Source organism: Ambystoma mexicanum, chromosome 6q, assembly GCF_040938575.1.
Source record: "Ambystoma mexicanum isolate Mex_15411 chromosome 6q, UKY_AmexF1_1, whole genome shotgun sequence".
Taxonomy (NCBI): Eukaryota; Metazoa; Chordata; class Amphibia; order Caudata; family Ambystomatidae; genus Ambystoma; species Ambystoma mexicanum.
In genome coordinates, this window is record NC_090937.1 from 1,050,134,385 (window position 1) to 1,050,206,473 (window position 72,089).

Here is a 72,089-nt window from a genome sequence, read left to right on the forward strand (position 1 = left end):
AACGAGCGTAATGCTGCATTTTATGTCTTTGCAGTCTTTGATGCACCAACTCGCAAGAGATCTCCTATTTGGAGTACCTGGGCCTTAAGAGGAAGTGTTACCATTCCTCCATGGGAGGCAGCATCCTGACTATTGTCTCACTTGGTTATCTGGAGAGAGCCAGTTACCCATAAATACACATGTCCCTGTCATAGCGAGGACTTGGACTAACAGAGTGATATCAAATTGTTCGGGCTTTCATAGTTGTGTGCAATTTTGAGTCGCCATAGCACAACTAGGCACGGCTTATACTTTGAGATTATCCTACCACCTGGTTGATTAGGCAGATATTTGCATGTGGTCACTGCAGCTGCCAGGGATGCACAGGTGACAATTGTACCTGTCCTATGTTACTGGAGAGCAGGGCTGCAGATGCCAGGAGACCAGTGCAACAAATGTACCTTAACACACTGTGCATTTAGCATGGAACTTTTATGAAAGGGATGTTTTTTAGCATGCCTGCCTTTCAGAAAACAGAATTAATCACATAATACTATTATAATAAAAAAGAAACAATGCAAACCCTTTAAACCTGCACCAGATGGCTTTCTGTCACATTATGCTAAGGTATAACCCCGCAGATGTTTCCATTATATGTCTGCTGTCCCCTTGAATGACACAGCAATGCCTGCTGTAGTGACCATATGTAAGGTGTATGTTTTCATGTGCTCCGCATTGGAACTGCATCCTCAAATACCACAATATGATATAATAAGGTTGCTAAATTGCCACTTAATAAGCACTTTGTTTAAGCTTTTAGATGCTAGCAGCATAAGCCAAGTGCATCTCTGGCCTCCAGCAGAGAAGTAAGGGCCCCTAAATAAATGGTTGAAGCCCAAAAGGGTGGATAGGGACCACAAAATAAGTGTACAAGTGTAGACTAACATTTAATTTCAATTGTGCTTCATAGATGTTTTGTTTGCTGAACTCAACGTTGCTTTTTTAATGTAGACGTTAAATCAGTGTTACTGCAACTGATAATTACTAAAAAACAGGCCTTTCAATTTGACACAATGGGCCTCATTACAAGCATGCCGGTCCGGAAAGAGTTGTGCCGGTAGCACCATACCGGCACAGTTTTCCAGACCGGCACCTCGCGATTCGCGATGGCGGAAACACCATTATAGCAAACCCACAGCCACGGTGCTACCGCATCTGGCAGCACCGTGAACGTAAACAGCAGAATGTGCCAACGGACATGCCTGAAGCACCTGGCCGGTGGTAATACAGGCACATTCCAAGTACCGACTGCACGGAAACACAGCCGGAAAAATGGCATTGGCATTGTGAAGACTGTGCCTGTAATACCGGCACCGTGGATCAGGCATTAAACAGTGCCAGGTGTGCAACAACAGGCCCCAGGTGCTCAAAATCAGCCCAGATGCACACCATTGAACACTGGGAATGTAGAAAAAGACCACACTCACACCCAACCCCCCTCCTAACACAACCATGCTGGCAGTTGCAGTAGCAGCAATTGGGCTCTGGGCTTTGCAAGGAGGGATAGAAGAGGAAGCAGCGGAGAGTCAGAGGAGGTGGCAGAGTCAGAGAAGGCAAAGGAGGAACCAGAGGGCCATGCAGAACATCAATGGCCAGCAGGCAGCACCCCACAGTCAACTACCAATACTCTGTATCAGGGCCATGCCCTGGAACCCGACCCCAACTCAAATACACATCCTATACACCCTATACCGGCTTGACAGGGAGACCATAACCTCAATTGTTGCCCTGATACAAACGGACTGCAATCCCCCCCTTGCTGAAGGCAGTGTTGGTACTGAATTCCCTGGCAACCGGTACCTACCAACATACAGTGGGTGAGCTGCACAGGCTGTCCCAACCCTGTTGTTCCAGGGTCCTGTTCAAGGTCCTGGCTGCACTCCTATGCCATGTGGCAGACCACATTGCCCTATCCAAAACCCCTGCCCAGGTGAATGCCGCTGAATTCGCCTATCATGCCCTGACAGGCATGGCCAACATCATTGGTTCATTGGACTGCACCCATGTGGAGCTGGTGGCCAGACATGCCATTGAGGTAGTGTACTGAAACCGGAAACTATACCACTCCCTAACTGTGCAGATGGTCTACGATGCTGAACACCTCATTACCCATTGTTGTGCTTAGTTTCTGGGATCTACCCATGACACAATGGTACTGAGGAACTTCACACTGCCAGGGTACATGGCATGGTACAGCCGAGAGCGCACCTGGATGTTGGGTGAGTAGACTGACCAATGCAAGTGCTCTGTGTAGTGTGGGGTGCATGCACCAGCACCAGCACATGTGCGTAATGTAATGTAATACACGCGCGCAGGTGCTTCAGATTTCCAATTTCCACAGAGTCCTATAGGAATAACCGTACAGCCGCTGCCTGTGATATCCCTATACCACTGGGAGATTTTACTGGCAACCTCGTAATGAATCCCAATGTCTAACATCTCCTTTGTCCATCATCTTGCTCTAGACTCCTAACTTTTTGACCACCCATGAATGCCTTTCTCAGCCAATCCATGCATGACTGTGGCAATGTGATAAACTTCAACTTCCCCTCATCAACATGCACTGCCGTGGACCTCAACATCAGCCACCCTCCTTCAAAACACATATTTAAATGTGACACAATTGCTCCATATCTAGCTGGTAGGCCCTATGTAAAACTCTCTTTCCAAACCAATGCTGCTGTTTTGAACAAGATTTCTTTCATTGTAACACTGAACTGGCTGCTCCCTTTTACCATGTCTCTTCACTCCCTCTCATACCCACCCCCAGACTTCGATCACCACACATACACAGTACCTGATTACTACAATGCGGATGTCTTTCTCTCCTAATCATTTTACTTGCTATAAATGATCGCATTTGCTGGCACATTATCCCCTTACTCTGCTAAATTCCCATCTATTCAAACCCCAGCTCATCTGCACTATCACACCCAACAAACTGTACCCTACCCTTAATGCACTCTGCAAAAGATGTTGTGCTTAACCACTACAAAATCGCCAAAGTTCAGGGAACCCCCTGACTACTCCCTTGACCCGTCCTTCCCACTTCTTTCTTTGCACCCTTACCTACCCCTTCCAAATCACACTGTCTTACCTTTATAACAATACAATAACGATTGTAACACATTCTGCAGGCTTAGCAAAAGCAAATGAAAATGATTTGACAAAATAACATCTTTATTGTAGTAATTGTTTAATTGATCAACCTAGTGCCTGAACCATTTGATTATTACTGAAGTACATTTTTAGGATATTAGAACACAAGTAGTTTAATTACATTTTGCAAGCAAGACTCTACCACATTTACAATAATCAGCAATTTTGTTGGCTCTGCCTAACTGCAGGGTTGTCAAGTTTTTAATGATTTAGCTGCAAGCATGAATGACTTCAAGAAATATCTGCTAGAGATTTACAGCAGAATTTCCATAAACATCAGCGATGATATACTTATAAGTAAAAGCCCTGCAGGCAAGCTTCTAGGTGTAAATAATCCATATCAGTTTTAATGATGTCAATGTAAGTTTCCCAAATGAATTGCTCTTCATTTTCTCAGTACATATGGAAATAGCAAAGTTAATTTATTGTTTGCAAACAGCAGCTACCGATTCTGAATATATCAGTTCATTTAAGGCACACATTTATTTCAATATTACTTCGGACATGTGTTATGTTAGGTAAATATACCACAAAATTTGAAGTATGCCTGGATGATCAATTCCTCTGGAACCTCAAATCACCTGAAATGTCGGTGATTCGACCAGGTCAATCTTCAGACACACTTTTTAAGATGTTTGACCAAAGTTACTCTAGTGTGATATAAAAAAGCAAACGTGGTTGTAGATTGCATTTAGTCTGCAGCTTCCAGAGAGTCAGAAGGTGCTTGAGCAGGCTTAGGAAATTTAGAGAAGCATTGGTAAACTGGAATTGGAATTGAGATACAGTAGTTGAATCTGTGAGAAATAGTGAATTACTGCGGTTTATTATTATTATTATTATTATTATTATTATTATTATTATTATTATTATTATTATTATTATTATTATATAGTATTGAGTGCAAACCTAGCTTCAAGTAGTTACGCAGTGCTTTACAGAGGTATACAACAGTACAGATGCATCGCAGAGCACTTTTCATAGGTAACAGCAGAACAGATACACAGCGGGGGGGTAGGATACAGAGGGGCACAGGGGAGCGGTACAGATGTACTGGGTGGCAGGATGAGAGGGGCAGGCGGAGTCTTCTGAATAAGGTGGCACATGGGGCGATGTGATGGCCTAGGTGTTGAAGAGGAGAGACTCCTTGAAGAGGTGGGTCTTGAGTTCTTTTCTGAATTGTAGCAGCTTAGGGGCGTGTCTGATACTGACGGTGAAGAAGCGCCATAGTCTTGGGGCATAGACAGAGAAGGCTTGTTTTCTGGTCCTTTGCTTTGTGGGGCAGAGGATTTCAAGTCTGCATGTGTCCTGGCTTCTGGTGGTGCACTGTCCACTGGAGATGTTGAATTTTTCTGCAAGATAGCTGGGTGACTTGAGTGTGGCTGCCTTATAGATGACACAGCAAGAATTAGATAGTTTTTCTTTACGCTGCATTACATTTATTGCGTTTGTTAGGCAAAATTATATGCAGTACCCTTTGGGAACACCACACACAATTAAGACTATAAGTGACAGTACAATTTCACCTTTGGTACAAGCTTGTACTACACAGTTAAAGCGGTAGCAGTAGCAGAGCAGCCAGACCTATCTCAAGAGTAAGTGAGCAGTATCTAATAGTTACACAAAGGACAGCAATTACTATGATTCAGGCAAACACTGACTCAAGGTTTCTAAGTAAAAGAATATATATTTATTTACTCAACAGTTGTATAACATGTCACTATTCTAAGCAAGTTAAAAATCGCAATCATAAATACACTACACCACTTCCCTTAAATTCCAGACAAGTTAAGATCACAAAATGAAGTGGGAGCAAAATGGCACTCCAGCAATTTAAAAGGGGAGGAAAAGACAAAGTTATTAGGAATTAGGCAAACAACCAGGTAACTACTCAGGGCAATTGAACAAGAGAAGTTACAGTGAGGGGATCAGCTAGAAAAGGCGTAGGGCCCAAGTCAATGGGTCAAAAGTATTTTGCTCAAGATCACACAGTTCGGGGTAGTTTGTTGTAAAGTTTGTGTCACAGATTCTGGACGAGGTTGGTTGGAAGAATAGTTAGTTCAAAGAGAAGAGAAGGACAAGCCCTCGGATTGGCAAAAGATTTCAAACACTTTCACCGCGGTTGAATGAAATGGACAAGTGGATTTGCACAGTACCTTAAAACGGAGAGGGAGCTTAGCAGCGGCGGACGTTCCTGGTGGATCCTGCAGGCTCACGGTTCCTGAAGTGACTGTCGGACTGACACAAAGTAGGAAGACTGGAGGGTCCTGCGCCACCCAGGGAAGAAGCCAGCAGCAGAGCCAAACAATGAATAAAAGGTGCGCTCCTTAAAACCCAAGCAGGGTCCGACCTTCCTGGCTATCCAGCCCACTGTAACTCTGTACACCAAATTCGACCAGAGGAGGGGTCCTGGCTTGCAGTTTGGGCGAACTGGTTGGTTTCACCAGCTCAAGGGAAGAAGTTACCTGGAGGATCTTCACTGTCATCGGATTCTGAAGATTCGGACCGCAAGCAGGGCTTCACCAGGTGGTCCAGTCATTATAGGGGTCCTCTTCTTCCAGTTACTCATTGGTTCTTTCGTTCCAGTGGCACCTCTGCCTTTCCAGTCCCAGAGACCTGTTTTTTATGCAGTTTTCCCCCTTTCATACAGCCTGACTGTCAATCGCACAGCATGGTGGCTGGCCTGGCAAGGCCAGCCCCTTAGCCAATCAGACAAGAGTGCAACTTGGGTTACCAAGGGAACCCGTGGCAGGGGTCTGAAGTCCCCTCCCTCACATTCTGCCTACCTAGAATTTCAGGCGCCTTAAGGGGGGCTTCTGTGCAGAAGCCCGCGAAAAGACAGCAAACAAAGGAATCATCCCGTTTGGCATGCAGAGAAAAACACAAGAAAGAGTTTAACAAAAAGAAATGGAGAATAAACCCAACCAGAGCCAAAATAAAATGTATTTTGTCAAGCGGGTTTATTCTCGAGGCTACTATAATAGCCTAAAACAATACCATGTTTATATAAAATAATCGCGGTAGAAAAGTTAGGGTAGTTACCACTGCCCCCAGCCAAGTCTTAATTTTAAGGGAGCAAAACAAGGCTCCAAGAGGCACAGACAAAAAGGGATAAGAATGAAGCCTTTCCAATACTCCATGTAAGATGGGATGTACTGGGTCTGTGGTTTAAAAGAGACTACATAAAGTCAATGGCAACTTTACATGTTTCTGGGGACAGTAGTCAGCCCAAAAAAATTGAGTCAGTGGGAAGTCTAAAAGACAACCCTGTGTTACTGCACTGAAGGTGCTGTGTAACACACATGAGAAGTGGTGCTCATGGAGTAGGTGAGGCTCCAGAGCCCAAGAACACACAAAATGGTAGAAACACACATGGCAAAACACATGTAAGAGTGGGAAAAAGAATAACACTCTTACCAGGTGAAAAAAATAAATCCTAGAAATCCAGCAAAGCTGCTGAGGGACTCATTAGGTAAGGGAAATCAGCCATTTATGAGAATTCTCCCTATCAGCGTTGAAGTGGGTAAACAAAACACGTATCCTCTGAAGAGTCAAAGGTGACATAATCCCTGAGAGTGAGAGCTGCTTGGGTAAAACAGAAGTTCACACTTATTCATGAGAGGCACACACACGTGACTTTCGATTTTGGATGACACCTATCGAAGAGTGGACATTATACCAATTATTGTTTGAGGCAGGACAAAAGGCCAGGCCTGCTGAGGCTTTAAGTGACTGCAAGTGGCACGCATGACACAAGAAAAATAAAATGTCCAGATGATGCTTTGCACTTGGATTAGGATGAGCAGATAATGCAACATGGCATCTTCTGTGAGACTCACTCTCAATTGATATTTGAGGGAGAAGGAAGCAGAGATTCAGGGTGGCAGACGAGTCATCAGTCAGTAAGTGGGATATGCTCCATTGAGTGGCACATGGGCAAACGAACATGAGGAGCAAAGAATCCCTGGTTACAAAACAGACACTTGTATCATTTTTTATGGGGAATGTAGCCTCAATTTAGGGAAGTGCGAGATACATCAGTCAGGGTATGTTCCTTGAAGTGATTGATCAAGGCACATAAATGAGGTTACCTTGGGAGAAGGGCCAGTAGAAACACATAATCCCTAAGGTCAGCCTGGGGGAGAATGGCACTTGCCTGGAATTTCAGTGAGAAATTAGCAGTGATTTTGCAAGAGTATTTTCTGTCAGTGAAAAAGACATGTGCCATTGGGTGACATATAGGAAATGAATGCACATGAATGCTTGAATGTTTCATCCAACTCCCATTCCACGCACCCCTCTCACAAGTAAATGCATCAGTAGTACGGACACAGGTATTGTACTACGATCTTGAACACCCAATGGGAACAACGGGGGAGCCTGCAATTTACTTGCAATTCTACCTCACCTGCATCATCTTGTCTTATATCCACATCCTCACACCCATTGCTAAGGACACTGGTCCTCTACTCGGTAAATCACTGTTAAAGAGTTTTGTATGGATTTGTGTGCATAAAATGTATTGTTTTCCTGAAAAGTCCATTAAATAAATACATAAATAAATAAATACAATTTCAGTTCCATCCACTACTTCAGCGGAAGGAATATGAGGGGTGCAGATCCCATCTACTGAAGCTCAGGGAAGAGCCACAAATATTGTAGTTGAAGAGTGGAAGTAGTTTAAAAAGTACAGTTTTCTATTCTGCTGGCCCCATCCAATCAAAAGTCAGACAATGATGATGTTGATTACATGGACAATGATCAAGTTGGAGATTCCGATCCATCACAATCCAGTAAGGAAACTGCATTTCTGCAGGAAAGCAGTGATACTGTGGGGAAGGAAAATGGCAACACAGATACAGAGACTGCTGTAGAGGCAATGGAAGATCCCCCACCACCTGCGTATAATCTCTTCTATAAATAGCCTTAGTATCACAGATCATCTAGCAATGATATGCCATCCAGACTACCCCAACCAGCACCACCAACATAATGCCCATATGAGCCCACCCTGACCTTTATGGGACACATAAAAACATGTGTAGCATTACTTCAAATAAAAAGCTACCAAACCTCATCATTAGCATATTCTGCTAAGAAATGACAGTGACCTACTTGGGTACAACAGCTATGTGGTCCCACATTCTGATGCATCATGAACAGGCATGGGAAGAAGTGAAACCATCTGAATTGCAGACTTCCCTATACCATTAAACAAGCAGCATAACACCACCCAACCACACGATTACCCCTGAAAATACTGCAATTGTACCATTGCTTTGGAAAGCAACCCTTAGAATCCCAGAAATGCACAGCAGTGATTCCCCCATTGCATTAGACCAGCCTTGTGGAATTGTTTGAGCAGGAACACAAATATCACAAGTCATTTGACAGATTGTGCCATGATTACCTAGATATAATGTTGTGAATTTACCTCTTGCACTATTCTTGTGCAAAATGATTCTGACGGTTTATGGTACAATCTGATCCTTACTGGGAAGATTCCAGCTGTCATTTGATAGCTGCAAACAAGTATCCTGAATTATACATCGAGCTTAAGACTACAGTGGAGCAAATACTACTTTAGTTGTTGGTCCAATAAATGCGCATCACCACAGACATGTGGAACAGCCATCAGAACAATAACCGTCACATCACTGTGGATAGCCTTACCATTCTCTACCAGCTCAGAGGTGTTTTAGAATTATGCAATGTTATGGTATGTTATGTTAAAGAGTTGTTATACCGCGCACTATCACCACCTGTGTGGTCCCCTGGTACTTTGGCGGATCTGTAAATCAAGAGGGTGGGAGGTGGCAGTTAGTGGGACTGAGCAGGTGAAAAGAGCAAGAGAGCTGTGATGTGCTGTTGGCAGCTTCTGTTTGGTTTACACCATTCGCTAAGTTTAGGTGTGTTTTTTGGTTGGTAGCCATCACATGCTGTTGTACGAGACTATGTGTGGTTAGTTTTGTTGTTGTTACAATGGAGTAATAGTTGTATGCAGTTCACTCCAGGTAAGGTTTTACCATGCAGGGATTTCAGAGCAGGATCCATTGTCTCAGGCGGATAGCTCAGGGGCAACGTGCTCACCTTGGAAGCAAGATGACACGGAGCAACACAGGTTCAATCCCCGGGTCCGCGATTAGAAACCTCTGAGTATTAAGCGTGTTATAAATAACCAATCATATCATAGGGGAGTTGACATCTGCAAGAATGTGGAGCACCTGGAAGCACAGTGGTTAAATACTTGTAATTTGTATTTGAGGTATTTGAGGTTTATGACAGCAGACAATGTATCAAATGTCCTTCATGCCTATCCTTTACCTGACCATCATGTGTTTAATTAGTACTGGACAGCGTTCACAATCAACTGTGAACGAGAAGATCAGCCCTCATTTTAGCTTGACTTAATATGCCATAATGGCACTGTACCAGTTGAAAATGCTGCACAGGTTGCCACTGCACAACCTGATGATCTCAGTGGAAATGTGCTGGAATACTACTTTTCCCATGTTAGAAAGGCTACCTTAGCAATGCAGTGGTGTCCCACCAATGCAACTACCACAGCAGAGCTCCTGGTGGAGAATTATTTATTACACTTAATTGGCTGATATTATTTACTATCTGTGCTGTGCAACAGCCTTTTAAAGAAGCCACCAAGAAGTGTTTTCATCACCGTGCATCTCTAACCTAGGTTCTTCCTCAGATGTGCCTTCTTGAGCATGACCTCTCCAACATAGTGAGGACCCATACCTTGGCAGGTGATGAGGGTGCAGCACAACTGGTGAGGGACCTAATTTCAAACGTTCAAGGGGATCCAAAGGTAGATGGATTTAAAAGGTATTCCAGTAAAATGAAGTGAATATGTTTCAGTGCGCCTGCCTCATATCTTAAATGATTTGATGATTGGTTGGTGTTGCTTGGCAGCATACACTTAGCATTAACTAATATTAACTAGTCAGTTGGTTAGTAATGGTATATCATGTGGGTGTTATCCTGTTTTGACTGTGGTTGCTGAGAGATCTTTACACCTGGAAGATCTAGACTGTAAGTAACCCAGCCAAGGTCAAGAAGTTATTATTTGAAGAAGATTGGATTAAGAACAGGGACAATCTCTGCTCTTATAAGTTGTTTGAGCACTTTTCAATGGATATTAAACCCTTTAATGCTCCCCAGAAATATGCAATTAAATATGATTAAAAACATTTAGAAATGTATGGTTACGCATCAAATTAAATGTACTTTTAACTAACAATGTCGTAGGTGGTCAGTTAGGGGCCCCATCGACTTAATGGTGAAACCTTGAAGCATTTAATTGTGGAGCGTCGTTCAGCCATAACTGCCCTTCGTCCTGTTTTAACTTGGGAACCTTTTTGGTGGAACCTATTAATTAATCTTAATGAGAGGCTGCTAATCAATGTAATTCATTTATTGACGATGATTTACATTTATGTGAAATTTCTTTATTTTAAAGATGCTCTTGTTACTTCTTTTCTATTAAAGATTCTTATTTTGTAAAAGAGGTGTTTGTGTATTATCTGGTTATGGGAATAGGTGTGTAAAGTTTCTTTTGTAAACTAATTCATGCAATAAATAAATAAATAATTAAAAGTTCGTATCTTTTCTCTTGGTCTTTTTCCAGCCAATACCAGCAACCGGGAGGCGGGAGCTGGACCTTTGCACTAAGACCCTAAACGATGCCCGGGTGCTTTAATTTTTCCACTCTCAACAACCCTGAAGGAACTTCCACTGCGCTGGGCAGTCCTGCATCCAACCTTCTACCCCACACAATTTGCTGCTTATTCTAGGAAAGCCTCTACTTGTTTTTTTCATTGTGGGTGCGCACCGTGGTGCGTTTCAAAAGGAAGCTGCATAACATAATTTCTGTGCTAATATCACTGTGAGCACGGCCCTCAATGCGTAAAACACCTTCCTGGAAGTAACATTCTTTGAACTTCACCCATTGTGCTACTGGCCCTAACTCATCAAGGCATTACATCATTGCCGACTCGCATTGAGCCTAAAAGCTCTGCCTTCCTTCTTGGCCGGATCCCCCTCTGATTGGCTAGCTTGGTCTTTTTCCAGCCAATACCAGCAACTGGGAGGTGGGAGCTGGCCCGCTGCACTAAGGCCTGAAACAAAGGCCCTGTCTGCTCCCTGTCCGCTCTCTGGAACTTTTCTGTGACATTCCTCCTCCGGTGGGTTAGTCGCATCCCCACCCTCTACCCTTCATCTTCCCTCCATCATACTGTCCCCATTGCATCTCCATATGACTTTAATCCTAGTTGTGCCCAGTGACCACTGTGTTTCTACCTGCCTGCCTTTCCCACCAAGTCCCTCCCATATGCTTTATTCCACCCCCCTCCGCTGCTATGGTGATCTCTGTCACTGCTATCTTCTCTAACTGTTTCTCTATCGACTATCCTTCCCTTCTCACTAAGTCTGGTAGGAAGAAGTTCAAAACATATATCCTGGTTTCCAACCCTGGTCTTTCTATCGCTGATACCTACACCAGCGCTTCCACCAGACAGACTCTCACCTACATCCTCTTTGTCGTTCCTTCACCAGAGCTATGGACTCTTCACATGGTCTCTGTGCTCTGCCCTTTCTCCTCCTCTCCCATTAATGGTGGACCCCGAATGGAGGCCCTCCTGGCTTCCTTTCACTTGTCTAAGGTCATCATTAATGTTTACTGTAATGGGGCTGTCTTGGTCCAGGGCCTCAGACCAACCTCCTCCTCTTTGACAGAAGTTTCTCATGCATTATCAATTTCCTTTCTGCTCCCGCTCTCCCCTCTCTCCCTGCTGTTGTGTCCCTGCCTTCACCCTCCACCTCTTCTCATGCACCCTATTCTTCTTCTACCTTGGCTACTCTGCCCCCTCCACCCCCACAGGGAGTACCTCTGATTTGTACCCCTCCCTGGAAGTCTTTCAAAGATAGCAAACTTCTCCACCTCGCCACTCTTAACTCCCGGTCAGCTGTCAAACACTCCTCTGACATCTGCCGTCTCCTTGAAGAGCATGACCTAGATATTATTGGTCTCACCGAGACATGTTTCACGGCTGGTTCTGTTACGTGTTTTGACACTTTCTTCCCTGATGACGTCAAGATCCTCTCTGCCCCTAGAGCCAACCGCATCGGTGGGGGTGTAGCCTTGATCTTCCCTGAATGGATTCCTGCCTCTATCATACCCACTGAGGCCTACTCCTCCTTTGAATGTTTGATCTGTAGACTTTCCCTCTCTCCTGGCCACTCTCTCACAGCGGCTACTATCTACCAACCACTTGTCAGATCACCTCCGTCCTCTCTGAATGAGCAGACCTCTCCTCCTTCCTCCTGGCCTTGACCACTCAACTCCTCCTCATTGGAGACCTCAACATCCACCTGGATGCTTCCTGTCCTTATTCTCAACTCGTTTGCAACCTTTGTGCCTCTCTCTCTCTCTCTCTCTCTCTCTATTCTTCCCTCTGGCCTGTCTCACTCTGCATGGCACACTCCCGATGTTCGCATCTCCCCCTCTAACCCCCTCCCAAACCCCCTCACTACTCCACTCTCCTGGAGCAATCACTTTCTGCTCTTCACCCATTTCTCCGTCTCTTCCCCGCAGGCCAAGCCAGCTCCTGCACTGGCACCTACCTTCTCAGTCATTCGACCTATGAAGTGTGTGTCAGCTGCAGCTTTCACTGCCACCTTCTTTCTACCACTCCTCCACCACTGGCAGACTCTCATCCTGACACTGCCCTCTCCAAGATCCACTCTGCTATCTCTGACACTCTTGATGTTCTATCCCCTGTCATGAGGATCAGCCTGAAGCCTAATGCCAGGTGCAACTCTTGGTACGACTCTGACCTTGTCACCCTGAAAGTGTAGGGTTGTCGAGAGGAAATGGCAGGCTTCATGTGCATCCTCTGACAAAATGGCCTGCCGCCTGCTCCAAAGACATTACCGGCTCTCTGTCCGCACTAAGACGAGAGCCCACATCCAAGCCAGTGTCTCTGCGGCATCTAACAAATCGGTCGAACTCTTTAAAATCTGCAAGGAGCTGGCCAATCCTGCTGCAGTCTCCACCTCATCTGTCCCTTCCCAGGCCCTCTGCACTGTCCTGGCTTCTTACTTCATCATAAAAACTCAGGACATCCTGTCCACTTTCTCTTCCTCGCTTCCTCTTCCTGCTTCTCTCTCCGCTACCTCTGGCTCCCCCACAGCTGCCTCTCCCCCCTCTTTCTCTTCCTTTCTTCCGTTCTCTCCAGACAAGATTTCTAAACAAGTCCAATCTATGAAAGTCTCATCAAAACAAGTTTTTCCCTGCTCTTCAAACACCATCACGGGCCATATAGCACCCTCGCTCATTCCCTGGCCAATTTATGCAACCATTCCTCTGCCACTGGAGCCTTCCCCTCCACTCTGAAGCAGTAACTTGTGAACCCTCTTCTCAAGAAACCCTCAGCCGACCGCTTCCGGCTAACTACCGTCCGATCTCTATCACCCCTTTCTTCGGCAAACTTCTGGGAAAGCTGGCCATCTCCCAGCTTAACCTATACACTGACTCTTTTGGCTTCCTTCATGACCATCAGTCTTGTTTCAGAGCTGCCCGGAGCATGGAAACTGCTCTCTTGAACATCCGTGAAGTCCTATTCTCCAACCTTGATTCTAATCTCCCCTCTGTATTCATCCTACTTGATCTCTCTTCTGCCTTTGACATGGTCAACCATGCCATCCTGCTCAACTGCCTTTGTGATAACCTGGGGATCACCGATCAGGCCCTAGTCTGGCTGACCTCTTTCCTCTCTGACCGACCCTCCCAGGTCCAACTTGGTTCCTTCCTTTCCTCTATCTCTCTCTCTAACTGCGGTGATCCCCAGGGGTTTAACCTCTCTCCCTGCTCTTCAATCAATACCTAGTACCCCTTGCCCACCGCATAGCAGCTCTCTGTTGCAATTGTCAGTGCTATGCAGATGACAATCACCTCGTTTTCAGGCTCCCCTTAGCCACTTCCTCTCCCTCCCTCATCTCTGACTGTCTGTCTGCAATCCAGGAGTGGTGTTCAGCCAATGACCTCTGCCTTAATGCTAGTAAGACAGAGATCCTTCTCATTGGCACTCCTGCACCTTCCTTTCCCACTATTCTCTGTCTGGCCTTCCCTGGCCCCCTTCCTGCTCCCACTTCTGAGGCTACGAACCTTGAGGTCATCTTCAATTCCACGCATATCTGACATCTCTAAGAAACCAAACTACCAACTGAACCTCCTCAGGGGTATTCTTCCTTTCCTCTCCTTCCCCTAGAAGCTCACTATATCTAGAGCACTGTTCTCTCCAGACTGGACTATTGCAACAGCCTCTTTCTAAATCTGCCTGCTTTCACTCTCTGCCTTCTGCAACTCATCCAAATCAGGACTGTGAGACTTGTCCTTGGCCTTAAGCCCGGGGATCATATCTCTCCTGCCCTGAAATCTCTGCATTGGCTCCAAGTGGCTGCAAGGATTGCATTCAAGACCCTCTGCATCGTCCACAAAGCCTTCTGGGGTCTTGGTCCGCAATACCTTCTGCTCTCCCTCTGGAAATACCTTCCTATTTGTGCCCTTTTCTCCTCTACCTTCCTCAGTGTCAGTTGCTTCTCCAAGCAATGAATTGGTGGTAGGTCTCTTTATTCGTCAGGGGCCTCCCTCTGGAATAGCCTCCCTGCCTCTCTGAAACTCAAGGAGGACCACCTTTGGGTCTGGAAGCACCTCCAGACCTTCCTCTTTGCCTCTGCCTTCTCTCTTCCCCTCCCCTGCTGATCTATCTTTCTCTGCCCTTGGTCTCCAGGTCTAATCTCGGTATCCAGGCCCAGATCCCTGCCCACCTCTTGGCAACCTCTGCATTGTGTCTATATCTGCAACCCTATAGTCCCCTTGCTGGCACTTATCTGACACTTGTGTGTCTGCTCTTATATTGGCACTTTCCGAATGCACGTTTTTATTGTTATCTATTATCTTATTTATATCTTTTAATAATCTGCTTTCCGCACTTTCCATTCCTTCCCTCCCCTTGCACTTCCCCTCATCCCTCGCCCCTGCACTTGCGCGTTCTCAATGTCACTGGGCATAGTAAAATCGTTTTTGGTTTTATTGTTTTTTCTTTATCCACCCTTGTACCCCTCCCTTGCTGCGTCGCACCCTGAAACACTTGTGTATGGCTGCTATATACATAAACTATCATATCATATCATTATCAGGGGGATACCGGGGAATGTTACTCAAAATTGAAAATGCGTTACATGAAGCAAAGAGAGAAATGGAGTAATGGGAGTGGGACCAGGGAGGGAAAAAACAGCTGAGGTGGGTGGGAGGACCTAGGATAAAGGAAGTAGGCACATGGTGTCATGATGCCTGCTCCCGAGGAGCCAGGTCAGGCCCAGCGTCCCCGGAAGCAGACTTCATACTCACCAAGCAGGACCCAGCAAACCCCTATAGGGGCTCTTTGGACCTTTTCCTGGCGCCTTTGGCGCCAGGCTTATAAAAGGCATCTGTCCTGGCGCCATAGGCGCCAGGCTCATCATGGCAGAACATATGGTAATGCTTGGGTGAACTCATCTGAGGCAGACCATGCTGCATACTCACCCGAGGCAGACCATGCTGACTGAAGCTCCAAGCCAACTAAGGCTGGGGAGGAACTATTTTCTTTCAAAAACTCTTTTCTTACTCAGGTGGGGCCAGTGGAAGAACACTCACCTGAAGCTCTTCCAAGGCTATTTAAACCACGCCCAGATGTCCACACGTTCTTTGCGTTATTCTGCATCTGCAGCAGGACGCTCACCGAGTCGGCTTCTGCATCCTGGCTCCTGCCACGCCCGCCAGCATCTGGAACACCTGCAACGAGAGAAAGGCAAGCATTAGGACATTACCTACCTTCATCCAGCATCCGGATTCTTCACTGTGTCGATCCTGCAAAAGAAAGTCAAGGGTTAGAAACGCATCTCAACGCTCGCTGCAGCGCCACTTCCACTTACCTTCACGTGGCGCTGTCTAGCTCTTCAGCAGTCATAGGCGACATAGGCCGCATCCTAGCACCTACGGAAAAGAAAGACAAAAGTTAGAAGCGCTCCGCTTCTCACGCTGCCGCGCCGCTTCCACTTACCTTCACGTGGCGCCGGCAACCTTTTCAGCGCCCATAGGCGACATCGTTCGCATTCAAGACCTACGGAGAAAAAGGACAAAACAAGGTGAGCAACGAACTAATTGCAAAAGGACAGATTACTCACCTTAAGTCTTAACTGAATTTTGTTGGGACCTCAGTTCCCTTTTCGGGTCGGAGCGGCTTTTCTGGCTTTTCCGTACCCCGGCCCCTATGGGGAAATAAGACACACTCATTAAGGTGTCGGAGCAAACCACCACGGCACACCTTCATTAAAAGTACTCACCTGAGCTTACCTCGGCGAATCCATTCCTCCACACAGATTCCTCACCTAGTCCCTGAAAATTAAACAAAGGCCAAGGGACAAATAAGACTTGATCTTTTGAACTATATACTTACGGCAGCATTTTGGTAAAGGCAAGCAGACATCGAACCCTCGCCAAATCCGAGATCCAGTGAAGTAACTGGAAATCTACGCGCCCCTGCGTCAGAAGCAGGATGGAGAGCTCGTCCATACAGAAATTAAGGTGAGAATCTGCGGAAGGCACAGCTAGGGTTCGAGAAGGGTGAGAAGGGGAAAAAGGGGGGAATCTCACACACAATCTAGCAGACAGTTAACTCCCTTTTCCCATCTACAGAAGGATTATTCTACGGGCCAGACAGACGAGGTTTGGGGATCCAGTCCAGTCCATCTTCCAAGCACTACGCTTTACCGTGGAAGAAGTTACACATGGGGAGCAGCTGTGAGGACTTATTAATTTTCTAGCATTATCACAGTAATTTATGGGGGATTATCAGAGGAAAGCAAACTGAGGAAAAAATATAAATGGGGACATCTGTTGTGCTATCATCTACTAGGCAGAGGGAAATAGGTCTTTGTGCCAATAGGTCTGGTCAGTGGGCCCCAAAGAAACCTATTTGTGCAACATGTGCAGCAGCCAACGGCTGAAGGTCATGGATACCCGCCATGGCTGAAGGCCATGACAAGTGGGCTTGAAAGAAACTTAGTGTATTAAAATATACAGTGGTCCACAGCTGTTGATGGGATTCACAATGACAAACAAAATCAGAGGCCGGCAAGATAGCTCAGAGTGTGGAACACTCACTGCTGCGATCTGGGCCTAATCTGCATGTTCAAATACTAACAAGGTCAACTCAGCCTTTCATTCTTCCATGGTCAAAAAATAAATACCAACTCCTGTTGGGTGATATTGTATGTATATGCGTTCTATGTAAAACGCTTCAGCGTAGGCGCTATAAAAGTAGCATATCATTGGATCCTAGGTGTCATCAAGGGGGGGACACCAAGATAAGATAATCATCACTTCCCACATCTGCTGTATATCAAGGGTTTTGTTGCCTTAAATCTGATCACCTTAATTGTCCTTTAACTAATGTTTTTTAGTGAATATGCATATATCTGGATGTTTATACAAATTGGAATTAAAACATTAGAGAGACACATTGCTGTAGACAAGATACCTCTATTTATGTGGAATTTTGCCGAGACATCCCGACATTCAATCTGACCACCTTTAATTAATTAATTAATTTATTTTCCCTATGTATTCTTTTAAATCAAACAGAATATTCAGATTCAAAACAAGATTTCTTGTCCCAGACTGGGGGTGGGTTTGTCATGGTGGGGGCTTGAATGGGGTTTTAGATCAAGGATATTTCTCCGTAATGTGAATCAAAGACTACAGTGTACCAGATCAAAACATTCTATAAATAGAAGTCATTACATCAACTTATCAGCCCTAGGCAATATCATTTATAGATGACTACAGCCAGTGGTCAGACTAAAATTGGGGTAGGGAGATGTGTCCACTATAAAGGTCATTACATTTTTGATGGAGATTGGTAGGGAGAGTTCTCAAAATGTGCTAATGTCCCTTACCTTTTGAGATCCCCAGCAACTTTGCTGAATTTCTAGGATTTGATTTTCTACCTGGGAAGATTGTGTGCCTTTTTCCCACTCTTCCATGTATTTTGATGTGTGTTTTACTTTTGTGTTCTTTGGTTATGGGGTTTTTAAACAACTCAACAGGCATCATCTTTTTCTTATGTGTCACACAGCACCTTCAGTGCAGTGGCACAGGGGTGTCTTTTAAACTCCGCAAGATTTAAATACCTACTTTTTTTTAAATTTATTGTGCAATAGCCAAAATTTGACTTTAAACACATGTCAAATAGTAAATAAAACAAAGGAATAAAATTAGATCAGTTAAAACAGTTACAGCAAAAACATTTTCGCTTATTCAAATAAAGTTAAAACATAATCACTGAAAAAAGAAAGAAAAAAGAAAAAAGGAATCATTTATACAATAAAAAAAGAAAATACCTACACTGGGACTGACTACTGTCTCCCAGAGCATGTCAAGTTAAATTGACTTTACTAGTCACTTTACATTTACAGACCCAGCACACACTATCTTACTATAGAGTGCTGGAGGGGTTGCCTAGCATCCCCTGAGTCTGAACACTCATGTAACAGTCAGATGTTACCTACCTTTTCCTACTTTAAATGGCTGATGGCAGTGGTTTTAAACAAACTACCATGATTTTTTCCAACCGCGAGCACCAGTAGCTAAAAATCGGGTCAGCCATGTTTTCCAATATGGCACCCAAGACCTATCTGTAAAAACAGACTCTGGTCATCTTTTTTTGCCATTTCATTTAGGAAAAGTCCTTCTAGTGTCCAACTCTGTGTGCCAAACCAGGTTTGGTCCCTTTATTAGTTGGCCTTTGGCGGGCTTCAGTGCTGAAGCACTCCTCTGGCGCCTGAGTGTCTGGGATGGACAGGATGTGAGGGAGGTGCCCGAAACTCCCTGTGCTTAGTCTCCTAGGAGACCTGAATGCACTCTGGCGTGATTGGCCGGCCACCCTGTTGTGTGAGTGACAGCCAGGCTGGAATTAAAGGGGGAAACTGTTTAAAAGCAGGCTTCAGGGACTTGGAAAACAGACCACTGGAACGAAAGAACCGAAGACGAGCTGAAGGAAGACGACTGCTGCAACTCCTGGTTCACCTGTGAAGCCCTGCTGCAGGTCCGAATTACCTGAAACTCCATCAAGAGAGAAGCCCTTCAAGGTTAACTTCTTCCCTTGAGTTTGGTGGGAACAATCAACTCGTAAGCCGCCTGGACACCATCCCCATACTGGTCGAATTTTCTGCAGAGTGCTGTGGAAAACTGGATCGCCACTGGGACGGATACCAGTTCTTGAACTTTAAGGCACTCACACCTTAAACCGACATTTTACAAAGCTTGTGGCCTCTTACCTGGGCAGTGCAGGAACCTCCCAACGTCCTCCTTCTTGACCCCTGAAGCTCAGGAACAGCGAGATCTGCAGGAACTGCCAGGAACAACTGCCTCAGCTACAGCTCTTCTTCACTTTAAACGTACTGTGCAAATGCGGTCAGGAAATCTTTTCGGCTGCGGTGAAAGTTTGTGAAACTTTCCCAACTTTGAAGGCTTGTCCTTCCCTAAACCAACATCTAACTTTTCGTCTGACCAAATTCTTCTAAGATCCATGGCAAAGACTTAACCGTTTACTACCAGAACTGTGCTATCCTACGTAAGACTCTGAATCATTGACTTTGGCCCAGGCCTATTGAATTGAGTTGTTGGTTGTAGTGAACTGAAACCCTTTCCCTGCCTATGAAAGTATTTGTGCCTTGATATCTTTTAACCTTGTTTTTATACTCCTTTTAAAAGTAATTGAAGTGCCATTTTGCTCCCACTTGAGGGAAGCTGAACTTGTTCAATAACTTATTGGGGGTGTATTTGTAGCATATTCGTATATGATATTGAGCTGCTCTTGCTAGTTTAATGTTTTCCAAATGACTGTGTAAATAAATGTATATTCTTTTGCCAAGAAACCTTGAGTAAATGGTTATTTGAATCACTGTGATTGTTGGCCCTTTGTGTAACCATTTGTACTGCTCACTTTACTCTTCAGATAAGTCTAGCTGCTCAGCCACTGCTACCACAATACTGTGTAGTACAGGCTTGTACCAAAGTTGAAATTGTACTGACGCTTGTAGTCTTAATTGCATGTCGTGGTCCCAAAGGGTACTGCATGTGATTCTGCCTAACACTGGAGTACAATAGTGAGGATAAAAGTATAGTTGTTACATTTAGAGTGCTATTCTTACCTTTGTTCAAATAATAATCTTCATAAGGCTTAACAACACTAGAGAAGCAATTGTTTTATCATGCCTGATATGGAAAGCTACAGCAGGAGACCCTCGTCACTTTAACCGTTGATCAATTGAGAGAAATGTGTAAAGCTAGGAATCTCACTGTAAAAGGCAAAACGGTTGAATTGATAGAAAGGTTGTTGGAATACCAAAGTCTGAGGAGTGGGTCTGAAACCCCTACCCCTGCAGCAAATGTGGAAATTGATGATGAGGATGATAATGTGTCTGAGCCAAACTCTAATGTTGTGGATGAGTTAGATGAGGCAGACGAGTCTCACAATGTAGGCCCTGTCTTACCTCTGCAAAAACAAAGAGGTGATGGCTGGAAGGTTTAGACTGAATATTAACCACTGGCGTTGCTCTGGGCAACCTTCCAGACCATCGTTCTTTGCCTGCCAAGCCATTACAGAAGGGGAAAAACCATATGCAAATCAGGCTTGGTCCCACCCCAAAAGGGGCAGTCCTGCCCGAACTGCTAGGTCACATCCCTTCTGCACGAGACCACAAGCATCCCCAAACATGTTCCGGCCTTTGTGGGCCTCATCAGTGAGGAGTAGCTTGGGTCTCTAGGCCCAGCAGGCACGGGACCAACGTCTGGGCATACCCGTCCCACTCGGGGTGACAAAGCAAAAATAAAGAGGTGATGGCTGGAAGGTTTAGACTGAATCTTAACCACTGGCGTTGCTCTGGGCAACCTTGCAGACCATCGTTCTTCGCCTGCCAAGCAATTACAGAAGGGGAAAAACCATATGCAAATCAGGCTTGGTCCCACCCCAAAAGGGGCAGTCCAGCCCGAACTGCTAGGTCACATCCCTTCTGCACGAGACCATAAGCATCCCCAAACATGTTTCGGCCTTTGTGGGCCTCATCAGTGAGGAGTAGCTTGAGTCTCTAGGCCCAGGGGGCACAGACCCACGTCTGGGCATACCCGTCCCACTCGGGGTGACAAAGCAAAAACAAAGAGGTGATGGCTGGAAGGTTTAGACTGAATCTTAACCACTGGGGTTGCTCTGGGCAACCTTCCAGACAATCGTTCTTCGCCTGCCAAGCCATTACAGAAGGGGAAAAACCATATGCAAATCAGGCTTGGTCCCACCCCAAAAGGGGCAGTCCAGCCCGAACTGCTAGGTCACATCCCTTCTGCACGAGACCACAAGCATCCCCAAACATGTTTCGGCCTTTGTGGGCCTCATCAGTGAGGAGTAGCTTGGGTCACTAGCTTTACCTGCTCATAGGCCTCAACCTCTGACCACAGGGCCCCACCAGGTCCAACACTAAGTCCTGAATTTGTCTCACTGGAAAGAATGAGACTTGAATTGGAATTTAAAAGAATCCAATCCCAAACTGAAAGCAAACATCAAGAACTTAAGCTCACAGAAATGGAATTGAATCATGAACCTGAAAAGAAAAAGTTGTCTCTTGAGAATGGTTCTCTCCCAGAGTTTTCTAGGTCTTCCAGTCCTAAGAGACCTGGCATGCCTAAAGAAGCAGTAGGTATGTATGAGGTTAAGCTTGATATTTTGGATTGGCTGGCTACTTTGCAGTATAACCATGGGATTCAGAACATTTCAGGGAATCAGTTGATTCCTTGGCTCTTTTCTAGGCTCCCCTCTGTTGCATCTGCTGTTGTAATGGGATTGAGTGAAGTTGAGAGAATGGAGTATGAAAGTGTGAAACTAGCTTTGATAGCTAGGTTTGGGAAGACCCCTTCCCAGTATCTCAAGAGGTTTAGAAACCTCAAAAAGCATGATGGTACCCCTTGGGCTACCTGGGTGTGTGACTGTTTGAAGAACTTAGATGGTTGGTTAAGGGTTACAAAGTTGACACTTATGAAGGTATGAGAAATCTGTTTATGTTAGAAACTATCTATGATGCCTGCTCTCCTGAACTGAGACAGCACTTGACTGACTCTAAGGAATTAGATCCAAAGAAGTTAGCAAGGGCTGCTGACTTGTGGGTTGCCCACTGGGCTACTCCCAAGGATTCTGGGGCAACTCAGAAGAAGGATGAGGGAAAGCAGCACATGTAAGATAACAAGGAGAATTGTAATACCTCCAATCCAAAAGAAGGCCCCAAACAACAAAAGGGTAAGCCACAAGGGAAACCGAATCAGGCTAGTGTACCTCCTGGTGCCAAACCAGAAGGAAGTCATAACAAACGCCCATTCATAAAGACATTTGGAAAATCTAATGCTTGTCGGTCAACTGGACGATGTGAAAGGGGATCCCAGATGTAAGGGTAAACCTTCAGGGATCCACACTGTCTCTTTAGCCTTCTCCCCAGAGGAGGAAGTACCAAAGGCAAGTGGAAACCGTCACTTACTGGCTGAGGAACCCATGAAAGTCTCAGCCAGTGTTTCTTTAGTATCCCTGGGTTTGTGGGAACAACATAATTTAGATGTCTATAATTTCATTCCAGACAACACTAAAAAGTATTACAAAGACAGTGTTCTTGTGAATGGTCAGGAGATGCCTGCCATCAGAGACACTAGGGCCAGCATTACTGTAGTTGAATGTTTTTCCAAGGTGCAAGATGTTGCTAAGGCACCCCAATACCTCACTAAGCTTGCTGGAGGCCCTGTCCAAATGCTTCCACAGTTACCAGATCACATCCAGTGACATGAAATGACTGTCAAGATACCTGTAAGCGTGCAGAGAAAAGTGACTGGGAGAGTCCTGCTGGGGAATGACTTAAGATCTCTTGGAGGTGTATCAAGCACCCCCATGCCTCCCAGCAAAAGGAAACAGGAGCAGACTAGGAAGGACAGAGAGAGTACCTTAAAGGAATCTCAAGAGGAGATGTAGAGGAAACTATAACTCCCAGTCCACAGGACTTACTGACTATAATCTCTAAGAAGAAGGAGGAAAAGGGGGAACCTAAAACCTCCAGAAAGAAACCAGCCAGCACTCCTGTGCTACCAACCAGGACATCGCCTAAGGCACTGTCCAAAATCACAGTTGTTACTTCTCCACCAGCTGAGGCCGAGTGTGGGGAACAACATTGTGTGGTTGAATCAGCTGCTGAGGAATCAGAGCTGGAAGAGCACCTTGCTCCGGTTGGAGATCTGGATCCTGCAGACCATCCTGAGCTGCCGTCTTTACTGGCAGAAGGTGGACCCTCCAGGGCAGACTTCAGCAGAGTTCAAAGAGAGTGTCCTACTTTTGAAAGTCTTCGTCAACAGGCAGCTTCCCAGCTGTACAGGCAAGATCCAGGGAAGCATAGGTTGTACTGGGAAAATGGCCTCTTCTACAGTGAACCAACTGAGTCTATCCCAGGGGACTACAGAAGACTTGCAGTGCCTCTTGAAAGCAGATTCTAGTTCCTACAGTTAGCCCATGAGATACCTTTGGCTGGTCATTTGAGTTTCAAGAAGACCAAGGAAAGGCTCTCCTTTTTTTCTACTGGCCTAAGTTTGGGTCTGATGTAGATAAGTTCCGTAGGAGCTGTCACACTTGCCAAACCTCTGGCAAGAGTGGAGCCAAGAATGTGGCACCATTGGTGCCTCTCCCTGTAGTAATGATCCCTTTTGAGAGGGTAGGAATCAACATCGTTGGTCCATTAGACCCTCCATACCTCTTCAGGAAAAAGGTTTATCCTGGTTTTAGTATACCATGCTACTAGGTATCCTGAAGCAATACCTATGAGAACTGTTATAGCTCAGGTGGTTGCTAAGGGCTTACTTGGTATTTTTACCAAGGTCGGTTTTCCTAAGGAAGTTATCTCTGACAGGGGATCCAATTGTATGTCCCACTACATGCAGGCCATGTGGAAAAACTGTGGATTACTTACAAGTTCTCAACTGCCTACCATCCTCAGACAAATGGATTGGTAGAGAGGTTTAACCGTACAATGAAGAGCATGATAGGTGCTTTAGGAGAACCCCTTAGGAGAAAGTAGGACTTTCTACTGCCATGCCTTCTCTTTGCTTATAGAGAAGTCCCTCAGGAGGGAGTTGGATTTAGTCCCTTCAAACTTCTTTAAGGCCATCCAGTTATAGGCCCCTTGGCTCTAATAAAGGAGGGGTTCGAGAGTGCTCCATCTCCCAAGCCAGTGAGAGTCACTGACTATGTGATAGGTCTCTGGAGGAGAATGTCACACGTGATGGCAGAAGCATCAGATAACTTGAAATCAGGTCAGGCTCTGGTGAAACATTGGCATGACCAGAAGGCCAACATTGTTGAGTTTACTCAAGACCAGCTAGTTCTACTTACGGTACCTATAAGGCAGAGGGCCTTACAGGACAAATGGATAGGACCCTTCAAGATTGTGGGTCAACTTGGAGAGGTCAAATATCTGGTGGACTTAGGCAATCCTAAGGAGGCTCCCGAGTCTTTCACACCAACCACCTAAAAGCTTATGTCTCAAGACCAGAAGTAGGAGCTTTGCTTCTAGATTCAGCTCAAGAGAAGGAGGAGAGTTAACCTCTACCTGACCTACTCAGAGGACAGCCTTTAGATGAGAAAATAGAAAGAGTTAATATCTTTTCTAATTTGACACCTGAACAACAGGAGGAGTGCAAGTTTCTGTTAAATCAGTTTGCCTCCCTGTTTTCACTATGACCAGGCTTGACCCCTTGGGGCCAGCATGATATTTTCACTGGTGACTGTTTACCTGTTAAAAGCAGAGGTTACAGGATGTCAGATCATGTAAGATCCCACACAAAGGTGGAGGTCAACAAGATGCTTGATCTCGGGGTAATAGATCCCCTCTACCAGTCCATGGTCTAGTACAGTTGTACTAGTAGCAAATTCAGTACTAGTTTGACCGACTAGAGTAACGAGATACATCCAGGAGTGGATTAAATTCTCCTGTCCCTTAGTCTGGGGGAGACACGTGTTAGGGAGAATTCTCAAAATGTGCTAATTTCCCTCACCTTTTGAAACCCACAGCAACTTTACTGGATTTCTAGGATTTGATTTTCTACCTGAGAAGAGAGTGAGCTTTTTTTCCCACTCTTCCATGTATTTTGATGTGTGTTTTACTTTTGTGTTCTTTGGTTATGGGGTTTTTAAACAACTCCATCGGCATCATCTTTTTCTTATGTGTCACACAGCACCTTCAGTGCAGTGGCAAAAGTGTGTCTTTTAAACGCCCCAAGGTTTAAATACCTTCTGTGGGATTTACAACTGTCTCCCAGAGCATCTAAAGTTAAATTGACCAGTCTCTTTAAATTTACAGACCCAGCACACACTATCTTACTATAGAGTGCTGGAGGGGTTGCTTAGCATCCCCTGAGTCTGAACACTCATGTAACAGTCAGATGTTACCTACCCTTTCCTACTTTAAATGGCTGGTGGCAGTGGTTTTAAACAAACTACCAGGTTTTTTTTCCAACCGCGAACACTGGTAGCTAAAAATTAGGTCAGCCATGTTTTCCAATATGGCGCCCAAGACCTATCTGTAAACACAGACTCTGATCATCTTTTTTTGCCATTTATTTTAGGAAAGGTTCTTCTAGTGTCCAACTCTGCACGCCAAACCAGGTTTGGTCGGTTTGTTTGTTGACCTTTGGCAGGCTTCAGTGCTGAAGCCCTCCTCTGGCGCTTGAGTGTCTGGGGTGGACAGGATGTGAGGGAGGTGCCCGAAACTCCCTGTGCTTAGTCTCCTAGGGCACCTGAATGCACTCTGGAGTGATTGGCCGGCTTGCTGTCCGGCAAGGACAGCCACCCTGCTGTGTGAGTGACAGCCAGGCTGGAATGAATGGGGGAAAACTGTTTAAAAGCAGGCTTCTGGGACTTGGAAAACAGAGTTGACCACTGGAACGAAAGAACCGAAGACGAGCTGAAGGAAGACGACTGCTGCAACTCCTGGTCCACCAGTGAAGCCCTGCTGTAGGTCCGAATTGCCTGAAACTCCATCGACAGAGAAGCTCTTCAAGGTTAACTTCTACCCTTGAGTTTGGTGGAAACAACCACCTCATAAGCCTCCTTGACACCGTCCCCATACAAGTCGAATTTTCTGCAGAGTGCTGTGGAAAACCGGATTGCCAGTGGGAAGGATACCAGTTTGTGGTCTTCAAGGCACTCACACCTTAAGCCGACGTTTTGCCAAGCTTGTGGCCTCTTCCCTGGGCAGTGCACGAACCTCCCAATGTCCTATTTCGTGTCCCCACGACTGAAAGCTCAGGAACAGCGAGATCTGCAGGAACTGCCAGGAACAACTGCCTTCATTTTAAAGGTACTGTGCAAATGCGGTCACGAAATCTTTTCGGTCGCAGTGAAAGTTTGTGAAACTTTCCCAACTTTGAAGGCTTGTCCTTCCCTAAACCAACATCTAACTTTTCATCTGACCAAATTCTTCTAAGATCCGTGGCAAAGACTTAACCGTTTACTACCAGAACTGTGCTATTCTATACAAGGCTCTGAAATATTGACTTTGGCCCAGGCCTATTGAATTGAATTGCTGGTTGTAGTGGACTGAAACCCTTTGCCCTGCCTATGAAAGTATGTGTGCATTGATTTCTTTAACCGTCGTCTTTTTACACCTTTTAAAAGTAATTGAAGTGCCACTTTGCTCCCACTTCAAGGGATCTGAACTTATTAAATAACTTATTGGCTGTGTATTTGTAGAATATTAGTATATGATATTGAGCTGCTCTTGCTAGTGTAATGTTTTCCAAATGACTGTGTAAATACATTTATATTCTTTTACCAAGAAACCTTAAGTAAATGGTTATTTGAATCACTGCGATTGTTGGCCCTTTGTGTAACCCCTTGTACTGCTCACTTTACTCTTGAGATAAGTCTGGCTGCTCAGCCACTGCTACCACAATACAGTGTAGTGCAGGCTTGTACCAAAGGTGAAATTGTACTGACACTTGTAGTCTTAAGTGCATGTAGTGGTCCCAAAGTGTATTGCATGTGATTCTGCCTAACAGAGATACTTCACAGAAAGGCCTGTCAACTTGGCAAGGAACAATGGCAACTAGCTGAAATCTGAAGAAATGAAGGAATACATTAAATAACATGGGTTGACTCATATTACCACATAGTATAGCACTGGCAGGCCAATTTCCCACTGGAAGGTTTGAATAGTGGGTTGAAAAACGGTGGTCAGTCATAATGTCGAAAAAAAATGTCGACAGACAAAAATGTCGACAAAAAAATGTCGACAAAAAAATTTCGACTTTCGTTTTTTTTTAATTATATATTTATTTTAGGGGTTCGGGAGTTTAAAAAAGGGAAAAATTAAAAAAAAAATGTAAAAAGGGGGTTGGGGGGGGAACCCCCCCATTTAAAAAACAAATGCATTGAAAAAAAAAGTCGACATTTTTTTTTCCACATTATTTTTTCGACATTTTGACTGTCGACATTTTTGTTGTCGACATTATGACTATAAACCGTGAAAAACATAAGTAAATTGCTCATAAGATCCATGTTACAACTACTGAAAGATGTAAGGAACGTATGTATCTATTTTCGCATAAGGGACCACCCCTCGAATATATATGAGGAAGACAGCCCAGAGACAGGCGTTGCCCCAAGTGGATGAGCCGTGGCCACAGGCATGCAAGGCATCTGATGGCGGTTCAGAAGCTTTGAGAAGGCAAAGTCCACTGATTCCAAGAACAGGGATTGGACCCCTATAGCAGGATAGTGTTAGTCCAATCAACTGTGGGCTTTTGACTTTTGCCTTTAAAAGTAGGGTTCTCCCACACATTAATGGATTCACTTTGGACAACACTAAAGGAAGAATTAATTGGACCTCATTTAGTAGTGTTGATCTTTCCAAAGTCCTTTGCCAGTGAGGGGAAGACTGGGTGTCCGATGCAGAGGTGAGATCTGTCACCTAATCATCCTCAGGGATCAGTGGAGTGAACTGCTGCTGGGACAAGACCTGCATCTCTGCCAGCCGCAATGGTACTCAGGGGCTCATTGTGCTGAAGAGCCCTGCAATTGTGAAACAGTCTCCCCCATGTTTTGGAGCCCGAGAAAAAGGACTAATCTACTCCTTGAATACCAGCATTCTGAGAGCCATTTCCTCAAACAGGTCAAACTACTTTGGGACTCACAATATGGTTCACAACATGTTGACCCACAGGACCCGCCGTTGTGGCATTTGGCATTCAACCAGACTCTTTAAACCAGCATGCTGGGATCCTGAACCAACTCAACACTGCATCTTACCTTGCAGAGCTCGTAAAATGCTTGGCTCGAAGAAACTGCTCATCAGTGGAACCCGACTCAAACTGCTGGAGTGTCACTCGCTGACTTGAGCCAGCAGTTACAAAACGACTCGACCTGGTTGGACTTCGAACTGCCAGTTTGTGGAACCACACGCCAGCGCATCAGGATCGCCACTTTGATCCGTCGCTGACCTTCAACTTGAACTACTGCAACATCACTCAGCGAACCTATCCAGCGGTTAACACACGTCTCAAACTCACTCGTCCCTGGACCAATCCTAGTGAACACTCTAGACTGCATCGCTCGAAAGCCAGCACATTGTAGGAGACTCGTCACCAGGTCGCTGCTTGGATCAACACAACTCTCTGCACCCAAATGTGGCTCGAACCACTGGCACAACAGCTTGTACAATGGTTCAATTCTGTCGAACCAACAATATCCCAGACAAAGGTACTACTGAGTGTTAAATGCCCCCTGGTACATTTTTCGGACCCTAAAGACTGATTATGTCACTGTCACCCCTTTTGCAACCATGAACATATCTCTCTAAAGAACATTGTGGTTTTTACTTGCCTTTCAGCCCCGATTCATTACCCAAAGTACTGCATCTTGCTATCTTTGCTTATTCTGTGTTCTTTCCTCAGGGGTAGGTTTTGTGTACTGTTTTCTAATTAGTTATAATTTAAGGTGGTATATTTAATTAAAGTATATATATTTTATGGAACCTTGATTGGACAGACCTTTATTTCGGACTGTTATGTTTCGGCCCATGCTACCACAACAGGCAAAGGAGGCATATCTCTTAACTATGTCTGTTTTACTCTTAATTGTGCCCATTTTACCATTATGGTTGTGTTGACACTTTGTAAATGTGTGAAGGCTGAGTAGGTCCTTTAGTCTTTACTAATTTCTCATCACAAGGGAACATCCATTAACTGATTTCTTCTCACTGTTTACCCCTTCTGAGTGGAACAGTCAAAGCTAGGATGCAGATCCCCCATTGGAATGCTTCTCTGCCATGGCAGACCCCAACCATCAGAGTGCCATGGATAGCTAGAGTTTATGAACCAATGTTGTTTGTTTTATTTTTGTATTATTATTATTATTATTATTATTATTATTATAATAATAATATTAGGGTATTTATTGAGCGCAAACCTAGTTTCCGGAAGCAACGGAACACTTCACAATCATAGGGTGAAGAAAATTGCGAGGGAAGTAGAGACACAATGTAGAGGAGAGCTAACGGAGGAGGGAGAGGGCATGCAGCTTGGTAGCAAGAGATCTATAAGCAATCAGGGGATGAAACAGTGGGGAGCAGATCACCCAGTCTCGGGTAGGGTGGGGTTTGGAGGGTGTGCAGACTTAGCTGTTACAACAAATGAGGAGGTGCCTTCAGGAAGTGGGCTTAAGGAGTAATTCTACTTGTTGCAACTCGATTTAGGTCTTGTAGAGAACCCCATAAAAGTGAAGTACAATGAGAAAGAGAATGTAAGGTGTAACACTGTCAATTGTAATTTGGGATTGGAGTTTCCAGAGCACTTTGACAAAAGGAACCTGCACAATATGACCTGCACTTTGTCTCTGCATGCTGGAACTTGGACTCAGAACTCCAAACACTCTTAGAAAAATGCATTAAAAGACAACATTGCAATGCAGGAACTATGAGTCAGAAATTCTAAAATTCTAATGAATGACTTTGCAGCTAAGAGTGATGTCCTAAACAATCCTGAGAAACAGAAAAAACAACTACTGTGAATGCTGGAGATGGAAATGCAAAGATTCCCTAAGAATGAGACTTTGAAAGAACACAGTGTATGCGAGAATTGGAAATCCCTTAGCCCAAAGCATCCTGGAGTTTGATATACAAAATAATTTTTGAAAACAATTATCCCTAGCCTAATTTCGTCCCTGAGTAGACAATTGCCAAAGCGGACAGGCATCCATAATACGTGTCAACCAACATAAAGTTTAGTTTCACTTTTGTATCTCAAGTAATGGCTTCATTTTTGGAGTCTGTCACCTACTTTTTGATAATAAGCAGTGCAAAATTAACAGTTACATATAGCTGATAGCAGATTCCTGCTAATTTTAACAATAGCACTTGGGCGTCAATGCTGTCCTTTCACCATTTTTGTATAAATCAGTGATCTACAATCGTGGCTACAAAGACAATGCATCTGGTGTATTGTGTCTCCTGTTCACCGATGCGGCACAAGAATACACAATCCACTTGAGTACCGCCAATAATCGGGAACGAGCACTTATCTCCAAAATGTCCATATGCCCCATGATGCTGGAGCACCACATGGAACCACCGTGATGTAGATTCCAGGCAAACTTCCAGCTTCACAAAGGGAATTTCTCAGAACCCTCATGAGAACGGGGCGAACCCTCATGTGAATGCTCTTTGCCCACATGCACCCCATTTAGAATGAGGTTTAAATGTTCATACACAGGCTGGATTTGAATGATTAGCAGTATCCCTAATCATAATGTTTTCACCTTCTTACGACCTGTATTATGTCTGTGTTTCAGTTAGTCCCTAATTGACACATATTTGAAAAATCTTGTGTTTGCAATAGATACAATGGGCTTCATTAGCGGGAGTCATTTTTTTTAGCCGTGCCCAGCAATGGGCAATTACCGGGGCATTCCGGCCCTGCTGGACTCTGTAAATTGCCCATTGCCAGGTGCCAGTATTTAGTACTCCACATTCCTATTTGAGCCCCACGGGGCTCAATGGGATTGGGGAGGCCAGTAGCATCGGCACCATTAAGAATGGTGCCGGCGCTACTTGGTAGGTCTGCTCGTGGGTGCCATTCCACCCGGCAGGTCGGACCTGCCGGGCTGACAGGCACCCGCGGGCAGACCTCCTAGTTTGCCGGTCCGGTAACAACGGTATCAGCAAGCTTACCAGTACCGTTGTAACCGGACCGGCAACCTTGTAATGAGGCCCAATGTCTTGTATGATATTTAGAAGTGGTCCGTGAACATACGTGCAAAACCACATGTCAGGGTTTTGAATTGTGACAACCATTCACCTTACAGTGCTTCTCAGGGCAATGTTATGAGTACTACTGTTTTGAATAATGATTTGAACAATGATACCAATTGTGATTTATACTGGTATGAATAAGCTGACACCTATAAAACGTGCGCGTGCGCGCGCGCACACACACACTAAATTAGAATCTGACAACCTACCCAGAATGTTCCGAGTCAAAGTTGAATCCAGGCGGTCTGAAACCGCGATTCATCCACACGAAGTTGTTTTCGTCCGTGCGCAACTCATCTCCCCTTGTCATAATGGATTTCATTGATGGCGCTGGACGTAGGAGGAGAGAAAATGCACAGAAGGCTTTGCAATGTTGTTTTGTTTTTCTCGAAAACAAACAGAACAGGAGAAAGCAATCACTTTTGTGTACACCAGCAATGGGAGAGTCGTGGTCAATATACCGTGACGGATGACACGTTTTAAAGAACACATGAATAGTTACTGTGTCAAAGGCACTGAATCAAAGGCAAGCAACGTTCAGAAGGGCTTGGGAAAGGCAACCAGCAAAACTAATTACACTCTCCAAGTATAATGAAGGATCCTGTGCAAAGACAAGGATAAAACAACAGCGATACACATCCAAAGATAAAAGAAGACTCATGCAGGGTGTCCGCCGTCTACACCCCTTGACAGATGAGCGAGATTAAACAATGAGGCTAGCAAAAGAAAGGCATGAATCACGAGTACGAAGACAAACGAGGGTGTAGCTGGACAGTGTGTGAGTGTGTGTGTGTTTATGTAGCCACTCAAGGGCCTTAGATAGATAATCATTTAAGTATGATTTCTGCAAACCATCCAGAGGAGAGATGTGTATAAATACAGTGGCTAAATGAAACATTTAAAGATAAGAGTGGACCACATCATTTGGTAAACTCCAAATCACCTGAACCTTAACTGATTTCACCAGATTTAAGTTTCTGGAATTTCCTACAATGTTCGAACAGTGTGGTCCAAGGGGATTCAGCCAAGAAGACTGTATAAGACAGGTGCGGTTGGAATGTGTGACCAGTCTTGAAGGGAGTTATTGACATGATATGATATGATATGCTAATTAATTTATATAACCAGTGCCTTAAGTGGAAATACAAAATGAGCAGGGGCTCATTAAGGGGGCGTGGCCTAACAGCGGGGGCCGCATGGTGGCCCATTAGGCCACGCCCCGGCTCAATGGGCTACTGGCACCCCTGCCAGGCAGCCTTTTGTAGAGATCAGCACCCTCTCCACATAGGGGAGCGGGTGCTGATCTCTGCCTTTATTTTCTAATGGCTTGCCTTGCAGCGGGCAGCGCCTCGCCTATTCAGCCTTAATGGTGCCGCTGCCCGTCGCCAGCTGGGGAGGGGCAATGTCACCATTAAGGCTGAAAGGATGAGGCCACTGGAAGCTGAGGCCGTTTCCAGAAGACTGAAATTCTGCGAATGCACGGGAGCTTCAGGATTTAGGAAACAAGGCCTCTGCTTCCAGCGGCCTCATGTTTTCTCCATAATGGTGGCTCCGGCCCACGGGCCTCTCTTGTTGAAAGAATGCCTCGCAGGTGCGGTGCCACCATTATGGCATTTATTTTCTGAAAATCCTTTTTGTGTAGTCGCCGGGGCTGCCAGGGCAGATTAGTGGGCCCCGGCAGGGCCCCGCCTCAAAACGAGATTTCAGACATAGATAAAGAAGGGAGGAGGAGAGCGGGAGAGAAATGGAAACAGATGGGCGGCTACCGTACTAGGCCTGACAACATTTCTGGTAGAGCCGGAGAAAAAACAAAAGGTGAGGCAGGGGGGTACAGAAAGGTAGGGGAGGAACAAAACAAGCGATTATCGTCCTAGGCCTGACGATATTTCAGATAGTGCTGGAGGTTAGGGCTGGGAAACAACGAATGGGAGGGGGGAGGAGACAGATGAGGTTGTTATCATAATAGGTCCAGGAACAATTATGATAGAGTAAGTGCATAGAAGAAAGTAAGGGGAGGAGTAGAGGAAATAGGAAAAGGGAGAAGAGAGGAGAGAACAGAGAGGAAGCAGTCAAAAAGAGTGGAGAAGCCAGAGGGGAGAGCAAATACAATTGCAGAAATCAGTAGTAACACATAGGGCATTTGTTGATTCATGGAACACATAGCGCGTGGCTTACCGGAGACTTGCGCTGAATCCGCGCGGGTCCAACACATCACTGCGACACTACTCAGATGAGATGTCCCATCTAAAAGTGGAATACGCCGGATCCAGAGAAAGAAATTTAAAGAAAGAGAATTGCTATTACTGTCCATTTGTGAATGTATAGAGTTTGATAACTATCTCTATAGTCCGGAAGAAAGCAGCAAACCAATTGTCCCCGCTGAAACCGGTTGACAATTTTAGGCTCAGGGTGATATCCTGATCCACCTGACTCATAAAGAAGCAATATATGAGCTTGGCAAAAAACTATCCATTGTGCTTTTAACACACAGCAAGAATTGGACCAAGTATAACCTTTTGGACCAATGAGTGCTGTGATTTTTATGTATAAGTCACATCGAGGGTTAGCAACATAATTAAAGAAATTGGTTGACTCCCAAGGGCGTGCACCTCTTTTCAGTTCTTTTGCAGGAAAGTATTGAGCCAGGATAGGGCGAGTGCCCCCTTGGCTGTTTCCTGGGTAAAACCAAGAACAGATTCCTTTCCTGTTTAGGGACATTAAGTTAGAGTTAAGGACGCAAGATATAGGTTTAACTATTTTAATGAAATTGATTCTGCTCATGATGTGTTAGAAAATATTGGGGGGAGACAGAATCCAGTAACCCACGCAACTTTAATTGTATTGACTGACTGTGAACATACCCAAACGCAAATGTGGCTTAATGTGTCATGACTTGCACATGCCCCCCTTCTAAATTCCACCCTTCTAAATTTGTGTGGCACTGCTAACCAAAGGGGCCAGGGAAGGGCATACATCATGAAGGCTAACAACAATGGAGACAGTCAAGGCAATACATGAAGATGGAACATGAACAAAGGATGCATCTCAATGTACGAATATAAAATGATGGCACCATGCACTGGCCAAACAATCATGAATTCCACTAAGGGTGTATACACAGGTCGGACTTGAGTCTGCCCACAGATAGAATGGAAGCCCAATGCCACTGTGTAAGTTACTTTCACACGCTGCACTCCTAGCAAGCCCATGGAAAGGAGAAGCATGAGTGGCGTATGTGTCTGGCCCTAAGGCACAAACACCAATATGAGACAAGCCTCTCTGGGACCAGCTAGAACCTACAGTGGATGCCCTTGGCTGCCACACAAAGCAACACACTGTCACATAAATGCACAATAGCCAAACCTTTTTTTAAAATAAAATGCCCATAGGGGACCAGGGGGGGCTTGTGCTGGGTACACATCAACACCCACATGTGTGGATGGCAAAAAATAACCCTCTATGGGTTAATTGGCCGCACGGCTATGATGGAGTGGGAGACCCGTTGCTGCTCCCGCCACCCTCTGGTGCTGCATCAGAATGTGGTAGTGGAAAGGGAGGATAACCACGCATAGTCCTGGGCTGGTCCTCCATGGCAGTGGCCATGCGGGAGTGAGATGCTTGCATCTGCAACATGATGGCCCGGATGTCTCCATACAACACCTCACGGGATGCATGCAGTTCCTCCGTGATGGTACGAGCCGTTCAGACTGTCTACTTCTGGCTGCCTTGAGTGCAGTCAGTTTATTGCTGAGGGACCTATACTCTGACCTTAGGGCTTCCCTAATGGCCTGACCCTCTGCAGCCAAGGATGCACGCAGAGCCCTCAGTTCTGCCCATCGGCCCCTGTTGCTGGCCACCATGTTCAGCCTATGTGAGCGGCATGTGGACCGCAATGCCTGCTGCTGGTGCTCCACCTGTCTTGCTGGGGGTATCAAGGAATTGGTCACCCTATCCATGTCCTGAGCCAACATCTCATGTGAAGCAGCCTGTTGTTGTGCAACAGCATACATGGACTGCTCCCACACAGTATCGCCAGCTTACACACGGTCACCGTGTTGGCGGACCCCACGCCTGCCTAGGCCAAGGGTACCTGGCCCTTGATGTGATGACGCCATCTGTGGCTGCAGGAATGCATCCCTCCCTTGATCTGCTGCCCCAGGACCAGAAGTCAATACTGTGGAGCATGACCATGCAACTGTAACCACCACAGACAGACTTACCGACACTGACTGGCCCTGTGAGGGGTCTTCCCCCCCTCCTCATGTTTGGGATGCAACAGCACCCACAGTCGATGCACTCACCTGCGACACCACAGAGGTATCCATATCTGATTCACCAACAAAGCCTAAGGATTCCTCTGAGGCAGAGTTCACTCTGAGTCTGGGCCAGGATGGCCTGTAGCACCAGAGGAACATCATGGGCTACCACACCACATCCTCCACTGGTGGTTGGTTGTGGCACACTATCCTGTTCCTCCTCCTCCTCTGCATCCAGTGTCTCATCACCTGCACATGGACAACAAGAAAATGAAGAGCCATGTAAATACCATAGACCACATACATAGGCATCACAACTTCGTCATGTAACACATCAACCTGCCATGTCACAAACTCCTGAACCTACGCAGTGTCAATACAAGTGAAGGCTAGCATGAAAGCAGCCATGGACCTGTGTGGAAGGTCTAAATATAACCTGTAGTGCATGGTGCATAGCACCTGCTACACACATGAGCACCCAACTGGCATAGTTCATCCACCACCATCACAAATGCAAAAACACCTATGCCACGTACCATAGCTATGCCTGATCTGTAATACTGCATTACATGTGACTTGCTGACTTCTGTCCCAGAGCCATGTACAATGGATGTGACAAATGATGTAAATCACAAACTCAATACACACAGGTGTCACACGATGCAACAATGCAAGGGTGGTAGAATGGAGTGAACCCAGACACACCCATCCCATGAGGCCAGCTCACATTGACATCACACGAGTGAATAGGCATGGTGAAGGTGAGACCTGGGTTTGAAAGTGAGAGTAGGCAGTACAGTACATGGGAATGGCATACCAAATAAATACAACTACATTATCATCAATGAAAATGTGGTGTGCTGGTGGAAGTGTATGTGCAGACATTAGCAGTCAATAGTTGCTAGAGGCTTGTAGGGATACAGTTAACAGCCACTGAGTGTGGATTATGGCAGGGAGGCAGTGCATGGGTACAGCTGGTGGCTCAGAGGCCTGTGTCAGAGATGAAATCATTGTGTGGGCAGGTGACTAGTGCATTCTCTCAGTCATCCAGGACTCCAGGAGGGGAGAGGAGGTAGTGAAAGAAGAACACATAAGGAAGGATCATAAGAGCCCCCAGACACAGAGAAGGTTCACCTCCAGTGCCTTTGAGGCAGGGAGGCTGTAGCAGAGCGAGGCCACAGTCAAAGATAGACATTAACCACCAACTAATTGCTCTGAGAAGTAACTGACCCTGAGGGAGTAGGACCAGGATGATCAAATAAAATGAGAAGGAAGAAAATTGGGAAGATGAAATTGAAGGAACTGCGGCACCAGGAGCCATAAGGCCCTGTGGACAATGCAGAGCGATTGACAATGAACAGACATAGCCACTGGGAGCCAGTGCCATCATCACAGTCCTAGGGAGACACAATACCTGGCACCAAGACAAAAGGACACTCACCACTGTACAGGTCAAGATGAGTTGCAGATGGAAGAGAGTAGAGGCACAGGAACTAGGTATAGGCCGTTGCAGTACCCCACCATAAGTATGAACAGTCCTGTGGAGACACTGAGCTACTGGGGGAATTAGAGGAAAGGAGGAATCCCACTGAGGAGGTGCAGCTGGCAGGGTGACCCGTCAGAGATGTGCAGAGAGAAGGTCAGTGTGGAGTGCAAGATTGTCACAGGCTATCCTCCATCATAGGTTGGAGCAGAAAGAGGGCCAAGAGAGCCTGGACAGAGCGACATGGAAGGAGTGAGCAGGTGTGGTGATGGGGTTCATCACGGCGTGCAGCACATTGTGCGTATGCAGTCTGCAGGTCAACGAGCATGTGTCAGTCCACCATGACATGGTTCAACCATTGCAGTCATGAAAAATAAAGCGAGAACTGTCAGACAACCAACACAATTCATCCAATCAACATACACATGACCTGGACACACACACATCACCACTTACCAGACATTGCCTCATAGATTGGCAGGTCTCCCATGCCTTGGATATGCTCCACATCAATCATAGCACCTATGATCTCCTCCTGTGGAGTGAATTCATCGTCCTCTTCTGGTAACCCACCTCCAGTCACCAGAGCAGAGGCATAGTTGGCACCCATCTTACCTTTGGCTCGGCGCCGCAGGTCTTACCAATGCTTAATTACGTCAGTACTGAGCACCTCTCATGGCCCAAGGCGTTAAAAGGTCAGTGACACACTGCCAGTGGGCCATACGCTGAGCAGGCGTATGTGTGCTCCCTGCGTGCACAAGCATGTCACGTTGGTGAACCTGCACGTAGTCCACGAGGACCTGGAGCTCCTCATCACTAAAGCTCCTCTTCCTAGACGTGCAGGTCTCCTTTGCCTTGCCTCGGGACTGAGCCTGTTTGCCTACTGCACACTTGACCTTCTTACGAGGCTGTGCACACCCTGAGTGGCTGTGCCCATTTGGGTCAGTAGGGGCTGGAGCAATGGTGGCATGGGCTGTGGCATCACCCTCTGATGGTGTGACTGTACATGCCCTTGCAGATGGCTGTACCTGGGTGCTGGTGCCATGATGCTGCACAGCATGTCCCTTCCACTTCGATACACGAATAGCATCTTCCCCTGCATCTCAGTGGACCGGAGCGGGGAGCACCACAGGCATGGCTGAGCGACCTGGGGGCTGGGCGGTGGTTGCTACAGCTGGCCCTGCAGCTACCTGACCCTGGCAGATGCGTACAGCAGGTGACACTGCTGCATCTGGACCCTGGATTTCCAGTGCCGTGACACTGCACAGCATGTCCCTTCCCCCTTGATTCATGGAAAGCATGTGACCTTGCGTCTCCGTGGACCGGGGCGGGAGCACCACAGGCATGGCTGAGTGACCTGGAGGCTGGGTGGTGTTTGCTACAGCTGCCCCTGCAGCTTCTTGACCCTGTTGGGTGGTGGGCATGGCTCTCCCTGCATGGGGCCAGACACCTCCGCCACCTCGGGTGCCTCCGCCACCCCGGCCTCCTTTGCCTCCCTTCCCACTAGTTGCCCTCCCAGTCATGACACAAATGGATTGGTGCAATGGGAGGTGCAGCTATCGATTGTCCTGGGCAATTTGAGTGAGGTGGCAGTGTATGTGAAGTCAAACTAACCAGTGTGCCCCAGCAAGGCTCAATGTAACCCCTGGGGTAAAAATAAATGGGCTGCGTAAAGCACAGGCACCCCAAATATGAAAAAGACCTGTATGCAACCACTCTGCAGGCCACGTGTAAAGAAAAAACCTAACGCAATACGCTGTGTCAACTAGCAACACAAAAAAATATGTACGCAAAGGAAACGTAAGCTACAGTGATGATAAATAAGGGGTTACGTGACAACCAGGGGCACTACCAGATTACAAAATGCGTACACAATTCACCCCGTCAGCCTCAAAAGTACACGTGTGTGCTCGGAGGCAATCCGCCACCAAAAGCAGAGGCTTGCACACAGTGAAGAGATTGCGTGGAAACGAAGTGCACACGTCCGTCTGCTACAACTCGGCAAGCGTATGATGCTCTCCTACGCACTACCATATCCCGATCCTGAATGCCATGCCTAACGTTCAACACGTTTCACGTAAGTTATATGCTTAGGGCCTTTCCTCTGAATCCATGCTAACATGCTGGTTCTGCATGTGTGGAGTCACTCTGTTTCCAGCTGGCCACACGAGTAACACGGAAGATCCACGCTCCTGCCTACCAGCCAATTTACCTGCCTCCAACTGCAACACGCTGCCTCCTACAAGCCATTTGCTGCTGCCTGCTGTTAGGCAGAATTATATGCAGTACCCTTTGGGAACACCACACACAATTAAGACTAGAAGTACAAATTCATATTTGGTACAAGCCTGTACTACACAGTAAAGTGGTAGCGATGGCTGAGTAGCAAGACTTATCTCAAGAGCGAGTGAACAGTATCAAATAGTTACACAAAGGACAGCAATTATTATGTTTCAAACAAACACTGACTCGGAGTAAAAGAATATACATTTATTTACACATCAGTTGTATAACATCTCACTAAAGTAAAGCAGTTTAAAAATCACACTCTTAATACACCACACCACTCCCAATAAGTTCCAGACAAGTTAAGCTCACAAAATGAAGTGGGAGCAAAATGGCACTCCAAATATTTAAAATGGAGGGAAAGACAAAGTTAAGCACACATTGAACCACACCAACAGGTAAGTACTCAGGGCAATTGAGCAAGAGGAACCACAGTGATAGAATCAGGGAAAAAAAGGCTTAGGGCCAAAGTCAATAGGTCAAAAGTCTTTTGCTCAAGATCACACGGTTCAGGGTAGTTTGCGGTAAAGTTTGTGTCACGAATTCCACCCAGCAACTTGATTCCAATGGCTAGCGATACAGATTGAGTCTGCCCTGTGGGTATTGCATCATCTTCAAGTGCAAAGAAGATACATAGGGCCTCATCACGACTTTGGCGGTACCGCCGGTGGTATTACTGCCGGCGTATTAGCCCTACCGCCGAACTCCCCGGCGCTAATAGCGCCGGATCACGATTTTGGCGGTAAAGTAATTCCCCATTCCCCATTGAGCCCATTCGGGAATGGCCCATTCCCCATTGGGCTCAATGGGGAATTTTCGTGCTCTTACCGCCAGCGGATTTCCTGCCGGCGGTAATAGCGTGAATTTTCGGCAGACCCTTAAATCCGGCGGCAATAGCACGACCGCCGGAGTCGTGATGAGACCCATAGTGTTGCTTGTACAGGCAGCTTTGTATCTTTTTCAGTTTTCCATACAACCTGTGTCGGTGTGGTTTCTCACTTTTCTTCATCACAAAGTGTGTTTGCTTGTTTCCTAAAAGGTGATTATTCAGTTTCAACAAGGCTTGTGATAAATGCTTAGACTACCCCTTCAGTGTGTCTGTTTCTTTATTTGCTGCTTCCATAAGCCATTCATTCATTCACTAAGTCCCAAGGCTTGCGGGTAATGGCTAATATGAAGTGTCCAATTTATTCCCTGTTCCAGAGCCCAGTTCTGTGCATTGTGCCCTGAAAAGTGGCTGCCTTGGTCAGGTTTGATCTCGTCTGGAATGCTGTAATGTCTTATCAGATATTCCATTCCTTGCAGTGTGGCACGTTGATCTGCATGTGCTGTTGGATTTGCCAGAAACAGTCCTCAATATGTGGTTGCCATTGTCAACACATGTGGGCCTCATCACGGGTTGGGCGGAGCAGTACAAATACGGTGGTAGCGCTATTACTGCCACATTACCGCTCTGCATAATCCCAACTTTGGGGGAAAGCTGGAGATTTACCTCAAGCTGCCAGCTGAAGGTACATCTCCAGCTTTCTGCCCATTTTTGGTGCCATTACCACTGGCGCTATTACCACCAGCAGTAATAGCATTGAAAAGCCTGACAGAGTCCCATGGACTCATAATAAATGGGGACTAACAGCGTCACTGCAACTCGGGATCCTGCACGCATTGCGCCAGACCGAGTTGCGGTAACGTTGATAGTGTTGGGCGGTATCCCGGCACAATTACCGCCGGGATATTACCCAACTCATGAGGAGGCCAATAATGATTTCTATTCTCAGGTGGGAGAGGGCCAATGTAGTCAACTTTCCAGATGCTAGCTGGACACAGGGCATTTCAGCTGCAGCGTGCTTTGCATTGTCCACTGTAATGGGCAGATGTCTTTTCTTTTCCCATTCATAGGCTGTCAATTGCCCCAAAAGACCTGAAAGCCAACCTAGACCAATGTTGTTCTATACAAGCACCAGTGTTCCCATTTTCTGCCTGCAGAAATAATGCAATTACACCATGCTCTATTATGGCCCCAGAAGGGTGAGCAAACCGTATTTTTGTTCTCCAGACCTATACTAATGCATTGCTATGACTACTGTAAGTGGCTTTCCTTCACTGTTTTTTGCATTCGTTTATACGCTGTACCAGTGGGGTTATCCCTTATTCCAATCTCCATTCTTCACCAGATAACACCACCTAGCCTGTGCTGCATACTTAACTTGCCTGCAACTCACCTAATTTGACTTTTCAGCCTTGTACTGTTTATGTAACTTAACCTCTATGGCAAAACTGGAGGCGAGCATTATGCTTCAACTTCAGTAATTTACTACTCCTCAGCAGTTTCAACAAACCAATAAACCAATAACAAAACTGAAAACAAGTTTCAATAGGCTTTCTTCTTTTGAACAACAATCCCCATAGTCTCTGTAGTCCATCTCCTTCCATGCTCAGCTATGACCACTTCCTGTCTCTGAGCTCCTCATCTTCTTTTACTGCTCTTCAAGCAGATAAGTATATTTCTGATCATCTCTCTGTATGATGGGAAAGCTAGAGTTTGTTAGCAGAGTTTTGGTTGTATAGGACTGCACAGCGCAGAGGAACGAAGCGAAATGCCCTAGGAGCATACATTTATTGATTTGAATTGCTTTTAGCTACAAACAAGCGCAGCATTATCGCGTCACACGTGACCCAAATTGCGCCCGCTTAGAATTACGTAGGATTACTTATAGACTATTAGCCCGCTCCGCGCGGGTCACACTCCCACAGCATTATCACCCTGTGCCGTATGACCAGCCCTCTGGCAGTGTTGCCTGGCGCCGTGGGAATCTTAAAGGCACTTGCAGAGTGACGAGCGAGCGCCAAGGCCCTCCAGCCCCCTCTTTTGGGAAAGCTGGGCCGCCTTCGGTGTGAGAACGCCAGAGCATTCCGGCCCCCACCTTTGCGGAGGCGTGGCCAGAGTACGGTGCCGGCTTCCACGTCACATTGTTCCTGCGAAGCGGAATGAAGCACATCCACGAGCCGGGCCCGGCGGTGATTATAATATATAGCTACTCCGTAGCTCTATAAAGTGGATAAAACACACTTCCTACTGGAGCGAGAAAGCTCTGAGCGACGCGCCCACCTGAAGGGCTTGAGACTGCTCGCGAGCAGAAATCAGCAGAGCACTGAAGCTCCAAGAGACACAGCAAAAGCTAGCAGCCTGAGGCAAAGACACAAAGCCCTCACGAGCAGAGAGCTCATTGAGGAGAAAGCCTAACAGGCAATTGATACAAACAGTCCGGTGCAGCCACAACCAGTAAAAATAAAAAATAAAAAAAATAAATGAATAATACTAATTTATTTTAGTATACCAGCACAGAAAAGCACTGGGGGTGAGCAAGTAGTCTCACCAGAGCACCTAATGAGTGAGAGGGCGTGCTCAGACACCTGTGACATGTATACCAGGCTCACAGCAACCTCCCAGAATGTCTGAATTTGAGTGGAGCGAAGAGGAGCAGTCATTAGACTTAGCTGCCAGCTTTAAGGAGGTGCTTGGAAACTCACTAATAGATGCTGTGGCTCAAGGGGTGAAACCCCTACAAGACAGACTGGAGAACTTGGAGGCAATACTACACCAGCCTGTGGATAGCACCTTAAGGACACAACGCACGCCCACTGAACCCTCGGAAGCAGGGTCTAAGTGGAGTAGGGTCTAAGGGGAGTACTAAGGCCCGAAAAACGAAAGCCTCTTGCGACCCCCAGGGCCCTTCGGATGGGGCAAAACAAAGGCCCCGGAGGTAGTGGACGTCTTCGCAAAGCTCAGAGAAGCGTATTTGCAGCGCCAGACTGTGCCAAACCTCACAACCCCCACTCCACTCCAGGGGAAGAGGATGATGGAGAGGAGAACCCGGGCTCGGAAGAGGAGCCGGTAGAAGGAGACCGCCCCTCCCAAGATGAGGAGGAGACAGGGGAGGAGGAGGAAGTGAAACCCAGTGGAGGAAAGAGAATCCGCAAGGAGAAACACCTCGAAGAGGTAGACCAAGATATGTTCGATCCGGACAGCATCCGGAACCCAAGGTCATCAGACTGGCAACCATCACCAAGAGTGGCACAGTACATGACCACGAGGCTAAGGAAAGCACTCGACAAGGAGGTCCAACAGCGCCTTCGAGCGGAATGCCCGAGACCAGACCTTCCGGGCAAAGTAGCCGAAACACCCGAGTTTGACCCCAAGAGGCTTACATTCGTTTCTAAGTAAGGACCCCTGTAAGGGTATCAACAGATCTTGGAGGAGTTGTCAAGAGAAGGTGCTTGACCTAGCCGGTCCGCTCGCAAGAATCAAGGACCTGGCATAGAGAGTCAGTGACACAGGGGAAAAAGTTGACCCCGACACCCTGGCAGGCTGGGCACAGAGAGCAGTATGCCTCCTAGACAATGCATAACTGCGCCATCGCCTCAGAACGAAGAAAGGGACTACTACTAAAGATCGCTGCCAAGCTCATTGACCTTGCATCATACGTGGCAGGAGAAGCAGTTCAAGGACTCCTCTTCGGAGAGACTTTCGGAAAAGAGATGGGCCGCTTCGTCGGTACCTACACTTCCCTGGAGAAGACACAAACTTCGATCCGCAAGATCTTTCTGAACTGGGATTTTGCCAGGATCAGTCACCACAGGGGTCGCACGGCTGGTTGAAACCAGGGTAAAAGACCCCCGAATGCCAGAGCCCAGTACTGGGAGAACAGGCAGCAGGATTCCTTCTTCCCTTCCCGAGAGGACGCAGAGGAAGAGGATCCGGTCGAGGACAAGGATTCACACAAGGTGAGAGCAGCTCATTACCCTCCATTAGGGTGGAGAACTGGTATGGTCTGGAAAAACTGGCGCGCGCTTTCAAGCAATGCCTAGGTGTCACAAACAGTTCTAGGTATGTATCTAGAATTTGTAGAGTCACCCATACAAGAGCACAAGCAACACCAACAGCGATTAGAGCACGCAGAACAGAGACTGCTAGATCACAAGCTATATCAGCTGGCGAGGAAAAACACCATAGAGAAGTGTCCGGGAGACCCCAGGTTCATAAGCAATATGTTGCTGGTGCACAGAAAGGAGAAAGTGCGTCCAGTTATAAACTTAAAAGAACTGAACGGTTGGATAGTCTACCATCATTTCAAAATGGACGTCATCCACCAGCTCAGAGACTCTCTCAAAGAAGGAGATTGGTTGATGAGACTGGACCTGAAGGATGCCTATCTAACGGTCCCAGTGGCAGAAGAGTTCAGGACTTTCCTGGCTTTTCGCTGGAAGGGGTGGTTTTGGCAATTCAAGACCATGCCCTTCGTGCTTGCATCGGCTCCTTGGGCCTTTACCAAGCTAATGAAGCCAGTAGCAACAGCAAAAAGGGAGAAAGGTATAATGTTTATCATTTATTTGGACAACCTCCTTCTATTGGCCGAGAACCGGGAAACACTCATATATCAGACAAGATGGGTCCAAGACCTGCTGTCATCCCTGGGTTTCTAGTCAACGTGAAGAAGTCGGACACCGAACCAGCACAGAGGCTGGATTTCCTATGTTTCGTCCTGGACACCAGGAAAGCCACGCTGGAACTCCCAGCCCTGAAAATACACGACATCAAGAGGGAAATAAGAGGGTGCCTACAGAAACAAGTAGTTTCGCTCAGGACGTTGACGAGAATAGTAGGGCTTCTAGCTGCTTCCATTCAAGCCATATTTCCCAGACCCTTACACTATCGCTTGCTGCAGAGGCTAAAGATAAAACACCTGCAGCAGGGTTTGAGGTATCATCAGTCGGTACCTTTGGATCAAGAATCCATAACAAAACTGGAATGGTGGTTGAATAATATGGACGCCTGCAATGGGTGGGCCATTTTCGGAGACCGACCGGACCTAATTATAGAATCCAACGCCAGTCGACTGGGCTGGGGCGCAAGGTGCGGAGACATACAGACAGGGGGCAAATGGGGCGAAGAGGAACTCTGTGTCCATATAAATTACCTGGAGCTGCTGGCAGGATCCTTTGCGATCAGAGCCTTCACGAAGGGGAAAATGAGATTGTGCATCTTACTGAAGATGGACAACATATCGGCAGTCCGATATATAAACCATCTGGGCGGCACCAGATCGAAGATGCTAATAGAGCTAGCGAAAGATTTTTGGCATTTTTGCCTTCAATCAGAGACATCGGTAACAGCGGAATACCTCCGCATGACACTGAATGTAATAGCGGATTGGAACTCGCACTACCTCACGGACTCCAGCGATTGGATGCTGGATCCAGTAGTGTTTCAGAAGATGAACCGGAAATGGGGGCCGCTACACATTGACCACTCCGCATCACGGTTGAACTCTCAGACAGACGTGTACTTCAGCTGGAGGCTGGACCCGGATACTCTGCACCTGTAGTGGTGATACTAAATTTTTTAGCACAGTTGTTACAGGACGGACGAGCGTTCCGCACAATAGGAGTGTACAGGTCTGCAATATCCGCAGGACATCTGCCAATCGAGGCATTTCCAGCGGGACCCATCCAGTAGTGGTTGGGCTCATTCGAGGGGTCAGATTTAAGATGCCCCCGGAACCTTGATATAAGACAGTCTGGGACGTATCAGTTGTCCTTAAACTGTTAGCAGGTTGGCCTGGACACAGATACTTATCAGGGAAACTAGCAATGCTTTTGTGTCTAGTTTCGTGCAAATGCATATCGGATGTGAGAGCACTAGAAGTGGATAGAAGGTCCTTTGGTCCAGAGGGAGTAACCTTCACAATAGTGAAGAGGACTAAGACAGGTACTTTGTCAGTACACTATCCATATTCCTCGAACAGACCTAAATGGTGTGTAGCGAGTTGCGTCAAGGAATATGAAAGCAGGATGGCTGAGTACAGAGCAGCCAGTACCACGCAATTGCTCATGGCGCGCAGGAAGCCTTTTCAAGGCATATCCACAGCTACCATTGCTAGATGGGTTAAGGAAATCATGCAAGCGGCAGGCATTGACGTGGGGAAGTACGGAGCACATTCAGTACGAGGAGCCATGGCGTCTAAGGCCTTTACAGCAGGAGTGTCTCTGAGAGATATTATGTTAGCAGCAGACTGGGCGAATGATCGCATGATTTAAAGACTTTTATTTTAAGCTGACCGAGAGCCTAGCAGTCGCTGTATTAGGAAGCTTTGAAGAAGCATAATGCTTGCCTCCAGTCTTGCCATAGAATGAAGATTACCCCTGCTAACTGCGCAGGGAGTATTAATTCGATTAAAGACTAGGAGGTGAGCATTACATTCCCGCCCAAGTTATCTATTGTGCATATCGCATTTGTATATTATGAATGATAATGCTGTATATGATGGTAACTATAGATGGACACCACCATGAATTTTCTGTTTTGTATTATTCCTAGGGGAAGAACAGAAGAACAATTGAGATAGGAGACTAGCTGCTATGGTCGCCTGGAGTCGAGGAGGATCGACATTTGGTTTGGAGTGATTTAAGTCTTCGCTCTGTTGGCAGGACATAGTGTGGATTTTAAAAGTGACAGTTAAGAGCGAGTAAAAGAGAGGAGGAGTTCAGAGACAGGAAGTGGTCATAGATGAGCATGGAAGGAGATGGACTACAGAGACTATGAGGATTGTAGTCCAAAAGAAGAAAGCCTTTTGAAACTTGTTTTCAGTTTTCTTATTGGTTTATTGGTTTGTTGAAACTGCTGAGGAGTAGTAAATAAAAGAAGTTGAAGCATAATGCTTGCCTCCTAGTTTTAATAGAATTAATACTCCCTGTGAAGTTAGCAGGGGTAATCTTCATTATCTCCGACCCACCTAATTTGATTTTTCAGTCTTGCCCTGTATATGTAACTTAACTTGTCTGCAACCCACCTGATTTGACTTTTCAGCCTTGCGCTCTATATGTAACTAAACCTGTCTGCAGCCTACCTGATTTGGCCAAGTGCTCCCTTTTCATCTGCATTGTGCGCTGATTTACCCATACCTTTCCAGAATGGCACTGCCTACACAAATCCTCAAAGACTACACCACTGGTACTATCCCTATGTGTGCCTGCCCTTAAAACCAGCCCAAAATAAATGTGCACACTTCTCTACGGGTTCAACTTTTGCGGAAGCAATGAACGTACAACAGAAAGAAAAACGAAAGATTTTATTCTAGCCATTTATTTAGCAATGCTTAGATAAAATGTCTGATAAGCAGTGCAAATTGCACATGAATTTCAGATTAGTCAGTAATGGGAGAAATAAATGCATGTTGTGCACACAACCTACTTGTGTGGCCACCTTCATAATAGTGGTGATAAGCTTGTGCAGATCGACGGGCCCCCAGGTGTGGACGTTAATGTGCTCCACTGCTGAAACCATTTTCGGTGCTGTGCTTGATGGTGCTGCTCCAGGCAAGAGCACCGAGTGACCGTGATGAGGAACCCGCTGGTGACAACTTTGCTCCAGGGTCTCTGTGGGTGCTAGTGCCCAGCTTCTTCCAGTCTGCTGTTCCACACGTAAGGTGTGCGTATGGCCTATTGCTGGACCATGGTCAGATACGGCACGAATTTGCCGTAGGACCAAGTACCGAAGGACTCTGTTCCCAGAAGAGATTCCTTACTGCAGCAGAGAACACAGCAGGGCAGAGGAAAGAAGCTTACTATGTGGGAAACCTGTGATGTCTGTTAGATCTGACCTCTGCAGCTCTGCGCGCGGGGAGACCGGATGCCTCGTGGTACCAGGTTGCGCGGCCTCTGTGTCGCAGCTCCAGCGGGAGCGAAGAAAAACATGCAGAACACCATGCTTAGGTTGGCCCGGAACTGCCTCCCGTGCTCGGCGGCGGGGCTTTAATTAGAACGCCCTGCATCACCGCGTAGCGGGACGCAGGGCGGATGCAACATTCCTCCTTTATTTCAAACAAAATTAACGATAAACACAAATACTATGAACTTCAATTCAAAACAAATATTCAACTGTTCATATCCAAGGACCCTTCTTGCTCACAGTCCACAGGGGGCCGACTACCATACATAGTCTTTGAGCCTGGCGGGCGGTCTCGTGGCAGTTCTCAAACTATATTTCCCTCCTCGGGGGCTGACCCCCGCTGTCCCGTTGGGTGGCTCACCTTCTCTGTCCGGCACCCCCAGGTCCGGCTCGCTCCACTGCTCCCATGTCCTGTCACCCGCTGATGCCTCATCCTGGAGGGGCGCGGGCTCTTCTTCATTGGACTGAGATTCTTCATCTTCCTGGTGGCCCTTGCCATCAGTCCACAAATTGCGTGGCACCGCCTTGAACCACGACGCATTTCTTGTCACTTGGCGGCGTCCTCTTGTTACCGTCACCATCGTCCCTTGCCTGCCACTGACGGTCCATGGGAGCTTGTCGTATCTGGTGTCCAGTTTTGACTTTGTTGGGTTTCGCAGCATGACCACTTGGTCGCCCACTCGGTGGTCGGACGGTCTCGCCCTCCTCTTGACACTCATGTGTGCGTTGGCGCTCGTTCTGCTCCTTTCCGTGCGCTCCTCATCAACTTCGTCCGGGGTCCTGCTGGGGTGATGTGGAATCGAGGATTTTATAACTGTGCCAAACATGAGGTCAGCTGGCGGGACGCCCGTCGTGCTGTGAGGGTTTTCCCGGTAGTTCCGCAGAAAACGGTATAGGCCAATCTTCCACGGGCTGGCATTCGCCTTTGCCACTCATAGTACTTTGTTTAGGGTCCTCATGAAACGTTCTACATCGCCGTTCGCCTGGGGCCATCTCGGCATAATGTGATGGTACTTTACGTTCAGTTCGTGCAAATACTGTTTGAATTCCTCCCCTGAAGGGGGGACCATAGTCGCTCTTGATGGTGGTGGGTAAACCATGTGTTGCAAACATTTTCTCCATGGCAGGGATGACCACCTCCTCTGCTGTGGATTCCACTATTTCGACCTCGGGGTACCGGGAGTGGTCGTCAATGGCCACCAGGAGGTAGAGGCCTTCCCGTAGTGTGCAGAAGTCGATGCTGATGGCCTCCCACCGGCCACGACCACGTTCCGCTGACTGTATGGGTTCGGGTACAGGCTGGGCCCCGGTTATTTGGCAGGGTAGGCATGTACTTATCAGCTTTGCAACCTTCTCGTCAATCTGTGGGAACCACACCCGGTGCCTGATCCGAGCTTTTGTCCGTGCCATCCCTTGATGTCCTTCGTGGGCCAGTGCCACTATTCTATCTTGTAGGCTCGGTGGGATGACAATCCGATTACCCCTAAGCAGCAGTCCACTCTCTGTGATCGACAGGTCTTGTCTGACGGTGAACATCCCAGAGAGAAAAACCTTCGCTTCCACTGTCCTGTTGTGGGTGTTTTTCATGAATGTCTTCTAGTCGCCTGAGATGATGGCGTCCTTCACTAGGTCGCAGCATGGGTCTTTGTAGGTCTCAGACTCGATGTCCTCGATGCTGACAGCCTTTGGTCTCATGGCTCGCACCACCTGGCATATGTGCTCCTCGGTCTCTTCGGGCACTTGGACTTCTTGTGAGGTTGCCGCTCGAGGGTGCCTTGAGAGGAAGTCCGCCGGGTTTCCACTTCCCGGCTGGTAGGCCAGCTCAAAATTGTACTGCTGGAGGTTCAGCAACCATTTAGTGATCCTTGCCGGTGGGTGTGACGACGTACCCATGAAGATGGGTAATAGGGGTTTGTGATCTGTGATCGCTGTGAATCTCCGTCCATAGAGGTATAGATGAAAATGACGACACCCCCATACCACGGCAATGGCCTCCTTCTCGATATCAGAGTACTGCTGTTCTGTCATCGTGAGAGCTCTTGATGCGTATGCGATGGGCCTCTTCTCCCCCTCCTTGGTGACCTGCATAAGGATGGCCCCTAGCCCTACAGGGCTCGCATCCACGAACAGTTCCGTCGGGAGCTCAGTGTCATAGTACGCCATTTTTGTGTCGACGGACCGGGACTCCTTCATGCTTTCGAAGGCCTCCTGGCACTCCTGCCCCCATTCCCATTTGGCATTTAGTTTGGTCAGTTCGCGTAGGGGCTCCCAGAGAGTTGCCAGATTCCGGATGAACCTACCGCAGTAGGTGGCCATGCCCAGAAAGCTGCGCACTTCAGTGGGTGTCAGTGGCGGGCTTGCTGCTTGAATGTCTGCAACCTTCTGGTGATGCCTGTACTGCTGAATTTGTACCCAAAAAATGTGATTTCAGATTTGAGAAACTCGCACTTTTCCTTATGTATGGTTAATCCAGCGTCTTCTAGCCTGCCCAGTAGGGTCTGGAGCCTCTTGAGATGTTCTTACCTGTCAGGAGCGTGAATCAGGATATTGTCGCTCACGTTGAGGACACCAGGTATGCCCCGGATGACTTCTTGGATGGTTTGTTGGAAAACTTCAGCCGCTGACGATATCCCAAAACTCAGGCGTTTATACCTCCGCAGCCCCAGATGTGTTGAGAAGGTCGTGATGTAGCGAGAGTCTCTGTGCAGTTTTAACTGGTGGTACCCCGTCTTCAGATCAACTTTGGAGAACACTCACGACCCTGTAATGTCGGCCACGATTTCGTCGAGCGTGGGTGTGATGTGGCGCTCCCTCTTGATGGCGGTGTTCGGGAGACGCATGTATATGCAAATCCGGACTTTGCCGGGCTGTTTGGGCTTTCTTGTTACTACCATCGGGGAGACCCATGGTGTAGGCCCAGTCACCTCCTCTATTATGCCGGCTTCTTCCAACGCTTTGAGTTCTTTCTCTACTTGTTCTTGCATGTGGAACGATGTTCTCCTGTGTCTCACTGCTTTCGGCTGTACCGATTCATCAATGTGAAGTCTGATGGTCTTCCCTTTTAGACACCCTATTCCCTTTTGCAGTTTGGGGTAGTGCTTTAAAATGTTCTCGACTTCGTCGACTTGGCAGATGAACTTGACCAAACCCAGATCCTCCGCCGCATCCCCACTCAAAAGGCATTTGATCCCCGCCTTCACGACATAGATTTTTGACCATAGCATGTTTTCGCCGTGGACTAGAGTGGTGCAGAATCTGCCGACGACTGGTAGGGGCTTCCTGCTGCTGTATGCAAACAGCAGTGTGTCCGTGTCCTTCAAATCCGGTTTTGGTCGTAACGACTGGAACATGCTTGTGGGCATGACGTTAACGGAGGCTCCCGTGTCGATGGTCATCCATACTTGCTGATTTTGAATGGTGACCAACATTTGCGCCTTCGGAGGTTCTTTCTCTGTTGTGTCTGCCCTTGATCCAGCGCCGACACTAGGTAGACCTTCCTCCCTTTTCTCCCTTGTTCCTTACCGGCATCATGTTGTGTGCCTGAGACATCATCGCCCTCTTCCTCGGTCGAAGAGTTGGCCGCTTCGACTCGCCTTGCGCTGACCTGCTTCTTCTTTTTGGTCCCGCTCTTTTCTTGAGGGTTCTGTGAGGGCTGTGCCATGGTGCCCACTGACCAGCATACCTTCGCATAGTGGTCCTTCCTACCACATGCCCCGCATGTTGTTCCTTGCGCGGGGCAGTTTCGCCGTCCATGTCGCAGTCCACCACACCAATGATGGGAACCTGACAGCAAGCCCCGACACATGTCCCCCCACCCAACACCCAATGATGGCAACCTGTCAGCAGGCCCCGACTCATGTCCCCCCACCCCCAATTACGGCAACCTGCCAGCAGGCCCTGACAAATGTCCCCCCATCCAACATGCTGTCAGAATAGAGGCCCATGTCCGAAATGCAAACCCTAATCCCACCCCACCCTGCAGCACCCCAGTCCAAACACACAACCATATATTGTACCCACTCCCCACTATGAGTACCACGCCTTGGCATTCAAAAAAACACACGCATGAACCCAAAGACATGTCCAACAGAGCCACACAGTGGTGACACATGCCAGAGGCAATGTACAGTGACACATGCACAAAACTAATGAGCGTAGACCACATCAATAATGAATCTTCGTGAAATGTATTAAAAAGAAAACAAAATGACAAAATCAAAACCACACATTAAATGAATAAATAATGAATGCAATACCAAAAAGAAAGTAAAATCCAAGAAAAAATCAAAATCCAAGACATGAAAACTGAAAAGTGGTCCATTGCCAAAGGCCATAGAAAAAAATCCAAAATTGAAAAGCATAAAAAACCATTACTCCATGGGATGACGTAAAAAAGAAAGTATGTACATGTGCAGAACTATGTACAATGAAAGTCTGGAGGGTCCATGATCCCAAAACAAAATGAAACCTACAAAAAACCCTACGTAAAACACAACTGCATGGAGCAAAGTCTGTGTACTCCAAATCATAAAAAACAAAATTAAACCTAAATAACTATATGCAAAGGCGGCAGGCTAGTTCGTCGGCTCACATTTCTATGTCACGGGCCTGGGCATCATCAAATTCCATGTCGATGTTCCGGAGGCGGCCTGTTCCCTGGCCTCCAGATCTCCCTGGCATCCTCCAACTCACTGCGAGTTGCCTCGAGGCACTCAGCCTACCTCAAAGCCCGGTGCATGGAGTTCTCTGCCCTGACCATTGTGAGCCATGCCCTCTCCGCCTGCCGCAGCTCTGCATCTATTTGCTGGCCCAACCGCTGCCACACGGAAGACACTCCGAATCCTGGGTGCTCCTTCCCCCCGGCCGATGCCTGCCCCCGGGATGTTGATGGCCCGAGCCATGATGGCTCCCATGCTGAGCCTGCTGCTGCCTCCAATGCAACTGCCTCTGGCACCACAACGGCATCCAGGCTGATGGAATCCTCTGTAGCCGCCGTGCATGTGCCCTGCTTATTGATGCCTGCATGTCCTCCATTTGCTTGGGTCCAGTTGATGGGGTGGCCACCCCTTCTGGACCTCCGACTCCTGACTGTGGCAAGGATGTGTCCTCTACCAGCCTGGCCGCTGGCTCAGGGGCAGCTCCACAGGGGACCCAGGTTATACTTGGGCAGGAAGATGGCACGGAGGACGACTGACACATAGGGTGTTCAGTTGAGGAGGAGGTCGCAAGAAGATCCAGCACACGGAGGAACCCAGTGCTGACGACCTGTCCTAGTAGTGCGGCACGCCCAAACAGGTATTCAAAATGATGTGCATTGTCCTGACGAGAACACTGCACGTCATCCCGAAAACCATGTTGGCGCAACGCCACACCAGCTAGGACAGGCTCAATCCGGTCACGGATTGCCACTTCGACAGGGAGAGGAATGCCAGTTGTTGTTTGCGCATCCCCTCCCTGAAAACAGGTCTGGACGAAGGCATCCCTGCTGGTGACGGATGATGCAGTCACAGGATCGGGGACAGGATTACACACAGGCACCTCTGTGGCAGTCTGTGCTGCCTCCTGTTCCTGCCCCTGGACTGCACCGCTAGCACCAGTAGAATCCCCCCCTCCAGACCCCATGCGTGGGGCTGTCATGGCCTCCTCTTCAACCAAACCCCCCACCAACCTGGATGACTCCATGCCATCTTCCTCCTTAGGCCCATGTGGGGGCTCAGCTGCCCCTTCTGCTGCCGAGGAGTTCACCTCCAACCTCTGCCTCTTGGACCTTCCCTTGGCAGCTGTGGCTATGGACGCGGCACCAGACTCCTCACTCCCGGAAGATATGATTACCTCGGAGGGGAGCTGGGCCTTGAGTCTCCGACTGGTGGTGGCATCCCTGCCGCTGTGCTTCACAGCACCGTCTCCGCCCTCTTCATCAGTCGACGCTGCAGACAGGAAGAGACAGAACACAGGAATCCTGGCACTGTACAATGGTCTGATACACACATGGCAGTTGCACATGAGTGGCAGTGTCAAACTTCACAGGTGGCATCACACTCCCCAACACTCATATCATTTGAACCCACACACATGCACAAATTAACAGGAATCGTGCAACAGGCAGCAGTATCCATTCACGCACAACTGCATGAACATCCAAAGGTTGGCAAGACGTCACAAGCAACATGGGGAGTGCCGAACGCATGCACACACGCCACCAGACAGGCATGCATCTGTACATCTCCACCACCTGTCACAGTGCAATCATCGGCAACTATGTCACATCAGCCAATCGGGTACCTACATGTCTGTGTCACATGCATCAATTGCGTCTCACAGTCACACACATGTCAAACACCCACACGCACATATACACCATGCACATACATGAAGTTGGGACCAGAATCCATGTTTCACACCCCAAACATGGCTGAGTACATACACAGGCATGCAAACATGTGTGCATCTTCACATGCAGTTGTGCATCATGTTTTGGAACACATACACCATTGATGTGCATGACACATGACTGGACTCACATGCAGCACAGTCATGTCCCTGCACATACACATCCATACATGGGCCATGTCAGACATATGTCCAAGCTGCACACTCCTGGCACACCTCAACATGCACTGCGTCCAATGAGTATGCATGCACACTTACCGCTCGACTCCAGATGGGTCTGCCTCCCGAGGACCTGGTAGTGAAGCGAAGCACTGGCCGAATACGTTCCAGGACCCTCATCTGGTTGACAGTAAGCTGGACCTGGCGCCCCACTGCCTCCACTTTGTCCAAGAGGCACTGGGCCTTCCTGAGGGTCCTCGACTTGAAGTCCTCCCAGCGCTTCTGGACATGCTTCAAGTCGCGGTTGCCACCCCCTCTGCGTTGATGGCAAACACGATGCCTGACCAGATCCTCCTCCATCCTTCCTTGTCGGCGCACAGTTGTCTGAAGAGGGCATCATAATGCCCCAGGACTTGCTTCACCAGGTTGCCAACTTCTCCAGCTGGGAAGATGACAGCCCTCTGTCTCTCTGGCTGAAGGTTGCCAGTGGTCTCAGATGGTGTTTGCCCTGACATGGCAACCCCTGAGCCAGGTGTGGGTGGGCAACTGGGTCCTAGGGCTGGGCTGTGGAGCAATGGAACAACATTCGGGAGTCTTCTGATCCAGCATCCAAAAGGGGTGGTCGCAGAAACTGGACCCCTGCAGATGGCTGATGTGCAGGCACCAAATAGCAAGGCACGTGGCCAGCAGGCAGGCAGGCAGGCAGCAGCAGATGGCTCGTGGGAGACTGCTCGGGGCTCTGGGGGGCAGGAAAATGGCCTTCTGGGCAGGAGAGTGGTGTTCCGTGTGTTGTTGCATGGCCAGCTTGATGCAGAGTGAATCCGCACATGAAAATCAGCACGTTTGCATGAAAATCGAGGAAAGGCCCTTAGCACGTAAGCGCGTAAGTGACGTGGCAGCCATAGGCGTTGCTGTGCGTAGAGGTTAAAGGTCTGCGTAGGGCGCGATTTTCTTGTATGCGCTTTGTGTGGAGAGCGAGCGTGTGATTCTTGTACTTCTTGTCTGTTGATACGCGATTACTTCACAACGGTTGCAGTGCATACGCCTTGTTTACTGAGCCAGAGCTCAATTCTTCTTTTAGCGGGGGTGTTGCCAATGTACACACATGTGTCTTTTTTTCCGCTCATTTTCCAGGCAGACGGTGAGTTGCGCACATATTTTTCCATTGTGGTTGCCACCCTGTGTCGCATACCCATTCAGACGTCATTGTAACCTGCGTGTACCATGCGTATGCATTTTTTGTGTTTCTGCGTGCCACAGATTACTGTGGATACTTCATTCCAGCACGTGGGCTACCGAGGGGTTGCGTGCATGTTTGTTTTTGTTTTTGGGGTGCCTGAGCATTGCGTGACCCGTCATTTTTCCCCAGACAGCTTTGCAAGAGCACAGGGGTACCTATTCCATCTAGTACCCTGCCCCCTTCAGCCCAATTTCCAAGGACAATTGTTTTCGTCACCTCCCATTCACACAAGAACATAAGTGCCATGGTTGGGAGGTGACCAAGTAGTAAGGGAGGCAAAGGTGGCTGACCTCCAAGAGGTGGCTGCGGTAGGGGACGTGGCCCGGATTAGCAGGGTGGCCAAGGTGGCAGTGGTGGGCAACGTGGGCAGTGTGGCCCAAGAGGACAGTGTGTCCAGGACCATTCAGGGACACTTATGCCCTGCCCCCCAATTGGTCAGGGAGATGCAGCTGATACCATCCCAGCTCAGGCCCTGCTAGCCCGGCCCAGATTCGTCACGGAAATGGCACGGGATGACTCACAGGCCGACCTCCGTGTCACGAAGTCCAAGACACGTGTGGCGTTGAAAGTTGCTGTCACCAGGCCATGTGGATCTGGGGCAGCAATGTCATCTGCTGCCCCGAGTAGCCAGGGTGAGGAGGCTGCAGGTGCAGCTGCGAATCACTCCACCCCAGCTCTGAGTCACCCAGCTGGGACAGTGTTAGTCCCAGACCCTCACACCAAGGCAGTTGTGCCGCTTGGTCCTGGCAACAGCAGCCAGCAGCCAATGCCTGCAGTGAGACCTTTGGTCATCATGCCATTGCCTGCTTTCAGTGGCCAGTCAACCTGTGCTTCAGCCCCTACAGACCAGAGCGGCGTAAGCCACTCTGGGTCCATACCACCTCTCAAGAGGAAGAAGTGTGCTCTTGCGGAACAGGCTGGGACCCCAGACATGGCTCGCCCCTGCGGCACATCAAGTAAATGGAGTTTCAATGATGTGGAACTAGACGCACTTGTGGGCTACGTGTCGGCACATGGACGTGACATGCTGGTGACGGCAGGGTGCAATACTACGACTGCTCAGCATAGGGCACACTGGCAGTGCATCGCGGACTAGATTAGTTACCTTGGATATGTGAAGCGTACAGCTGATGATTGCTCAAAGCATTGGAATGACGTCAAACGCCGAGCAAAAAAACAAGCTGGCTTCCAATCATGCCTCTACTCTGGTGACTGGCAGTGGGTCACCATCAGAGGAGGATGAACTCACAGAACATGAGGCAATCGCTGGAGTGTTCATCGCAGAGGATCAGATCCAAGGCATGGGAGATCTACCAGATCTTGAGACAATGTCCGGTGAGTGCCCATGCGTGTGTGTCCAGACAATGTGTATGTTGCTTGGGTGATATGTTGTAATTGAGTGCCAGGTCAGGCTGTGTAGTCATAACTGCTATATATGACCCATGTAGTGCCTCCAAGCCATTCCCCATCCTTGGGCGTGGGGTTCACTGTATCCCTACTCACTGCTGCAAACACTTTGCACATGATGACTGTTACGCTCACCTGATATCCCCGGGGGGGTCTGGAAGGCTCTGAGATCTGGAACCCTGGATGCGTAGTTGCCCAGTGCTGAATAATGAATCTGCAATTACAGAAGGGAGGATTTGTGATAACTGTCTCTAATGGGTGAATCTCCCACCTCCCTCTGACCGATTCCCTTCCCACTGGGTTCTTTTCTCACCTTAGTTATTTGTAGGGTGAGCTATCCATCCTGCATTTCTTGTGCAGGGGCGCTTGATGTTTGTTGACGAGCTGCCCGAGTTGCTTCACTGGTGCAGTACGCCTTCCTTGGCGTTCCCAGCTCAGCCTTTTTGCAGAATCCCACAGCCTTCTTAACCATTCCCAGTCTGGCTTTAGACCACTTCATGGATCTGAATCCTCCTGTGTCTCAATTTGGGATGATCTGAAAAGAACAGCAGATTCTGAGGGCTGTGCCACACTCATCCACCTCAAATTATTGGCAGTCTTTGAGATGATATACCACTCCATCCTCACAAACAGACTGTTTGACTTAGGCATCAGGGACTACAATCTTAGATGATTTCCTCTTTCCTCTCTGACCACTCCCAAATCACTGTTCTCCAAACGTTCTCCTCTGCCCCTGCCCAGTCCCCCATGGAGTCTTGCAGGGAGCCTCCCTATTTCCCCTCCTCTTCAAACTCTACATTTTAGCCCTCCCCACACTCATCCGCTCCCACAATCTCACCTGTTACAACTACTCCAATGACATTCAGATCATCCTGAAGATTCCCAACTCCCTGTCTTCACTACTCCCAGATCTGCATCTTGTCTCTCAGACATTGACCGCTGGATGACGAACAACCACCTCCTCCTCAACCCTGTGTAATCCTATTCTGTGGCAAAACAGCTCTCTTTCCCCGACCTACCCATTGGCCGCCTTTCTTAGGACCCACACCCATTGCATCCCCTTCGGTTAAAAACCTAGGATGCACTTTTAGCTCAGACTTGACCCTCTCCCGTCACATCAGAGCAGTCTCCAGATCATCCACCTTCCACCTCTGAATTCTCAAGCAGATTTTTTCATATATCTTCTACCCCCATAGAGTCTACACAATCATGGACATCATCCTCTCGCGCCTAAAGTATTCTAATTCCCTCTATATAGGCACACCTGGATCTTAACTCAAAGCTCCAACAGAACCAAAACTCTGCAGCAAGGCTTTGACTAGCACACTCCACCAGAGATCACATCTCCCTGTGCTCAGGATACTTCACTGGGTGCCCATCAGCCGATGGGCCTCCTTCACAGACATGTGCATTACCCACCATGCCATCCATAAGAAAGGCCCTGTTGGCCTCCAAAGCAAACTCTCAGACTGCCACCCCACCTGACTGCTCAGATCAGGCCCTGTACACCTCCTTGTAGTCCCCCTTTCAAATTCTCCAGACTAAGAGGCACCTGCTTCTCTGTCCTTGCACCCACCTTCCCCTACCACTCCCTCGCTCTCTGTTTCATAAAGAACCAGGTGGCTTTAAGAAAAGTCCTTAAAACCTGACTGTTCATCCCTGCTCCTCAAACCACCATCTCCCCACAATATACAAATCAGCCATGCAGTGGAGAAATCATCAGTAATCCCCACTAGATGTGTATACACATTTTTGACTACAGACTGGCCACACAACTGATGGAAGCCCAATGCCTCTGTGTAAGTTACTGTCACACAGTTCCACCCTTGCAAGCCCATGGAAAGGGGAAGCAGGAGTGGCATATGTGTCTGGACCCCAAGCTTCAAACACAAACACAAGACAAGCCTTCATGGGCCCAGCTGGAACACAAAGTGGATGCCTACGGGTGCCACACAAAGCAACACACTGTAACATGAATGCACAATAGACAAGAAAAGGAGAAATTAAAATAAAAAAAATTAAAATTAAAATAAAAAATGGCCATGGGTCGTCCTGGGAGGGGGGACCACCCAGGAGGGAGGAGGTGCAGGGAGCACCCAAACACCAACATGTGTGGATGTTGAGAAAAAGAAAATACCCTCCATGGGTACATGGCCTGCACGGCTCCCCGATTGTGGGAGAGCTGCTGTCCTTGTCGTCACTCTCTGGTGCTACATTAGAAGATGTGCATGGTATGGGAGGCAGACCAGTTTCTAATTCTCCAGAGGGGCCCTCTGGTTTTGTAGTTGTTTGGCATGGTGGAGGAGTAGGTTCAGAGAACAAGGGGTGGATATGGGGAGATGACTGATGTGATCTTGGATTTAGAGGTGCACAGGGCCTGAAATGTGGGCAGAATCAAAATATGAACAGCCTAAGATGCAGGCACCATCACAATGTGGACCATTTTTTAGAAAAACCTAGAATTTAATGGTGAACAGGGCCTGAAATGCAGAGGCAATCACATCATTAACATTGACATTAAGCCAACTCAGAGTCACCTACAACACTCCCTGCCCCTGGTCGGACCACCATATCCTTAGCAACCGCCACCCTCCTCACATTTTCTCCCTCCTACAATGGCCCACAGCTCCTGGAAAATCCCCAACGAGTTTATCCCCCCTTTCCTCCTGCCTCTCAGCCCTGAACTTCTCAATGTTCCTGAACCACAAACAGGGTCGGATTGGCCCCTTGGTCTTTCGGTGTGTGGCCGGGCCGAAATCGTCCCTGGGGGTTGGGAGCCGGGTTCTAGCTATGCCTGGGCCTGTTTGGAAGAAAAGAAAATAGAAAAAATATATATTTTCTTTTCAAATGTTTTTTTTTTCTTCAAAAAAGTCTTTCGTGCTTCTTAGGTCGATAAATGAGTACCAACACATGTTGGGTGATATTGTATGCATATTTGTTCTATAAAAAATAGCTTAAGCATAAGTGCTATACAATAACATATTATCCTTTGGCCTCGGACGTCTGCTTGGATTCACAGTCATTTAGTGTACTTAGGAACAATGCTATGTGATGCCACTTCCTGTTTTGTCAAGTGTGAAAGGTCGTGTTTCATCACTTCCCGGATGTCACTTTGGGGTGGGGTCAAATGACATCACTTCCAAGGTCAAGGGTCGTGAGGCGAGGTGTGGGTCACTTTTTTGAGGTGAGGGGTGGATGGCTTTTTTTTTATTGACTGGGCCTATACCTTGTGCCATTCCGACACTGCCCACAAAGCCTAGCAGACATGTATGCTAACACCTTCACCAAAGCAGTTGATTTAGTGGCACCCCGCCTCCCGATGAAATCCAAACCCACATGCCATCTCAACCCCTGGTTTCTCTTCTGACCTCCAAGTCCTGTGCTCTAAGAAGAGACAGGCAGAGGCGATTTGGAAAAAAGACTCTCCCAAAAAGGGCTTTCAATAAGAGCGCTAAGGAATATAAACTAGCCATCTCAGCAGCTAAAGCAGAAGTCTACAATTCTAGAATCGCAAAGGCCAGTTCCAACTGGAAAGAGCTCTTCAGAATTCTCACAGAGCTAGAGATAGAGACACCTGTAACAGCCCTTAACACCATCAGCAAGGATGTAACCTGGTGCACCAATATTCAGAACACCATGCACTCTAAAATATGCATGCTACAGCAAATAACTGCCAACAAACAATTATTAATCTGCCCTCCTATCCCTCTGCCCATAGCTACAAAAACTCACCACACCATTGTTCTACTTTAGAGAAATCTCTGAACTGGAAACAGCGAATATCCTCAGAAATCTTAAACCATCTAAATGCAAAGGAGACATCTGCCCAGCAACCATTATCAAATACTGCTCTGACGCCCTACCCCCTTTCATCACTAAATTCATTTACTCCTCGTTCTCAGCTAACTTGTTCCCGCCTAGCCTCAAAGAATCCTGGGTTCCTTCCCTTACTGAATAGAACATCAAAACGTCACTCGACACAGCAATGGCAAATAATTACTGTCCAATCACAACAGTACCCTTCCTGCTCAACATCTTGGACAGAATTGCCTACAACCAGATCCAACCATTTCTGGAATCACATCACATCTTAGAGATTAGCCAATCAGGTTTCCGCTCTAAAAATCAAACCGGACTCCCTCGGAGATGAGGGCAAACCATCCATCCTCATACTACTGAATCTCTCTGCCGCCTTTGACCTAGTAGACCACAAGACCCTATATCACCACCTCACAACAGAAAACTTCTCACACAAAGGCATTACCTGGGTCACCTACTTCCTAGAAGGCCGCTCCATGAGAGTCTTTTCAGACAATGGAAGTGCCCTGTCTATCCCCATCCTGTGTGGTGTCCTCCAAAGCTCCTGTGTCTCCTCTTCACTATACAACATATTCACTAAACCCTTTTTTCACCTTCTGGACTACATCGGTATATCTTATACCAACTATGGCGATGATACCCAAATCCTACTCCCCATGTCAAGCTCTTATGAAGAAGACTCACTCATGCTGAGCAAAATGTATGCTACAATCCAGACAAACCTTCTATTTTTGACCTACGACAAGACGGTTATCCTGTTGGTAGGCTCCCCCCACATGTTACAGAAACTCAGCCCGCAATATTCTTCCTTCACAATAGATGGAATCAAGATGCCAGTCTCTAAGACAGTCAAAACAATGGGTGTCCACCTGGATACCTCACTATCGTTTACCAAACAAGTTAGTGCAGTGGCATCCGTGGCAGCCTACACTGCTAAGCTTTTCAATTCAGCAAGACAATTCCTGGTGCCAGCGAGCTGCCTGACTATTGCTAGAGCAACCACAGGTGTGAGATTGGATTATTGCAATGTCCTATTGTTAGGAAAGATTTCTTAATTGTGGGTAATTTTCCTTCCATGTGGCAACCCATAAACATTTTGCTGTTGTTTTCACCATGATCTACACTTTGCCAGAGAAGTGCAGCCTTCTGCCGCACTCCTCTGGGCTTTCGCTCCATTCTTACGGGGAAACTGACATGCCCTTAAGACAGTCAGTACCGGGAAACGCTGTTTTCCGTAGTTTCTTTATCATGTTGCAGCTTTCGTGCAACATGACACAAGAGGGCACTGTAAGCTAAGTTACTGCTCTCTTGGGTCTCTAGTCTTCTACAGGCCCTAGATACTCTGCTTGGATTGTAAATGATCGGTGCAAGTGAATCACGGACGGGAATGGTGGCAGCGATCGTTTCTTGTGTTTTTGAGCTCATTTTGGCGTTTTAAGCGCGTTTCTCGCGCTTAGCCCAAAATGGTGGCCTGGCTCCCAAAATGGCCAGACCATGAGGCTCTTTGTCCTGTCCGCTGACCGGCTTGCCCCCTTCACCTTCCCCAGGTCGAGCCGACCCGGGGCCTTCCTTATTAGGGCATGTACTTTCCCGCGAAACACAGATGCTTTCGCGGCCTTCTACAGGCCTTGTGTGTGCCTCCAGGATGTGGGCTGGGATGTCTGGTCCCAATACGCATCCTGGGTGCCAGAGAGTCTAGTGTGGTATGAATGCCTGGGACCACCGTGGTCCGTGATAGGTCCACGTATGGTGTGAGTGTTTGATGAGCGGATCTCCCATTGGGTCCCCTCTGTTTTGGCGCAAAGGGAACCGTGGATAAGAGGGGGCTGGAAACGCCACTACCATGTCGATCTCCTGAGTTCTCACGAACAAAGGAATACAGGAGCCAAGTATCCTGCAACCACGAGGCTGAACCGAGGAATCGCTGGTGACCCGCTGAAGGACTGCTCCTCTGCACTGCTGTCGCTTTGTGAAACCCTTTCTACCTCTGATCGAACCAGAAGGCCTGTACTGGTACTTCGACCCTTGGAATAGCGGGCACAGCTATTCTCTGCATCTTCACCATCTCCTACACGTAAGCCTTCGGAAGTGTCTCTGGGCCATCCAGCAGACTGCCTAGCCTACCCAGGAGTCTTGCTCTGTAACCGCCGTCAGGTTGTGTTGTATAATCGAGTCCTTGTCACTCTCACACGATTCGTACACTTGGCATTCCCAGGTCTAAAGTGAGTAGTGTACATTTGGCTGAGAATCACACGGCCACTCCGTTGCTCTGCTGTGGTAACAAACTATGCAGGTTCACTGCGTTTGGGACGCCCTCAACTCAACTCTGCTGCTGCAGAATCTACATGACGACGAGACGTCCCCTGCTCCCCTGAACCTGCCAGCACTGAAACTGATGCGGAGAAGCCTAGGTCTGCTTGCATCAGGGACCGGTGAGTAGCATAGCTAGGAACTGGTCACCCTCCTGCAGGAGCCCATAGCTTTTCCCCGCTGTGTCAAACAGCACGCCTTTCCGTACTCGCGCTCTGCTTCTGCCAACAGTGGAGGCTGCGCTTGAGTCGCGGAGCTCTGTTCATCTTCTTTTGTGCACCGAACTGAACTGCCTGATTCCCTCGAAGAGACTCCCCTTTTTGCCCGTTGGCACCAGCGTGTGCAGGTACTTTTGAGCACAAGGCTCCACTCTTCGTAGGGCTTGGACTTCCTTTTAGTTAGGTGCCTCTGAAGGCGGACTGGGTCTAATTATTATTTCGCACTGCCTGTTTTCCTCCCCTTCTAGGTGGACTACACATTTCATGCGTCTAACTCTTTAGACTCGTTTGTATTTGTATATATATTGTATTGGTTTGGTATGTGTTGGTTTACTAGAGTTTTATTGTGATTTCTCGCTACGGTCATTGTTGCAAAGGCCTTGGAATAAATGTGTATATATTTTTAATATCACACCTGTTTGGAGTAATTTGTAAGTGTCCTTGCTTTGTGTGCTCATTGCGGGCTCTCGGTCACCCTCACCCCTCTTGAGACCTAGTCTTGACCGCCGCGATCGCTACCCTGATTGGTCTGGCTTGTCCAGAGGTTACCCTGTTCCAAGTAATTAGGTTGGCCTTCTGAACCTCTGCGCCTCCAGGACAGAGTTCAGAAATCCGTCTTAACACCTATTTGCTGGGACATCTAAACGGAACATCAACAAACTAAAGATAATCCAAAACACAAAACAGACCAGTAAGATCCTACAACGCTCATCATCTTGCCCTTCCAAAAGTGAAAAGAGCTAAAGGAGGAGGGATCAGTTTTCCATACGGTAGTGGTAAACCATTGGAACACCCCCCCCCCTCGCTATAAGAGCCAAACACTCTTACTGGTCTTTCCAGAAGGCCCTGAAAACCTGGCTCTTTGTCTAGCTGGTCCAACCCCCGAACTCTTTGTGAACTATTACCCTTTGCCATTATATCTAGCATTGCATTGTTCTTTGTATGTCAATGGCAGGATTTCTATCCATCTGTTAAGCTTATGTATCATGTAACTGGTTTGCAACAGCACCCTGATGCCTCAGGGTTTAGGCGCTTTACAAAATAAATACATGAATAAATACATGTTTTGAAAACACCTAGAAATAGAATGTCCCCAGGGCCTAAAAAGCAGAAATTATCCAAACATGACTATAGTTTGCTTAAGCACCCAGATTCACAGATTGAGAATCAGAGGTGCACAGGACAATAACAATGTGAGCAATGCTTGACTAAAACACCTGGGTTAAAAAAGTGAACAGGACCTTAAATGCAGGGAACAATTACAATGTAAACAATTTTTTAAAACCTACCATTAGAAGCTGCACAGGGCAATCACAATGTGAGCAGTGCTTGACGAAAACACCTGGATAATGAAGGTGAACAGGGTCTGAAATGCAAGGACAATCACAGTGTAAACCATATTTGGGGAGCGCCTAGAATTAAAAAGATGACACAGGGCCTAAAATGCAAGGACAGTCACATTGTGCCCAACCTAAATTCAAATGGTGAAACAGGGCCTACAATGCAAGGACAACCACAGTGTGGACAGTTTTTTAGAAAAGGCCTACATTCAAAAAGTGAAACAGGGCCTAAAATGCAGAAATTATCCAAGTATGACTTTTGTTTGCTAAAGAGCTGTTAGGGAGAATTCTCTGTTTAGGCTGAATTTCCTAACCTAGTGAGTCCCCCAGCAGCTTTGCTGGATTTCTGGAGTTTGTTTTTTTCATCCTGCCAAGAGTGAGACTCTTTTTCTCCCACTCTTGGACATGATTTGTGGTATTTCTTTGAATGTTAATGTGTTCTATGGGCTATGGGGTCTTTTACTCCATAGGGTCTCATGTGTTTTGCTATGTGTGTTACACATCACCCTCCGTGCCGTAACACTGGGGTGTCCTAGGTGACCCCCACCATAGACTCCATACCCTGGGACTGACTACTGTCTCCCAGGGCATGTAAAGTCACCATTGGCTTTACTAGACCTAAATTTACGAACAGAACCAGTACAAACCATCCTATTGTGGACGTACTGGTAGGGGTAATTCGATCACCCCTGGGTCTGTTGTTCGAGGGGGCACTGACCCGTCCCCCCTCGTCGAGTTTTGGCTGGTGGAAGTGGATACTACTTTTTATATTTGACCGCAAATATATTCATATGGGATTTTCCCATTGTTCGAGGCTAATACTTTTTCTATGTAGCCTCGGTCATACCGCCGGTTTATTAAATTAAAATGAATTCACCGGTCTGTATTTTCTGCCAGAACTCGGTTTTTAAATGGCGTATGTGTTCGCCTCTGTAACTCCAAACCAAAGGTTGAGCCCTTTGTTCCACTTTTGGCAGGCTTCTGCACAGAAGCCCTCCAGATGGTGCCATTCTGTCTGGGTACCACAGGGGGTGTGGGAGGGGGTTTAGTCACCCTGGACTGAGTTGCCTTGCCAACTCAAATCGCACTCTGGTGTGATTGGCCCAAGTGGTGAGCCGCCCCGCTCACCACTAAGCATGTTTGATTGACAGCTGGGCTGAATGAATGGGGGTTTTCTGCATAAAAGCAGAGCTTTGGGGACTGGAACTTCAGAAGTCGCCACAAGACCTAAGAATCTGACGAGGGAGAAGCTGAGCTGACCTGCAACGACGACACCACCGGTGGAGCCCTGCTGAACCGACTCACCACTTCCCAACGACAGAGGAGATCTCCCTGCTGGAGAGTCTTCTTCCCTTTGACTGGTGGGAACAACCAGTCCCTTGCTTTTTCTTCGCTTCCAGGACGTCTAGTGGTCGAATTGCCCGTGCTGAACACCCCGGCAACCGAATAGCCACTAACCACGGTACCGCGACCAAAAGGTGGTGCCTTGTGACTGAGCACTCCGCGGCTGGTCTCTTCCCTGGTGGTGCAACGATCTTCAACTTTCCTCTACAACGAGATCATCTCTTCTTCTGGCAAAGCCCCGACTTGCATCCACCACCAGGAACAACTGCCCCCGCCGGAGCTGTCTCTCCACTTTCAAGGTACTGTGTCCGCCTGGCTTCCCTCGAAACGGTTAGCGTGAGGTGTCTTAAATCCTTACCTTTCGACAGGGTCGCCTCCAGACCTTCTTAACTTTTGTTGTAAAACTGGTCCAACCTTTCTGTGACATTTTCCTACAAAGACTTGAAGTGCATTTCCACTGTGGTATTTTTGGGACATACCGCCTTGCCTCTCTCCGAGTGGGCCTGGCCCCTGAACTTTGTGATCTACAGTAGACCCTGCCTTGCTTGCCTTGCATTTGCTTCGTAAAAGTGTTGGTACTGAGTTGGTTTCATACCCTGCCTTTTTCTCTCCCTTTCTAACAAATACTAGCGTGCCATCTAGGTTAAGCACTCACCTCTGTCTGCAAATAAGTGGTGTCTTTGAACCTAGACTTGTCGAAATATTGGTATGGGATTGATATATACTTATAGTAACTGTGATTGAAGTTGTTTGCCATATTAGTGCCAGTGTGTTTTTCATAGATGTGTTTTTAAATAAATAATTATTTGTCTTTACACCCAAGCTCTGATCCGTGTCTGCTTGTTCTACTGTGTAAATTGCCCTATCTTGCATACTCTATATACTGCCTAACACGTCTTGAGAGAAGTCTGACTGCTCAGCCACAGCTACCAGGTAAATCTTGGTGGTGCAGACTGCTACCAATTGGGTTTACTGCTAACTCCTGTAGTCTAAACTTTTTGCAGTGGTCCCAGAGGGAACTGCAGAGGTTTCTGCCTAACAAGAGCTCCCAGATTCAAAGGTGCACGGGGCAATCACCATGTGAGCAATGCATGAAGAAAACACCTAGGTTTAGAAGGTTGAACAGACTTTATAATGCAGAAACAATCAGAGTATGGGCAGTGGTTTGGGAAGTGGTCGCTGGTGGGGCGCCGCCTGGATTCTAGAAGATGTGGAGGCTGGATTGTGCAGGTGTAATGGGGGATAGCCAGTGGTGGTAAGCAAATGCTCACACAGTGTAGATGGGAGTGAGGATGGTGAGCTGGGAAAGGAAGAATGAGGAAGAGGGTAAGGGTTCTGGGAGAAGTACAGAAAAACAGGCAAGGGTGAGGTTGGAGGCCGAAAAGGGAACACCTGGAAGGCTGGATTTTGGAGGGTGGGAGGATTTACCAACATTTTAGCTTCAAGCAAGTAAGTATATGTTAATAGGTAATAAGAGTGGTGGGGTTTTATTGGAGTACAGTAGTGGGTGTGCTTCCGGCCCACACCACACTTACCTTTTCCATTGCTGTAGGTTGCCTGCGTTGGGGGTCCCAGGCAAACAGGTGCAAACATGGATGGCACTGCCTAAAGGGAGCTGCCTTTAGCTGGTGCTCTTTGCTAGCTGCCAGGGCAAGCGGCTGCCCTGTGAAAGGCTGTTAAATGGACTACCTGGTCACCGGTGCCTATGCACAGACCAGTGGATGGCTGCGAGGTAGGACGGGAGGAGGAGCAAAGGCACATGGTGAGAAGGCAAAATGAAATTAAAAGAGCACCAGAATGCTTGAAAACAAAGGATGGAAGGGGATTCAGTGGACAACAGAAAGGTGGGTCGCAAGGCTTACCGGTGGCTGCAGAAGCAGATCCCAAATATGATTAAGAAGCATACAGATTGAAGTTCAGAGATGCCCGGTTGAACCCAGGCAAAACCCCAAGGCAACTTTTTTATACTGGATTAAAGATCTAGCCAATAAGTGGATGCAAACCCCTATGACAGCCATGACAGTGATGTCAAATCCAATCGTCCTGGAGTAGTTTATAGGGGCACTCCAGGACCCATCCAACAATGGGGTTCACAGCACATCACTCATGCTTTTAACACTGCCGCCACATACCAGAAAGTGAGAATGGGGAACTTCAGTTATTGTTCCAAATGGCCCTTAACCAGGAACTAACTCCCAGAATGGTACACCTATGTGAAGAGGGACCGCCAAAAGTCGAGATGAATAGAGTACAAAAGGGAGACCAGGAGGAGATCCCAGCAGTCACACCCAAGCTCTACACCCTACAGAATCCACTCTTGAACATCCCCAGTGCTATGACTGTGGGGATTGCAGTCACATTACCAGATTATGCCCATGCATACAAAAAACAGAGTTGACAGAAATAGGAGATTCGAGCAGCTGAAGTTTGAACCTCAATGATGGCAATCTCATCCAGAGGCAATCCTGTGAGGCATACGTGGACAGATGTTCTAACAGATCAATGATGGTTCACTGTGGAAACCTGCAGACAGCTTAAGTGATGGACTGGTTGGATCAACAGGAGAGTACTGCTCTAGTATTTGGATCATGTGTATAAGTGTGGACACTAAATGACACCCTTTTAAAATTATTGTACTAAATATCCTCCACCATGAAATGCAACGGAGAGATGGTGTTTCCCCTCCTCGCACAAACTGGATGTGATCAGTGCAGCGCCCTTTGGTTATCAATAACCCAATCTGAGAAATAACGAAAGTTGTAGGTACAGGCCCCCTTTTCACTGAAAGAGATCTAGCCCTGTAACAACCCCATCCAGTTAGCCAGAATGAGAAACAGAGCCAAACAGCAGCATGGGAAATAAATCAGGTGCCAACACTGATGGTGGCCTGGACAATCAAGGGGATAGTTTAGCATTACTCTAGCCTCTGATGTTGCAGAGAGAAGTAGGAGGTGGTGCAAGGCCTGATGCAGCATGTGCAAATCCATGGAAGCGACAATTAGCAAACTACCAGTTGCTGAGACCAAGTACATTTAGGAGAATGGTCATGGACACAGGCAGGACCAAATTGGAGAATGAAACAAGCGAACTGAAAATCCACAGACATTTGTAATGGCATTTACTAAAGTTCCATTTCAGAATAGTTATTTTCACTAGCCAATGTCCACTCCAGGTGCAATATCAAGTTATGTTCATTCAATATGTGATTCACTTGGCAAAGTGATTATCTTAAGTCCAAAAGATGTTTTTCACACTCAGAGACAATGGTTAAAGTTTGCACAACTGTCTGCTTTGCAAACCAAAAAGACTTACCGTTCATAATCCAAGTCAGAAGACAAGGTAAATGTTCTTTTCTCTGAAGATCAATCACTTTTTATCACATTGTATTTCTGCTTCATAAACAACAACTTAGTCAGGATGGTTATACAACAGTTCAACACAACACTTCAGTGGAACTGACACTCCCTTTCCAAAACAACCTTATACCACATTCACAGAACTTCAGGTTATCCTCTGCCTGATCCACTCACCTGTCAGGACTAGCCATTATTTGTCCCTTTCTTGGTTTACTCGCCTGCCAGGATAAAACACCTACTACTACAAAGTATACTCTGCGGTAAGGTTTGTTCAAAACTTTCCACACATAAATCCTCAATGGGGAAGGTTTAATCAACAACTGCTTTGTGGTTTAATCTTTTGACTTTCAACACAGTTGGCGTACATCTTCTTCCTTAAGTATACTGCACAAAAGGACAATCATTCTCACATTCATCTGTTTGCCATAGGCAATGCAGGTTACAGTTCTTTACCCCGTTATCATGTTAACAAGGCAGGCTTTTCTACTGCAGTCTCTGATTTCTATTTGCACAATCTTTTGGCTGTTGGTAATGTGGTATACAACTTCCTCCCTCCCTCAATGTATCTTGTTCTTGGATTGTTACATTCAAATTGCCTTGGTGTCACTCTCAGCTTTCCTTGGCTTTGGCAATGTAGGTTATAATGTCCCCTTACTGGATAGTCCCTCTTTTGGCTTTGGCAGTGCGGGTTACAATATTCCCCTATTCAACATCTCTTAATAGGAGAGTTGCAGCCAGTTTGTTCAAATTCAAATATTCAGTATTCAAAATGACATTGCGTTCTCCTTCGGAGCGCCCCATGGTCCCCTGCATCAGGCCAACTCACCAGTATGTTCTGGTGTCTCCTTCTGACTCGTTGGTTCTGCTTCTTTGTTTGTTGGGACTTCTACAGCATTTGACAACTCCTGTCAGCCTGCCGCTGCTCACACTGACTTCAATGGAGTTTGTACAGCCCTGTACACTCACTGGTGAATAGTTTACGCCGGAGCGGATTACAGGATGTAGAGAGTTTCTTTCTCCCTCAGTGTAACTGGCCTTGATATCACTTCTCGCTGTGCACCGTCTGCATGTAACAGGATTCCCAACCTCTGCCACGTTCACTACATAGCACCTGTTGTGAGCAGTGGCGATAGTGGTCAAAGTAGTGAAGAGATCACGTGGAAACAAAGTCCACACAGCCGTCCGCTATAACTCGTGCAAGCGTCTGATGGTCTCCTACGCACTACTTTATCCCGATCCTGAACACCACGCCCAATGTTCAGTGCGTGTCACGTAACTTAGCCTCTTAGGTGCTTTCCTCGGATTACACGGTCACGCGCGCTTTCCACACTTGCGGAGTCACTCTGTTTCCGACTGCCCACGCGAGTAACACAGAAGAACCACGCTCCTGCCGACAAGCCAATTTACCTGCCTCCAACTGCCCCGAGCTGCCTCCTTCGAGCCATCTGCAGCTGCCGGCCCTCTGTGTGTACCTGCTGCCCACGTTTCCTGCTCAACAGCCATTGCCAGTGCTCCTGTCGTCAGACTTGTGACCACCACTGCTGATCCAGAAGACTCCTGATGTGCCAGACCACCACTCCACAGCCCAGCCCCAGGACCACCTTGCCCACTCACACCTGCCTCGGGGGTTGCCATGTCTGAGCCAACATAATCTGAGGCAAGTGGCAACCCCCCGGCAGTGAGGCAGACGTCTGTCAGCTTCAGTGACAACAGAGTTGACATCCTGGTGGAGCAAGTCCTGGGGCATTATGATGCCTTCTTCAATCCACAAATGCAAGTCAGCAAAGAAGGACGGCGGATGATCTGGGCTGAGCTCATGGGTGCCATCAATGTGGAGGGGGTGGCACCCTGGGACTACATTCATGTGCACAAGCGCTGGGAGGACTACAAAACAGGACCCGCAACAAGGCCCGGTGCTTCCTCAAGGCTGGTGACAACTAAGAGGTGCGCTGGTGCCACTTGAACACCAACAACATGTGGGCCCTGGAGAGCTTCTACCCAGCTCTGCATGCCCAGGTCATGGAACTGCAGCACCGTCTGGAGTCGACTGTTAAGTGTCCATGTGTTGGTGCCCTCAACACTGCATGTGTATGTTGATGTGTTGTTGGAGTGTGCACCTTGACC